This window comes from Oreochromis aureus, linkage group 20 (assembly GCF_013358895.1).
Source record: "Oreochromis aureus strain Israel breed Guangdong linkage group 20, ZZ_aureus, whole genome shotgun sequence".
In the NCBI taxonomy this organism is placed as follows: domain Eukaryota; kingdom Metazoa; phylum Chordata; class Actinopteri; order Cichliformes; family Cichlidae; genus Oreochromis; species Oreochromis aureus.
The window spans coordinates 13,933,588-14,005,392 of record NC_052961.1 but is presented as its reverse complement, the minus strand read 5'-3'; the positions used below and the strand labels follow the sequence as shown (position 1 = coordinate 14,005,392).

At 41.0% G+C, this 71,805-nt stretch overlaps 3 protein-coding genes across 6 annotated transcripts; 2 read left to right on the top strand and 1 right to left on the bottom strand.

Annotated features, from left to right (window-relative positions):
* The first annotated feature begins 849 nt into the window (after positions 1-849).
* bmp7b (bone morphogenetic protein 7b) lies at positions 850-22,161 on the top strand. The gene is made up of 7 exons (XM_031753740.2): positions 850-1,568; positions 15,206-15,398; positions 16,742-16,890; positions 19,207-19,410; positions 20,485-20,561; positions 20,899-21,009; positions 21,214-22,161. Exons 1-7 carry the CDS (start codon positions 1,169-1,171, stop codon positions 21,361-21,363), a joined length of 1,284 nt encoding a protein of 427 aa, XP_031609600.1. The 5' UTR covers positions 850-1,168; the 3' UTR covers positions 21,364-22,161.
* A 3,442-nt stretch (positions 22,162-25,603) lies between these two features.
* Positions 25,604-31,906, top strand: irf10 (interferon regulatory factor 10). 2 transcript variants are annotated; one of them, XM_039604750.1, is made up of 9 exons: positions 25,604-25,804; positions 25,884-26,072; positions 27,863-28,058; positions 28,229-28,305; positions 29,031-29,085; positions 29,833-29,934; positions 30,177-30,563; positions 30,662-30,780; positions 31,382-31,906. In XM_039604750.1, exons 2-9 carry the CDS (start codon positions 25,902-25,904, stop codon positions 31,484-31,486), a joined length of 1,212 nt encoding a protein of 403 aa, XP_039460684.1. In that variant the 5' UTR covers positions 25,604-25,804; positions 25,884-25,901; the 3' UTR covers positions 31,487-31,906. The 2 variants fall into 2 exon arrangements, with proteins under 2 accessions (XP_039460684.1, XP_031609588.1); XM_031753728.2 differs by having other exon boundaries at positions 25,605-26,072.
* On the bottom strand, positions 31,896-48,955 carry zmp:0000000926 (ataxin-1-like). Of its 3 annotated transcripts, none has more exons than XM_031753727.2 (3): positions 48,770-48,955; positions 33,994-35,717; positions 31,896-33,674 (listed from the first exon to the last, which is right to left on the bottom strand). In XM_031753727.2, the coding sequence occupies exons 2-3, from the start codon at positions 35,557-35,559 to the stop codon at positions 33,216-33,218; spliced, it is 2,025 nt and encodes a 674-aa protein (XP_031609587.1). In that variant the 5' UTR covers positions 35,560-35,717; positions 48,770-48,955; the 3' UTR covers positions 31,896-33,215. The 3 variants fall into 3 exon arrangements, with proteins under 3 accessions (XP_031609587.1, XP_039460682.1, XP_031609586.1); XM_039604748.1 differs by lacking the exon at positions 48,770-48,955 and adding an exon at positions 38,340-38,620; XM_031753726.2 differs by lacking the exon at positions 48,770-48,955 and adding an exon at positions 38,345-38,620.
* Positions 48,956-71,805: the final 22,850 nt, after the last annotated feature.

The following is a 71,805-nucleotide window of genomic DNA, read 5'->3' as shown; positions in this document are numbered from 1 at the left end:
CCTGAAGACCCTTTGAAACTCCCCTCTCTGTGCAGTGAGTACTCTCTAGATAAAGCAGTCATTCTTGGGCCATCTGAAGTCCCTCCGCCTGTGTCAGTGAGAGCAAAGCGCACATGAGGGTCAGGAGCGTTCTATTAAAGTGTGGTGTTTAAGAGGTGCTGGTGCCAGGGGGGCAGATGGAGGAATGAAGCAGCTGCCGAACATCTGCACCCCTCCTTTGCAGTCTGAGCCCTGTGCACTGCTGCTTTTGTCACAAACTTCCTGCTCTAGCTCTGGGGATGGAAAACTAGGATATCTTCAGAAATGCAGCGTGAAATGGCAGTTGTGGGGCTGCAGTACAGCCTCTTTGACATCAAAAGATAACAGGCTTTAGAGTCTCAGAGCCACATGACCCAAGGCATTCAGAGAGTGCACCTGCGGATCAGCCAATTAACTATTGTAATGGCAGGACTGCAACTACATGTTGCGACCTCTCCTACAGTACTGAAGTATTCACTTGCAAAGTCAAATAAGAACTCTCTGATATGAAATCAGCCTTCCATATGTACACTCACCATGAACGGTCTGTTGTGGCTGTCTTAACATCACTCATTAGCGAATTATCACGAGCCTACAGTTACTAGGAAATGTGGAAAGCATTGACGAAATGTGGTGTATAATAAACTGAAGCGTCATAATACAAATCCAGTCCTAATCCTTTTCTTATTTGCACATGTAGCCTCAAGGCGTTCTCCTACTGGCAACAAAGCCAGGCTAGCTCTGCTCAATAAGGCAACCACAACATTCTCTCTCTCTCTCTCTCTCTCTCTCTCTACTCCTCTTTGCAAACAGCGCCTCCTCAAAACTTGTTCTCGTCTCTCCTAGTGAAACCTGTCTGCTTGCAGCCTCCTCTCTGCAGTTGCAGGCTGCACTACAGCTGGTAGAGCTTGACCACAGGTTGCGCATGAGGACCGAGGTCCACGCGTCCAGGAAAGCAGTCAATAAAAGGACTTTGAAGTGAAGTTGATGTTTCACTCGGCAGCACTTCCCTCAACATGAGGGACCGTAACTGATTTTGGATATTAAACACAGAGTGCCTGCTGCTAAAAGTTTACTAACCATTTTTTTTTTTTTTTTTTTTTAGAGTTTCGGTGATCCGAATTGGGCGCAATTACGCACTGCGAGCATTATGGCACAGATTTTGGATAAGCGTGCTCCCGTTTTGCTCTTGGTTTGGAGCTACTGCGTCCTGGCAAACACTGCCTTTACGAACTTTACGTTGGACAACGAGTTTCACTCCAGTTTCATCCACCGTCGGCTGAAGAGCCAGGAGCGCAGAGAGATGCAGCGGGAGATCCTGTCGATCTTGGGACTGCCGCACCGGCCGCGACCCCACCTCCATGGAAAACACAATGCTGCCCCGATGTTCATGCTGGACTTGTACAACGCCATGTCTACAGACGGAGACGAGGACAGATACTCCTACCCTTACAAACCCGTCTTCACCACACAGGGTCCACCGATAGCCAGCCTGCAAGACAACAACTTCTTAAACGATGCAGACATGGTCATGAGCTTTGTGAATTTAGGTAGGCACTTTATTTTCTTAAGTCTCCCATCAAATTCAGTTTTATATAAATCCCCTCCCAGAAAAACAAGACCGTAGAGAATAATAAACACGTTGAAATATTATCAATGTAATCGTTGTTATGCGCGTCATAATAACCCAGGTCTTTTATTTGATTAATAAAATGTAGTACTATTATATGACTGTCTTTATCTATTAATTATCAAACACATAGCAAGGACTTTGAAAAAAAAAAGCTTTTTTAAGGACAGATATCTTTGGCTTGACGATTATAAGTGTTGAGAAGTTTCATATGTTAATTCGCGTCGGGGTTCTTTTTTTTTTTTAACAAGGAGATTTAGTACTTTTAATATTGCACTCTGCTTGATACATCTTACACATTGTTTTGGGGACAAATCAGGCTTTTAGTCATATGATATGTAAGTGTCAAAGGTGGAAGAGCAGAATGACTGTGGTGGTATTTTATATTCTCACAGCGCTTCACGTAAAGAAACAGCACAAGTATTTTTCTGATGGTACACCTGTGTCCACACAAAGGAGACCAGCACAATAACCACGTTTACATACTGCAGTTATCTAACTAATACCAGGAGTGGCACATTCCAGTGTCCTTCTCTGTTAAACAGCTGTGCAACCAGCTAATGTTCAGGTGCTGTTCTGTGGATGATGGACCAGACAGCAGCTAACTTGTCAGCCATGTGTTATCTAAAGAATGAGTAAGTCAACAGCAGAATGAGTTCAAAGTGCACTGGGTCCTCCCTTAACTCTAATCTGGAGACATCCCTCACATCACAAATAATGCCAGCCAGTGATGTTAGTTTAGTCACAGTGTGATTTAATTAGATTCAGTTGTTCACAAAATAAATATCAGTGGCGTAGGACATACTTCACATCAATTAAATTGCTTTGTTGAATGTTGTTTCCTGGTCCAATGTGCTTATCTAATCAAATATGTTTATTGAAATCGAACACTCCTGGACTTTTTATTGCTGCCAGCAACAGTCAGAGGTTGTTAAGTGTAAATAGTCAAAACATTAGCATGTGGTATCAGATTTATGGATTGATAAAAGCATCATTATAATTCAATTTACTTAACAAATTATGTAGTCACAGCAACAGCTCCATTTATGTTCCAGATGAGTAGCTTTTACATATCAATCTGGGACCAGACAGACATAGAAATAAATCAAATCTGTAGGAGGCATACGGGTGGTTACAGTTTTTGTAAGCCAATACATTTTTTTTTCTTGACTTTCTGCAAGCAGTGAGACATTTACATTCAATCCTGGAAAGATCATTGTTGGAGTGTCTTGGCAAGAGAGAGGGAGGTGACACTGGCTCCTCCACTGCACTGTGTAATTACTGTGGGAGCTGCTGCATTGTGACTATTTTTGACAGGCTGTGACACAGATGGATCTGACCACAGAGACTCAAGACACAAGTCAAGGGCCTCGCAAAGTCAAGGGCCAAGACGGCACTAAGATGGCAAGAAAGAAGGGAGCCTTTGGCAGAGTGATAAAGTTCCTCTGTCTACTTTGCAAAGGTCTTTTTAGCAAAAAAATTTTGCAAGATGGCTTACATCAGCCAGGGAGAACTTTTTTATTTCCTATGTTAACAAAAACAAATCTTGTGGCTAATGTAATCACTAATGGCATCTGCTCAGGTTGAGTCTTCCTCACAGCACGTATTTAGTCTTCCCTCAAATGACACTCATTTGGATATAAACAGCGCATTCATGATTTAATCTGCCACGTGTTAGATCTATCAGTAGGGTCCATTGTTAGGCTGGTTCCGTACTCTCATGTGATACCATCAAATAGACATCCTGGTGGCTTTATTCAAAACAGCAGATAATATGCAATTTCGTTACCCTTTACACGAAAGGGAGGGAGGGAGAGGGAATTCACTGAGAAGAAAGTGATGGCTTTCAAATGGATTGACTATTTCCTCTCCAAATTCCTTCCTTTCCACATTTGCTCGTTGTGGTTTTTGTTTTCTTATTTAGGTTGTCTGAGAGCAAAATGAGTGTAGCTTTTATTTAAAAATTGTCCCTCAAAACTGCATGTCTCCATAGCTACTGAGCCAAGGTACATTAGTCAGACTTTGTACCCTGGGTGCTGCTTCCTGAGAGGCCTGTTTTCATGCACTGTTTGCATTTAAATTTATGGTCAAATATGGGAAAATGGATCTGATTTTAGAATTGCCATCAAAATCAAAGATCCCTGAGCTACTAGAATAGTCCATAGAATGTAAAAGAATTGTTCTAGCTCTCACTCTTCCTTACTGATTGCCACTCAACGGAGCTGATACACTTTGTTGTCAGCTTGTTTGAGTATATGCAGAGACCAATGCAGCCAGCGAGGGTGGGTGTGGGCTTTGGGACAGACCTCAGGCCAGGGAAGTCCTCTCTCTGAGTCACTTCAGTTTAAAAGGCCAGCTGTGTAAATGACTTACAGCATGCATTCAGAATGCATACTGCTGCATGGAGCGCAGCTCACCCAGGTCCTGGGTGTGTGCCGCACATGCCGTTGTAGCACACCAGAAAATTAGCACACTCACCCTGCTGTCATAGCTAAGTAACAGTAATGAATTTTACCTGAAATGCCCATTTACACATCTCCAACCACAGGAAAGGGCCATGACTTGGCTGTCTGCTATTTGCATCCTGGATGACTTAAAGAGAAGCAACATCGTCACCTGTGCTGTGTGTGTGTGTGTGTGTGTGTGTGTGTGTGTGTGTGTGTGTGTGTGTGTGTGTGTGTGTGTGTGCATGTGAAGAGGGAGGTGAGGGCATAGTCTTTTACTGCATGATGTTTTCATGAGGTGTGTTAGTCACAGCGCCCTTATTTTTCCTGTTCTCATGCAATCACGGATTAATGTATTCTTATGGGGCTGTGAGTCAATCACGGTGCTACACTAAGGCAATCATTTAGTGGAAGCTACATTTAGCAGATTCATATGGTGATGATATGGTAGTGTCATGTTATTACTCCAAGTTAAGACCAATTTTATCCTTTGTTTTTCTAATTGGCAGCAATTCTTAAAGTTCTGGCATGTCTGAGTTTAGTTCCTGAATGTCCTACCCTGCCTGTGGCACCCAGCTTCATGCCTATTAAGTCCAACTGAAGAGGGTAATCAAAGTTACACATTCACATTTTGTTGTTCTCAAGTTATATCCCTTTAAAGTTTTTACAAAAACCATAAAGACTTGAACGCCCTATCAAACTGTGGCTTTACAGATAATTCTTCTTAATTGTGGCAGTGTTTGCAAAGTTGTCAACTTGTTCGTCTGTGGGATGTTTTCAGCTGGCAGTGTAAGGTCCAACACTGTAGAATTGGCATTTTGTTTAAAAAATTGAATTGTTGTTGTTGAAGTAAGCTTGGTTTACTTCAACAATCCTTTAATTTCTACTTGAAGCCACAGATGGCGCTGTTACCGTTTTACAGTTGAAGTTTCGGTAAAAGTTGCTATAACTCCTTTTTGTGTCTGCCTGTAAGGCCTCCCTTTCTCTGATTGCATTTTCTTTTCCTCTACCTTCTCTTGCTCTCTCATGCTGGTCCTGTGGATCTGAGACACTTCTGCGACACCTCAGGCTTCGGAGCGGCAGCGGACAGATCTGACGGCTCGCATTAGCCCAAGTGTCTGTTCGGCACCCTCACACCCCTCAGTCCTGCTTTGAGCGCTTCCGCTACTCTGCAGGGGGTATCTCACCCCGGCACCACTCTCCCTAGAGTTAACCACCACTATTTGCACCTCCTTTAGATCCCTATAGAGCTCATTAACTCTAATAACACACCTGGTACCTAAAACCAGATATGCGTAGTCAGTCAAAAGGGGCTGAACGAACAAGACTGGAACACTGCACTAAATTATACAAATTGACTGATGCCCCGTAATGATCTGTCTTTTTCTTTATTTTTCAGTTGCTCTCACTCTAACAGTGTTTTAAACACAGAACCGGGAACAAGTAAGTCATAGTTTCCGTGTGCTAAAAGGAGACTGGTGATGAAAAGCGGAGTGCAAGGGAAGTGTAGCTTGCTCAAGATGTTTATCCTACAAAGAGCAAAGAGAGTTTGATCTCTTGGGTACAGAGTGACTATCCACAGTAGGGCGATTACCACGTTAGGAAACATCCTGCCCACTGGCAGCTACTGATGACATCATGCCTGCGTGATGTATTTATACTGCTGTAGGGTCTGACAGCACTGGCTCTCTGGGAAAGGGTCAGCAAAGTTTCATGCTATAACTTACTCACACTTAACGATCATTAACTTGCCACAGCAGGAGTGTGCGCACGGTCACGAACACATGCCTTTGAGCCAGTACACAAGAAGAAACAGTAACCACAGGAAGAAGAGTCTTTACATTTAAGACTTGTGGTCAAACCAGACGTCTTTTGCTTGAAGGCCATGGAGAGGTTTGAGATTATACTAACAGCAGCTTTGCTGACCTCTTACTCTCACTGCAGCCATAAAACATGTTTGCCCTCTGCACCCATAAACCGTACTTCTGGGTTCTACCTCGTGCTTCGCTGGACATCACGAATCAGAGATTTATACAGAATACGTGAGAACCTGGAACAAACACTGACTGCAGAGACTTTCTTGGTATCTTGATGCATGCTCAATCATCCAGGTAAGGCAATCCCAAAAAGCTGAAGCACTACAAAGTGATAAAGTCAGTCTCCAAAGAGGCCAAAGAAATCACTTGGATGAGTGTTCTCCCACTGAAAACGTTGTGACCCAATTCGACCAGAATCAAATTTTTGGGACTTTCTTGGTACAGTCATTCTCACTTGCTTCTGCTGGTATAGAGCCATGCAGATGGTTTTGTTTTAAAGCAATAATTTGGCTGTTCAGTGAACACACTTTATCACTTTGTAGTGGAGTGTTGGGTGAAAAGATCAATAGCTCGCTGTGAAACATGAAGCAGCAGGGCAGCTGAGACTTGCACTAATTACACCCTGTTTGTTTAATTAATGAAAACAGTGAAGCGTAAAAGCAACATTTTGCCGAGGTTTATTTGCCAAGCTATTTCTTCATTACTCCAGTAGCTTACTGTATACTGTCATCCTCTATCTGACACAACTCCTCCTTAAAACCCTAAAGCTGTCATTTTTACATTTCTGTTTATGTATGAATAAAACAGCTGGTGAACATCAGAGATGCTTGTAGTTAGATTTTGATGTAGCCAGGCTAGATGCTGCCCTGTGCTTCAAATCTTTGTACAAAACTAATTTAGCTCTGCCATGGATGTAATATTGATCTTTTTTTTTTTAATCAAAATACAGATGAGACAGCAAACAAATCCAGTTTTAAAAAAAGATTCCTTCAATTTGGCTTTGAAATACCCTATATTGAGATTTTTTTCTGTATGATGTATGATAGAGGTTAACTGAAATCTTTTTATGTTGCTCACTACATCAAATTACAGTTCATTTTTCAACTACTCATTAACTAAGGAGTGAATCTGAAGAACCTGCTCGACAGTGACGGTTCTGAATATTGGAACGTGCAACTTGCATCAGCTTGCTCCCTTGTCAAAGGCAATTAAATATTATTGAAAGGTGACTGTGACTATAAAGCAGCCACATCCTAAATCTACGGCAGTCTTTGTTTTGATATAATGTGCTGGAAGACAGGGATAAACTGTAGGGATTAACTATAGGATAAAACAACTCAGAGATGTGGAATTGCAGCCATTCAGTTTCCCCCACTCTTCCCCTCATCCCCCTGTTTTTATGTTCTCTAATTTTGTGACCGCAGGAGCCACACCCTCCTCATCCAGCCAAGCCACCCCTTATTATAGACCTCAGGAAAATTCACATACAATACTCACGTTGGCAGAAGGAGAAACTTCTTAAAATTGTCTCCTGCATCACAGTGCAGTGTCTTACGCACGCGTGATGGGCACATTGACACCCTGATTTTATCAGCTTGTTGTTTATTTGGTGTAATCACAGCCCATTCCTTCTTAAAATAAATAAAATAGCTGTGAGGAAACTCAAGGGAAACTCAGCTGCTTGCCTGAAGAAATAGAAACCTGTGACAGCCAGTTCATGTTCCATGCTTCACAGGCACAATATTTCATCACTTATCATAAAACCACTCGCGTACAGTTGTTGCTTGGCTTTTACAAGCTTTGATTTGGCTGTAGGAGCCTGGTGAGGAATCTGGTCAGTATTATGGGCTTCCGCTAACGCAATCTTCCGCTAGGAGAACTAACACACATTATACAATGCAGCTGGTGACTGGGCAGGGTAGGTGGCTCTAAAATAGTGTTTGAGTACGCACTCCCGTCACGGCTCCAACATGAAAGTTCTCAAGCACAAGATGTTCCCACAAGGAAAGAGAATAAGGAATGAAATGTGTGGCATCTATTTGCGATCCACCTTTATCCTCTTTTCTACTCAGTTCATGTTTCTTCTTTCATTTCATTCCTTCTCTCGCTTTCTCTCCCCTCTGCCCTGTCAGTGCCTCAGTACCATGCAAAGAGCGGTGCATTTGTTTTTGCATCAACAGAGCTATTGGTCCCAGGATCTTTGACTTTGCTCTCGCCCCATCTGCCCTCTCAGCTTCACTGTTTGGTACCTGCTGTCATGGAAGTGCAGGGGAGTGCAGATGCAGCTGCGCACTGATAAGGCAAGGCCAAAGTAACCCAGATGATAGAAAAGTAGGAAAATGTGTGGAAATATTTTTTTATTCAGTGGATCAGGTTTTTGCATTTCAATATGCATATTGGGGTTTTAGCCAAAAAGCAAATTATTTCAGTTACTGCAGAATTAGAGCCACAGAAAGACAAAAGAAATATGCAAGGAAGGCGAGTAAAATTATTAGAAACACTAAAATGAGTGCAGCATTCCTGGCAATGAAGGAGGTCCGTCTATCATTGAGGCAGAGCTAGAACGCCCGCTGCTTAGTACATCTGGGCTTTTTGACCACTCGCCACATCGTCCCACCCGCAGATTGTTTCATCATCTCTCTCAGCGAGTGCCTTAGCCTGGCCAAGTGCACAGAGGTTCTGTTATGTACATCCAGATATCATTTCGGACTCCTGGGTTCAACAGGTAAATTTCTTAGATAAGACATTGGGGAAAAAAACATAATCTTCCTTGATCTTGTCAGCTGTGTACTCTGTAAAGCTGTTTGAAGCTTATGAGAAAAGAGATTAATTGTCTCCATTTGTGGTATTTATTTACACACTAGACCTTGGTGCAATACATCAAATTGTGGATTACATTAAGAGAAATTACCTGAGAGGAAGGCAGGGCTATCTGTACTAGCTATTACATTCCTTTGCTTCTGCTCACTCCCTGTCCAGCAGAAGGCAATAAAACGTGCACTCAATAACACTAATTAGCTCCAGAAACATTCCTTCTGAGCAGGAAAGTGAGCATACGTTGCTCTCCACACTTGTACACATGAAAGTAGATAAATATGCATGTGCTTTTTCATTCACTGGGAGTGTACACAGAAGCGATTACATAAATCTAGAGGAGGAAGAAAGATGTGTTACAGTCACAGTGTCAAGGACAGGCTGCATGCAAAGAGGAAAGACTGGCCTTCAACGCATACTTTATAGGCCAGACTTTATTCTGGCCCTCATGTGAGAAGGCTCCTCAAACACAGCTGGGGAAGAAGCTGTAATAAAGAAAGACAGCGACAAACAAATTCAGCAACTCAAGAATAGATGAAAGGTGGAAATCTCTCTGCTTCTCTCTGGTGTGTTTAATAGAAAAGCATGGAGAAATTAAGGGAAGAGGAAGGGAATGCTATGTTTTGCATTCAGAGAAAGTGTGTGGATGTGTGTGAAAGAGAGATGGGGAGTGGAAAAACATACAAAAGAACTTGAGAAAGTGTTGAAATGTTTTATGTCTGGGAACACAGGAGGCCTAAACCTCTGGAGATGAGGGGCAGAGTAGGAGTTTGGAGACTAAATACCACGCAGCACCTCTGGGACCATAAAACAACAAGTTAATTAATACTAGGAGGCCAGTGGTGATAATCAATACTGTTGATTCAGGAGAATAGGCAGGGAAATTTGGTATCATATGGCCCTGTGTGTAGGACATACTAAAAACTGGGCCAGACGTGATGGTGGAGGTTTAGTTAAGGGGACTTGTTGGACGCTGAAAAGATAAAGTTTCTCTGCACAGCTGCTTTGGCCTGCAGACAGCGGGAAACATCTGTATTAACCTCAGCACCACGGGCAGCCCACTGTGAAGAGGAATGCAAGGAGCAATAGAGAGAAGGGTGGGGAGGGAATGAATGTGAGATATGAGTGTGTATTTAAAAAAGAGATATTGGAGTTCTTCGCTTGCTATTACCTGACTTGGCTACTAGCTATAAAACTAGAGCTGCGTGCCTCTGGTGTGACTATAGCGTGACACAACTGCTTCTGAGCGCACAAGTGTGTGACACAGTGTTGTCTGCAAGCCAGAGCCTCTTATATGTCTAAACTAATTCACCAGTTAGTCATTCCTTCCCTTCTCTGGTCTCCATTATCTTGCTCTTAACACACAATATGTGGAGAAGGAACTGTGGCAGCTCCTATGGGAACAGACAGAGGGGCATGAATGGTGCAGGGCCCGGTGGTACATGCAAGTGCAGGTCTGTGTGGTACTTCTCCGTCTCCACGATGAGAGAAAGATTTGTTCTTTTAGTTCTTTTCACATCTGTTTAGTGAGATGTATCACATCTGGTGCTGATTAGCAGCACTAGAACACTTAAAAATTAATATAATTTTTCATTGGCTTGGTATTTATTCACTTTGTAGATGTTTTTGCTACAGCCTCCCTTGGGAGCTGACTACCATTACTGCTGCTGCTTACATGTCCCGAAATCTATTGGGTTTAGTTCCCACAAAAGAAAGAGAAGAACCCAGCTATTCATATATAAGCATAAAGAATAGGACACAAGTACACAGAAGGGAGGACAAACACTCTAGACCTGTGTAATACTGTTTGTCTCCCTAATATGATAATAACAAGAGAGGTCTGAGAGTACATATTTGCACCCAGGCTGAAAATTCCCTCCACATCATGCATGAGATCAGTCCCCGGATCCAGAGATGTATCTGGATCCAGATTAGTTTATAATACTTTCTTGAGAACAAAAACAAGACGGTATTTCCCACATTTTCTTCAGTTTCATATGTACTATTTGTTGAAATATGATGCAACATGTCCTGTTTTGCAAAGAACAAAACAAACAAACAAAAAAGGATCTGAATGAAATTCAATCACTGCTAAATCTTTGGCAAAACAAATTCCATGCAAATTTATTTATTATATTTGAGTAATTCTACTAACAATCAGACAAGGCTAAACTCTTTATTTGTGTTGAAAAGCAACTTTTGTATATTAATCTTTGACTTATTAATGGACATATGTGGGTTACCCATTTTTAATGGTCAATAAATACTCCTAGTAAGCCAGTTAATATTACTTCCTAATTCAGTTGCATGAGTGCCAGGTTCATGCATCCAGCCTCATATTGTGCTAAGCTCTCACTATTCAGACTTAAAGCAAGCCAAAGATTTACTCTTGTCCTGCGTCTTGCACAAGACTCCCCCCCCCCTGCTTAGAGTTCTTGGTCAGCGTCCTCTTTGGTCTTCTTCAAGCTGTCACAAAGCTCATATTTGGTGGTGTGTGACATAGTGCCTTTGAGCATTAAGCAGCATGCTTCTTGTGGAAAAATTGTGTCCAATCAGGCAAAGTTACGTAATGCATTTGGGGCCAGAGTGGAAATGAAAAGGGGAGTCACTCTCTTTGACATGTGTTAATGTGCCAGTTACTCATTTTGAAATTGTTATTTTATGGTTAAAAAAGTTATTGAAGTGTAAATCAACAGTAGTCGTGTCTGTTTTTGCTGTTATTAAATATGTAGGTTTTAAATGTGAGTGGGCTTTTTTAAATCCTTTTTTTTCTAATGGATAAAAGTCCTTGAGCCCTATGATTTCACAGAGCAGTAATTTACTCAAATGTTAGTCTAACACAAGTAAATTAGTGAGTAAGTGCACTTTCTGGGGACTATTTCAGTTTGATTTATTTATGCAACCAGAAAGGTGTATGTGACATTAAAGCCGTGGCTTTATACAAAGTGCTGAAATAACATATTGTCCTTTTCTTGGGGCGGGGCGCATGTAAATCTATCTCAAAAAAATGTTATAGGAGTCTGTCTATGCACACAATATCTGTTTTAACACAAAGACATGTTGGATTTTTTTTGTTTTTTTGATAATTTGAAAAATGTGTTCACAATGATCCTTTTTACATTTGATTCTTCTCTTGAGAAAGAATTGCGGTTTTGGCTTAGCACAGGCTAAGATGCTAATACAGTGTTCATGAAAAACCTTCTGGCTGCCAGGTGCATGGTAAACCGAGAGGATGGAGGACTCACTGTCCCTCTGATATCTGTGATGTGTGCTGCTGTGCACGTGTGTGGCCTGCTCTAGTTAAATGATATGGGATAACCATGCATCATCAGCGTTTTTAGAAAAAGCAATCAGACGTCTTAAGACCAAATGATAAAAGCAGCTCGCTGTGTAAGAGTAAGTGTTTGTGCGCTTTTGTGTATGTGTGTGTGTTTGCCTCTTTGCATTTGTGTGTTGTTGCGTCTCTAATTATGGATTACAAAAACCCATAATGATTGTGTTACCGTGCTGTGACGCACAAGACTGTTCACTTCACAGGCAATACTTTGTGATAGTTGTGCGTGTGCAATGGACTATTTTTCTGTTTGTGTGTGTGTGTGTGTGTGTCCGTGTTAAGGACTCCGATTTGGACCTTAAAAACTCTGAATGAAGGGTTCACATGGCATCAGAGGGTGTGTTTGCCATGTTTGTGGTGTGTGTGTTTTTGCGACACAGGTGGGGTGAAGGCTACTCACTTCCTCCCAGAGGAAGTCATAAATGCACTCACTTGGCTTTAACTGTGCCTTGTCCCCTCATCTGACAACTGCTTCCTTCGGAGAGAATTAAAAGAGAGAAAACGGAAGAATTATGGCAGAGGCCTTAGCTGCACTCTGTACACTGCATTATTTTTTTTTTTTTTACACAAATTACACAAATACCAGCACTGAAGAGTGGACATTTGATGTGAGAGGAAAATATTTAGTGTGGGAGTTTTACAGCAGCAGCATCCAACTGCTCTCATAAGCAAAGATAAAGAGCTTTTACAGTAAAGGGGCGGGGTGGCTGCTCAGGGGGGGCTCAAGAACAGGTCTGGCTTTCTCCCCAGAGGGACTGCACCTGCACTGGGCTACAGAAGGAGGGAGAGTTCCCTGGGACAGTAGAAGAATAAGCAGGCTCTAAAATTGTGTGAGAAGGTACCAGGGTAAATGAGTAACAAGAAGTAATTGTTTCCTGGAAAAATAACATTAAAGTGGTAGTCCTTACTTGTTGCATTCCTCGTAATATTACGGGCATGTCCTGTTGTGTGGGGATGTGTCCTAGAAGGTCCTGGAAGATGATACATGATAGTGATGTAGGAATATGAAAGAGAATATATATTTCTTTTCCACACTTATTTAGAGTTACCTAGGAGTCTTTGAATCTCAAATGATCAGAATTTTTAATTTTTTTTTTAAGCATATGCATGCAACAAAGGCCCCAAACAGACAGACTTTGCTTTAAGTGGTCAGAGGCCAAAAATGAGCCACCACTGTGCTATTATCCAGTGTGCAGTAGAGTCTGAGCTTGAGGTGACCTGCAGGTGGAGAGGTATAAGCCAGCTTGTATGCATGCATGTATTGTCAAAACACAGTATAATGTTGTAATATTTGACTTCAGGGTGGGAGCTCAATGAAGGCTCTGATTGATGGCCTGAATGAGAAGAGATAATAAACAAGTGGCACTGCTTAGATCCACTGGTATTGAATTGATAAAAGCATGTGGTGAAATCCACAAAACCTTGAATTTAAAAAGCTTTTGAAACCAGTTCAGTGTGTGCCCATAGATGGAGAACAATGGGAGTCTAAAGCTGCCCCTCACTGAAGAGTAATTAGATCCTTTCTTATACCGAATCATCTCACAGTGCTGCCATTGTACGTTGTCCTTCAGCAACAGGGTTTAATAAAGATAGAAATGAAAGGGGATGTAGGAAAGAGATCCTTGTACTTGTACTATCTATCTATCTATCTATCTATCTATCTATCTATCTATCTATCTATCTATCTATCTATCTATCTATCTATCTATCTATCTGTCTGTCTGTCTGTCTGTCTGTCTGTCTGTCTGTCTGTCTGTCTGTCTGTCTGTCTGTCTGTCTGTCTGTCTGTCTGTCTGTCTATCTGTCTGTCTGTCTGTCTATCTACTCGTGTATGTTTCCAACATACTTGTGACTTGTATAAGATTTTGGGCACCTTTCTGCTTTGTTGGCTGGAATAGCTGCCTAAAGTTCTTGTGAGAAACTTAATCCTAACCCTATATTTGAACTTTTGTTAACTATAGGTGACTGACCAAGGTGGTACCTGTGTTCTACAAATCAATTTCTCCAAAATGTAATGAAGTAATGTACTTAAAGGGGATCTGTTTAAGCCTATAACAACACATATGACCCCAAATGAGCTGTTGGAAATGTATCTAACACAGAAGTCATCAGAAGAAAGTGTCATTTCACCCACAATCCCATTTTATATCTCAACAGATGAGGACGAATCCTATAACTATGGCATCCACTGACATTTCCTGTGACCCTCCTCTTTCTTTTAAATTAAACACAAGCAAAAAAAAAAAAAAAAAAAAAAAAAAAACGTTTCAGTATCACTTGAGCCTGACTCAATAATGTATATTTATTTCCTTTTATTTATTTGAGTGCATCTTTTATATTTGTGTGTATATGCATACATACTTATGGGTGGGGGACCTGTCTATCAGCTAATAAAGACAAAAGTGGCGGGTGCCTCAGGAGATGATGAGATAAGAAAGGCACTGACCCCTGGGATGTCCTGCTGGGACATGAGATGAGCAAGGTCAGGGAGGTACAGGAGGGGTTGGAAAGCTGGGATGTGAGGATGAGAGAGAACAAGGGGTGGGGAAGGGGTACACCGAACATCAAGCTCCAACTCATGAGAACCAGATGAAGGGCAGACTGGATGACTCTCTGGGGCTATGAAGGGAAGAGAGGGGGAAGAAAGAGGCTCATAAAGCTGTCAGAGTCCGCCCGCATCTCTCTATCACGGCTCAGTGTGTGCCAGATGCATTGCTTTTAGTGCTAGTTCTCATGAATGTTTCAATCATAAGCCAACATGTGTATTGAATAGCTATAGATGTGTTTAATTTGGGGCTGACCCAGAGTCTGACAAGCTATGTCATCTCCTCGCTAATAACTGAGGATGATGGACGGTTTAGGAAAAATGAATTGTAGAAGGTCTGAGAGTAAAAGACATTTGTTGTCTTCCTACTTTGCAAGCATATGTTTTGTTTCCCTGGAAGATGCAACTCAATACCACACAAAAAGCTTTTAAGTTTCATAAAAAAGTCACATTAGCCCTTTGTGTCTGCCTGTAAAAATTTAGTATCACTGCTAAAGGGGGGAATGCAACATAACTCATGTGAATGGGAAACATTCTTTGAATACATACAGCCTCTTTAAAGATACATTTTTCATGTTTTTTTTTAATGTTTATGTTTTGCAGTGGAGCACGATAAAGAATTCCTACCGGTGCGGCGGCATCATCGAGAGTTCAAATTCGATCTATCACGAATCCCTGAGGGCGAGGCAGTCACTGCTGCCGAATTCCGTATATATAAAGACTTCATCCATGAACGGTATGATAATGAGACCTTCCGTATCAGCATCTACCAGGTGTTGGAGGAACACTCAGACAGGTGAGCATCGGTTCGTGGTTATGTGTTTAAAAGATTAGTTGGATGCTGAAAAAACAGTTTCAGGGGCTGGACCACATCTCACTTACTAACCTGCCGGTTGTACATTTATAAGAGCCTTCTCCCTACATGCTAGTATATTCTTGTTTCCTTGCCTCACCTTTTCTTTTATTTGTATTAGTTCTCACCTCCTAGTTTATACAAGGGTTACCTACCCAGCCTTTACTGCTATTCTCTGTCATTGTCTCATCATAACTGGGGTGGGGTCCTTGCCAGTGGAAAAAAGGCAAAGTCAGTTGACATGCCATCATGATATGTTAATATTTAGTTCAAATCGCTCATCTTCCTAAGAACAGACTTTGAGTCTGAAGTTATTTATCAGTAAGAAAAAAAATTAACTGCTTCCTTTTGTTGTAATGTGTATTTCCTGTAGCAAACACTTTGACTGATCTGGAAAAAAAAATACAAATGTCCCAGTAAGTAACAGGTTAACAAAGGGGTAGGCCCAGAACCAGAAAACAAATTCAATAAATTCAAATCTAGTCATCAATAATTTTATGTCATAGATCTATGCTTTTTTGATTGAGACATGTAAAAACGACCTAAAAGTTATAAATGAATTAAAGTTTTAACAACTTATCTTGAAGGCTTTGATACACCTACCAGTAGTTATACATGTAACCCTGGAACGGCCCATATCCAGCTATCTTCAGCCCCTCCTAAAGGTTTCTATTATCCAAAGGGAACAACACCGTCATTTATCCCTTTGCCAAAGACAGGCCCAGGTACATGAATGAACCAGAGCTCTGTGACACACTATCTTCCCAGTCAGAAAATAGGTCGGGATACATGAATGGCCACATGAAGAACAAGGGATTTTAGTCTCCAATGGTGAAAGGGCAGAAAGGGTCAGAGTTTACTGCTGAACAATAGGACCGACTTGGATATGCACTGTTTCTCTTTTCACACATTCTTGTCCTCTCTCACAGCTGTACTTTTTGCTCCCTTTCTCTCTTTGGCTTTTTGGCTCTCCCACAAAATTCCAGCCAGTGATGGACCGTGTGTAGTGTATGAAAGGACCCGTCGTTTATAAAGCCATTATTGTCAATTAAGAAAATGAAGTGTTCCCCTGGGCCTCACCAGCTGGAGCCCTCCCCGCCTCCCTTGCCTTACTCTCTGTCTTGCTTCATCTCTCTCTTTGGTTGACTCTGTCACACTCCCTCTCTCCACTCAACAGCTCTGCTTTGGTCACTTAGCTTTACACGCTGTCACCTTGTCTCTACCTTTAAAAAAAAAATAGTGCATGTCAACATCTAATTTTAAATGAGTTTTCTTGTCCCTTTCAGGGAGTCAGACCTATTTCTGCTGGACTCGAGAGTGATCTGGGCAGCGGAGGAGGGCTGGTTGGTGTTTGATGTAACAGCCACCAGTAACCACTGGGTCCTGAACCCTGGCAGAAATCTGGGTCTACAGCTGGCTCTGGAGAGCACAAATGGTCAGGGCAATGAATGTCACAGAAATACACAGAGTGTGATCAAAATGTTTAGTGACTTGACTCATAAAGAGCAAAAACCTGTCCAGCTTTAAATTTGGCAGCTTTTTCCTTGTGCACTTGTGGACTGCTTCCAGTGCTCCTGCTACATTTGGATCATTCCCCGGAAGTCCTGTTCTGTTCACTATGAAACTCAAAATTGCGCAAAGAGCTAATATTGAACTTTTGTGTCATACTGACCCAGTCATTACTGGTAAGGAGACTTCCGTCCCTGGCTATGACTGAGACACTACACAGCGGTCTAAGGGTTTTTTTGAGACATTCACAGGATGTCATGAATTAGTTTTCCTGAGTCAGAATCTCAACTCAGAGTTTTACTGTAAAGTCCTGAGGTGACTGAGGAAGAACAAAAAACTGCAAATAGTATGAACTGTGGCATGAATCATTATCAGTCACCATAAAATGGAGTGAAAAAGCTGAGTTCAGAAAGAAGAGTTTATCTGTTTTAATTTTCTAGGAAGAAAAATGAGTTCAAGGGTCACTGATTTAACACAAAGAAAGAGATTCAGCTCAGTGGAAGCCATCAGTCCTGATACGTGCCTGTTCTGACATGTATCAGGACCACTTTAAGTGGTCCACGGGTGCTCAAGGAAAGGGTGTTCAAATCACAACAGTGTGTTTTTTTTTATGGGCAGGAAAAAATATTTTCATTGTAACTATATTAACTGTCTCGTGGCTATGTGCCAGGTAACTGAGCTAGTGTACTTGTAGCTGCTACTCACAAATTGCTACAGAAAAGGACATGAACAAAGGTACAGAGGCTAGCCAATAAAAAAATATAAAAGATACTTATAGACTCTGTATATACAAACTGTAAGATTTGCAAGGGTTAGATGTACGTTCACTTTTTTCATTTATCTGGTCATTAATGCAAATGTCTACTTAGCCAATCACATGGCAGCAGCTCAGTGCATTTAGGCATGTATCAGAATTTCCATGGGTCAATGGAAATTCAAATCAAGTATCAGAAGGGAGAAGAAAGGTGATTTAAGTGACTTTGAACATGGCACGTCATTTGTGCCAGACAGGCTGGTGTGAGTGTTTCAGAAACCTTTGAGCTACTGGAATTTTCCCCACACAACCACCTCTACAGTTTACAGAGAATGAGAAAATACCTTTTTTATGTCAGATGTCAGAGGTAACAGTAAATAACAGCTCAATACAACCAAAGTATGCAGAAGAACAGCTCTGAACACATAAACACATCAAACCTTGAAGCAGATGAACTACTACAGCAGAAGAGGGTGCACCTTAAAATGTCTTCAGAATCCAGGTTTCTAATGCAAAAGAGTTTCTGTTATATTTAAGGGTAAGCGTTACAAAATAACAATGAATAAACAGCATGAATCATAGTACTGTGCAGATGATTAAGGTTAGATGTTAAACACAAATGAAGGTCGGTATTGTATTGCAACAGATAAAAGCCTCCATCATCGCTGTAAAGGTTACAGTCAGATGATTTCTTCCTTGTGCTAAAAAGATAAATCAAATCCTGCTTCTCATCATTCATCACCACTATCATCCGCCATACCCTCAGCATCATTAGCAGACATGCGGAAAATACAGTGTGCTAACCAAAGGATAACATCTCAGCAGGAGTTTGTCATCGAGAGCCTTAAATGTTTGTCAGCGAAAAACTTTATCAACAAACAGTCAGCAGGGAGTGTTTGAGAATATCATCCATCAAAGGATGGCAGGATGTTACATGTTAGGCGAGGAAAACAGACACTATGTAGCCTTCGAGGCGTGCAGTGGGTGTGCTGGTGAGGCCATATCTATGAGTGTGTGTTTGTGTGTTGGATCAGGTATGAAGGGTTATGGATGAGCGTGTACAGACAGGCTCCTGCGACTTCTCGTCGCCAGCAGCGACCAGAAGCCTTGATTTACCACTGAACAGTGATCAGACACACATTCTTCCGTGCGGGAACCAGATAGACACTACTGGAGTGCCTGTACACCCGCAAGCACAAACACACCCACGCAAACACAAGAAGGGAGGCTTTGATGTTCAGCGCTGCATTTGTTCTTGCTATTTCAGAGGTGGAGAAGGGAGAGGAATTCAGAGAAGAAAGTCAGATGTGTAAAACCAAATGCAGCGAAAGTGGTTTCAGTAAGAGCAGTTTACATGCAAATAAAAACTTAAAAACAACCACACTAAGCAGGGACATATTTATTTAAATTCAGGAGCTCAGCTTTTCTCATTTGCACACTGATCTGTCTGAACACCTGTTGCACTGTCCTCTCTATCACCCCCTACAGGAGAGAGTATCAGTCCTCGTACGGCAGGCCTGGTTGGTCGCAGTGGGCCTCAGAATAAACAGCCCTTCATGGTGGCCTTCTTCAAAGCCACTGAGGTGCACCTGCGAAGCATCCGCTCAGCTACAGGAGGGGGCAAACAGCGTAACCCCAGCCGCTCGAAAGGGGCAAAAAGCCAAGAGGCGCTTAGAGTGGCCAATGTTGCAGGTAAACACAAAATGTGTTTGTGTTTTATAAACATTCAGCTATGATTTACTCTGGCATGTTGGGATAACCCCCAGATCCATTTGCCTTTTGTATCCTTAGTGAAGAATTCATGGAATGGGAAATAAATAACTGGTACTCTACAGTTTCATAATAAAAGGGCCAACTCATGCAGCATGCTCATTGAGGCGCTAACACACACACACACGAGCACGTGCATGTACCGAAATGCAAAAGTACATCCCTTTAATGGATGTGATTCCTGCGATGAATATTCAGGGCCTTTGTTTTGAAGGTGTGAGAGGGTTGTGTTTATGTGAAGCACTGAAACATTAGACTGTAATGCCTGAGCTTCAAATATGCCTCTGCTGTCTTTGTTTATTTACACAAGCATTACAGAGTACTTGGGGCCAAGTTCCCTGCATGGAGGTAAGGCAGCACGGGCTTTTATGGAAGAACACATCTGCAGCTTGCTGTGGGGCAACCCGGGCCATGACACATGGGCTAAATGGGCCTGTTTAGAACTCTGAATAGCATTGGTCTTTAACTAGATGATGAGAACCAGTCGCTCATCATCATTTCCAATGTGAACCGCTTTCAGGAACTAATGCACCGCAGAGCCCCAGAGGTCACCAGAAGAAGCGAGAGATACCATTTGATCGAAAACAGACTATTCTTTTCAACACATGGACCGCGTAAAAAGGGAAAAAAAAGACATGTTGAAATAAGCGGGAGAAAGGGGAGAGAGAATAAATAAAGTCAAGAGTTGTGAAAATGTGGCTCGGCTACTCTGCGTGCACATCTGCTTCATCCAGTGGAAACTCAAAGCCCGGCAAAGTGACCTCTGCGCAGCATAGCCCATTCATTTGAAACAATTAACCAAACTGCTGCTCTAGATGGAGGTGGTTTCTTTTAGTCGTTGTACAAGTTTTGCATGAGAACATGGTGGCGTGTTTAGGTCTGCTCTTTATCATTGCTGCCTAATTGGGGTCTGACGACAGAAAATAGTTACTCATCTAGCTGAAAAGCACTCGTGCTGAAGTATAAACTCTCTCTATTTTTCTTCCTGTTCTATAGAAAACAGCAGTACTGATCAGAAGCAGGCATGCAAGAAGCATGAGCTCTACGTCAGTTTCCGAGACTTGGGGTGGCAGGTACGGAAACCATTCCTCTTTCTTCGGTCGCCAGAATTGCTTGGCCCAACAGAAGCCTAAATCAGACACTGCTGTTTGCTGCTCCTATCCCAGAATCTTGATCAGTGACACAATAAAAGCCCAGAAATACCTTTGTTAGATGAAGTTACTGCTTTATTTGTGTTCTCTCAACACATAGTATAAGATATGGCATAATTAGGCCATATGAAGACAATACCGAAGGGTAACAGAAAACACATTAAACTCCTGTATGCCTTTTATAGAAACAAAGGATGAAAATATCTAACATATCAAAACAGTATAGCCAAACAAACCTGAATTTCTCCTCCACTCACAGGACTGGATCATTGCTCCAGAAGGATATGCAGCATATTATTGCGAGGGAGAGTGTGCCTTCCCGTTGAACTCCTACATGAACGCCACAAACCATGCCATTGTGCAAACACTTGTGAGTAACCATAGAACAAGGGGAAAAAATGCAGCAGTCATGTTAAGAGTCTAATCATCTCATCAAATGTCAAGACAATGTAGCCACTGTTGGAACAACTGTGTTTAATTATCCAAAAAGGGCATCATTTTCAGCCGTATCCACGCAAATACCTTTTTTTTTTTTCTTCTTCTTCACAACTTATTTTCCTCCTCCTCTTCCCAGGTTCATTTCATTAACCCAGAGACAGTTCCTAAACCCTGCTGTGCCCCCACGCAGCTCAACGCCATCTCTGTGCTCTACTTTGATGACAGCTCGAACGTCATTCTCAAGAAATACCGCAACATGGTGGTCAGAGCTTGTGGCTGCCACTAGACCATCACCATCCTCGCATGGACACATGCGTACGCACACACTCTTGGGAAAAAAGGGCTTCCCCCTTGCTGTAATTTAAACATGTTGAGAGTTGGTTACAAAATATACTATGTGCTTTTTTTTTTAAAAGACTCTCTGTCATTCTCAAATGAACAGATAAACACACACACTCATGTTTGTGCTTTCTACTGTGTATACGATACATTTAAAACAGTGATTGTAATGTATATTCATTCACACCCAACAATCTTTTGTTTATTTCAGTAATTATTCTAATTATTGTAGTTTATACTTTTACTGAGCGAGGGAGGATGAATCTGTATTTTTCTTCTATGTACAATACCATGTAAATATTTTGTTTTTTCAAAAACAAAGCAAGTGTATTTATTTTCTGTCACTTGGATTTGTGTTTTTTTTTTCCTTTATGTAAAGCTGCCTACTTCCTTTGTCAGTATGAGTGCACACAAACTCTGAAGAAATGAAAAGAAAACTACTTTTGGCATTAGCATTGAGTTCAAATACGGCACACCGCGCTCTGCCTCAGAAGCATGACACATTTATTTTGTAACAACAATCAGCTGAGCTGTCAGAGAGATGGGGGGGAAGAGAGTGGGATCTTTGTACGAAGCATCTTGTTCTGTGTGCTCGACATTTTCAGGTTTATATTTTTCTGCTGTAATACAATCTGTCATATTTAAAAGGTCTATTTATTGAGAGCCGGCTAAGTAACCATGTGCTCCAATGTCTCGACTATGTTTTACTGCTGAACTGGTACAACAATAAACAGGAGAAAAGCAACAAAGCCACTTTGAGATTTATTGTTTAATCTGGACGGAGAGCAGAACTGTGTCCAAGTCTGAGGAGGACACACGCTGGTATTGAACTGTCTTACACGTTCCTGCACAAATATTTGCTCGGATTGGAGCCTCACCCTTCACCTGCTGACCTGAGATCTGTAACAAGTTTTTTCCACATTCAAAAGCAAACGAAGAACTTCTCAGGCTTAGTTACTACGTGTGTGTGGGTTTGCATGCCTGTGTCTGTGGTTTACGTATATGAGGTGGATGTGGGTTGTTTTCTGTCGGCGAGTGTGTGTTGATGCTCCCACATGCAGTCAAATACAAAGCACGCTGGGTTTCCGTGTAAATATTTTGCAGTGGTTGCTGACAGCAGATTTGGGGAAAATGCAGGACGCTTGTGCGCATCCGTGTCGAGCACGCTGCACCGACTTTTACATTTAAACGATGCGATCCGTGACATGAGCTTTTGTTTTCAGATTTCAGATTCGGATTCATTAGGACAGCTGTTCAGTTAACTACACAGCAGTTTCTGTTTCCAAAGCATTGGAGCTCTTACAGTATATTGAGAACTTTTACTGAAAGGGCTGATGAAAACAAATAAAAAGTTACGTTATGTGCAGTTCCCTGCACACCTGAATGAGTGGAGGAAAACTGAAAACAACTGAGTGGAACTTCTGCACACTTGGTTAAGTGCTGGGTACTTTAAAGAAGTGTAAGGTGATCGTTATAACCCCAGTAGTAATCTGGCTGGATAACTCTATTATGGGATGGTTGAGGTAGCTTCTGTGTGTTCATATAACTACCTGCTGAAGGCTGGACAGTCTGAATATTTCAGCTTATAATTCCGATATTTCATCTGTGAGAAATATTCTGTAAAATTGTGAATTTGTGTTGACAAGTAAAAATTCTAAAATTCATACAGTATGTATAACTACAAATACTAACTTGCTGTGCTGGATTGGCTTCCTCTCGGTGCAGTTAACATCAAAGGTCAGTTCCTGCAGAGATGGTCAGAATGAGACAGACTTCTGGCTGTTCTCCTGTCAGACACATACCAGTAAGGAGAGTGTTAGGAGCTATATTATAAGCACAAGTTTGATTAAGATTTACTACATGTTTTTTAAAGCTGCATGCCCTCATATATTGCCAATTGATATCATTTTAATGTCTCCATTTGTCTTGGTGTTACCCCTTTGATGTGGAAATCTGAACAAACACTTAGGTACATCTTGGTAGTTCTGGGTTGGACCCGATTTGACTTTCAGAGTAAGGTGCTGGAAACATTCCTCAGAGATTTTAGTCCATACTGGCATGAAAGCATCTCACATTTGATGCAGATTTAATGTGAATCTCCTGTTCCAGCCTGTGCCCAAGGTACTCTATTGACTGGGATTCAGTGGCTGTGGAGGGTTTTTTTCCCCAGAGTATCTGTGATCTCATTTTCATGTTCACTAAACCAGCTTGATATAACTGAAGCTTTGTAACTGGAGGCATAATGTGTTCAGCTGGAAGCAGCCATAGGGGTTCATTCTAAAGGTATGGACATGGTCAACAAAATACTCCGGTAGGCTATGTTGTTTAAATGATGCTCACTTGGAAATACGGGTCCAACGTGTGCTAAGAAAATATCCCCTAGGCAATGTTTTTTCCCCGTCTTCTCTGACAACTAAGATCAGTTTCCCGTTCTTAGCTGCCCAGTGTGATCTTTCGCTGCTGCAGCCCATCTGCTTCACAGTTTGGCCATCCTCTTCTGATCTATTTTCACAGAAAGAACTGTTGGTGACTGGGTATTTTCTCATATTTTAAACCATTTTCTGTAACCCCAGGGGATGACTGTATGGGGAAAATCCCAGCAGATCAGCAGTTTCTGAAATACTCAAACCAACCTGTCCATCACCAACAACAATGCCATACTTTAAAGACAGGTAACTTACCTTTTTTCCTCATTCTGCTGCTTATTTTGAACTTCAGCAGACCATCTTAATGCCGAACTTAGATATTTGTGTTAATGACCAACTGAACATGTATACCTAATGAAGTGGCAGGCAAGTGTCTCCCCCCCTCCCCAAGTTATGCTTAAAAAGGTTAGCTTAAAAACTGTCAACCAATTTTCATATCATATCTCATATCATTCCTCTGACGACATTCTGTGTCACAGGTCACATCATCACATGGTTTCAGAGCCACTTCTACAGTACTGCACTTCATATCTGCTCTTACAAAGGGGAAATATTGTGCTAAACTTTTTTTTAACATAAGAATGTGACACTTTTAATCCTGCTTCGCTCCCATCCCATGAACAAATTCCTGTGAATTAAATCTCACCAAGATCACAAGTCCACAAATGATCCACAACAGATTAGATCATCTTACTGATAGCACTTTAGTGTCTTAGCCCTACACTTAAGCATTATAACTGCTTTTCATATATCCACCTTTATAGACCATAGTCATATTAATTTACTATGGCACAATCGTTTGGTTGATCAGGTTCACTCGAAGTTCACGTTGTGGGAACATGCATTAACCAAGGTTTACACTGCCCCCTGCTGGGCAAACTAAACAGTGTGTTTGCAACACGGTGCCAAAAGTCTTCTTTAAAACACCTACACCTCACCTTTTATCCAAGTGAACTTTGAATTTTTAGTCTCCGCCCACTCAGTATCGTTACCCGATGTGAAATAATATCTGTGTCTTAAGTAAGCAGCATTAAACCCCACATAATAGAGGAGGAGCTTCTGGTGAAAAGAAAAAAAACATTCCTTACGCCCACATGCTTTCATTTTCACAAGAACGTTTCGATATGACGGGTACAAGTGTTTGTTAGTATCTGTGTGTGCGTCTGTGCGTGCGTGCGCGCGCACGAGAGTGGGCGGTTATTACTCATGTTGTGAGAACCTAAATCTGTTTATACAGTCACATTGTGGCGGGTTTTTTTTATAGGGATAAAAGGATAGGGTTAGAGGTCCGGCTGGGCTTCAGGGGCGGTTATGAGTAAGGTTGGAGTGTATTTCCAATGTAATGTCTTTAAAACCATGAAAGACACAGCTGTGTCTGTGTTCACTCCCCATTTAGACTCGGTTCTACACAAGTGCTCATTCAGATTCTCCCAGCTAATTAATGAATACCTGTAAACTTTAAAAAAAAAGTTGGTTTTTTTTAGCAGTTTTCTGGTTCCAGTTAGCTGTTTTTACACCATAATGTCTCCTTGGTTGGAGTTGTGATCAATGGCATATATAAATAGTGAAATACTTTAAACGGTGACTTCAAATTGACTTAAAAAAAGCAGTTTTACATGTTTAAAGTTTTATATTTAAGTCTTTGCCTGAATGCTATCTCCGTGGCACAGTGAATTCACACTCTGTCATTCACCTTCCTTTGAAACGAATCTACCTTCGTGGCAGCTCTGCAAGCGACGGGGGAAACCGAAAGTATCAAATGAGTTAAAGCTTTCGCTTTCGCTTCCAAGAGCCCACTTAATTTTAGTTGCGACTTCTTCATTTAAGTTTGCGGTGAGATCCGTTTGTGTTAAATTGATAAACTTTTAGTCTGTTTTTGTTCCATTGTGCCGTACTTAACATCACATAAGAAGCTCGGACGGCAGCGGGATAAACAATATTGGTATTTTTCCAGTTTGCAAGGTGGGAACGTGATTAAACTGTGCTGGGTCTGCTGTGCACATGTCTCTGACATTTGAAAGTGGAATTTTGTTCTTCTAAGACACAGTATGTTCTGAAGATGGATGACGGGGCTAAGTTGCACCTGAAAGAATGGCTCATAGTCCAGATAGAGAGTGGGGAATATGAAGGACTTTGCTGGGAGGATGAAAACAAAACTATGTTCAGGATACCGTGGAAGCACGCAGCCAAGAAGGACTACAAACAGACGGAAGATGCAGCGTTGTTCAAGGTCAACATTTTCTAAACTTTCATTTTCCAAAACTGTAAACGTAAAATTTGAAAAATAGTGTTCGGGGGTGTTTTAAACTGCATAAATAATCGGATTCCAATTTGCGATTGGGTTGAAGTAATCTGGACAATACCCTTATTTCCTGCACTGGATTATTGTCATAAGAACTTAAACCATAGCAGATGCAAAAGAAATGAGAAAACACTAATTTCACTGTTCATTAGAAGTCGGGGGTGTTTATTTTTCGCCAGATTGTTGGATGGTTGCAGATGGTCGCGTTAATGAACTGCAAGTCTTTGTTAGGAAGTGTGTTTTTTTTAATTGTTTTTATTGTTTTTATTTATTTAACTTTAACTATGTGAGAAAAAAATGAGTCTACTGATCAAATCCGTTACTTTCATGTGTTGACCAGGCCACTATTAGGCCTGGTCAACACAGCAAAGTGCTTTTTAATGGTCACTAGGAGGCAGCCAAGTTTGACTGAACAGAGGCGATATGGACTAAGGTTATTATTAAGTGACCATAAACTAGAACTAGGTATAAAATAAATAAATGGAAATAACAATTTTAAAAAAAATCACTGAATAAAATTAAAACATCATTTTCAAGAAAGAAAGAAAACCAAGAAACAAAACCTAGTTTCTCACTCAAATACAAATATTCAGTAAAAGTTTGTGTTGAACCATTTTGTAATACAAAATATCCATGTTAAAATCTCAATAATAGTGTTTGTAACACAAAGTAAACAAAAAATCACAATTTTCAAAAATTAAAAACTGAAACTCAGCTTTGGAAGCAAAATTGAAACTGAACAGATTTAAAAGCAAAAGCTGAAAACATAATGAAAAAGAAAAACCAATATTAATACAAAGCTATAATAACTAGACCATATAAGATAACTATGACTTCACTGGATTTACTCATCTGAAAGTATGTGGTAAACAATATATTTTTATTTATTTATTTATAGCAGATAAATAAGTATTTTATATCTGTTTCAATAGATGTTTGGTTTATCACTTTATTAATGCAAGACAACTCAAATTTATCTATATAGCACCAAATCACAACAGCAGTTGCCTCAAGGTGCTTTATATTGTAAGTTAAAGAGAGAGAAAATCGCAACAATCCAAGCCCTCCTATGAGCACGAGCTCTGGCAACAGTGGAAAGGAAAAACCTCCTTTCAACAGGAAGAAACCTCCAGCTTAGCCAGGTTCAGGGAGGGATGGCCATCTGCTGCGATGGGTTGGGGATCAGGGGAAGAAGATCGGAAAGACACGCTGTGGAAGAATGCCAGAGGTTACTAATAACTCATGATTAATTGCAGAGTGGTGTATTACACATAGAGAGTAAAAAAGGTGAGTAAAAAAGAAAAATAGTGCATCATGGGAAGCCCCAAGTAGCCTAGACTTATTGCAATGTAATTAAGGGAGGATTCAGAGTCCCCTGATCCAGTCCTAACTATATTCTTTGTCAAAAAGGAAGGTTTTAAGTATTTTAAGCATATTTATGAAAGAATAAACCCAAAAGTCTAAAACTGCTATTTTAAAATATCCCTACTTGTTATCTTTTTCTAAAGCAATTCATTTCAATTTTTCCTCAATGATGGTCTGATGAATTTACACTTTAATAATTTAATGATAGAAAAGAAGATTAATCAGACACTTGCAGATGATGAAGTGCAGCAAAACATGCTTTAAATATGTTGAAGTTTAGAGTTGCATCCAGTTTTCTTTCATGCGACCACTTCTAAACATATATTGTCTCATATTTTAATCATTGTGTTCAGGCTTGGGCTGTGTACAAGGGCAAATATAGGGAGGGCAGGGACAAAGCTGATCCCACCATGTGGAAGACTCGTCTACGCTGTGCACTTAACAAAAGCACAGACTTCCAGGAGGTCCCTGAACGCAACCAGCTGGATATCACGGAGCCATACAAGGTCTATCGCATCCAACATGATAACAGCCAATCCAGGCCAGCAGGTAAAAACCGAGTGTAAGAGTTTCTTATATATATCTTTGATCTGTCTACAGTTTTTGAGCTTTTATTTATTTTTTTATTTATACTTTACAGGGTATTGCTTTAACTATATAGCACAGTATATGTGAATATTTTATTTGTGCTAATTTTATCTACTTGTTGTTCTTCTCAGAGTCTATTCAAATAAAGGATCAAGTGATGCACCACGCCAAGAGGTCTCCAAGGACCCCCTCTTATCTGGACAAATTGGTAAACTAACCCATACAGCCAGTAATCCCTGGATTAACAAAATATCTGAGAGTGGATTATGCAGTGGACACACCGTAATAATCCTAAAGAAATGAAGAAAACATCACTTTGCTTTTAAATGGGAATATTACTTCTATTATTTCTTGTTGGCACTTCATTGCAATCGAGTTTTGAATGGAGTTTAAAGAGTTATCGATTATACTATTATGGATCTTCCCATTTATATTCTTTGCATGATTACAAGTTAAATAATCCTCATTTAATTAATCCGGGGTGTTGGTACAGGTACTCAATTGATCTCTACAAGCTGTTTTGTCTTATCTCCTTTTATGTGAACTTTCTTCTGATTGGTTGTCCCTCATAAACAGAAGGTGTGAAGAACACATGTAGTTGTTCTTTGCTCAAAGCCAGAGCTGTGTGCTTGAGATAAGTCAGTGAAATATCTGCTTTCACTGACATAATACAGAGCAGTCAAACTGTCTGAAACCAAGAATTTAGAGCAATCTGAAACCTGATGACTACTGCATATGCTGGTCAACTTAATATAAGAATCATCCATGAATATAAATAGATGAAAATGTAAAAAAGTCCCCTTTAAATGTGTATCTGTTCACCACAGTACACAACAGTGTGCACCTCCAATAAGAAGCTTTTGCTGTTATGTTAAAAATGTTACTTATAAGCCTCATGCAATGTTTATCTAACCTCAGTTTCTTTTTTTGTAGCCCCAAAATAAAAAAGAATCCTTTCAAGGAGACAAAGAAGAAAAAATATTAACTGGTAAGACTTACATACGCAAACTGGTACATCACTATAGAACCATTAAGGATAATCATGACCACAAAGATCAAACATTTTTTGTAAAAGTGTGCATTTATCCCTGCTAGGTTTCCCACGTGGGCATGAGATTGTTATGGCATTTGGTCACCTTTGAGCTATTTGAGTGCTTGTTCATTTTCCTATATATGAGTTGACTGCAGTGATACTTTGTCCAGGGCCCCATATTGGCCCTTTTCTGTGTTCCCAAACGGTTTGTGAGATGCTGATTGGGTAAACACATGATTTAGGTGAGAAGCGGGCTTATATTGGGATACTGATGCTGTTAACACAGTTATATTTTTGCTGAAGGGGTTCCTGCCAGCTGTAAAAAACAACTAAGCCATATGCTCCATAAATCAGTCATTCTCTAAACTTGACTCTTTTACAGAATTAAACTTTTACAGGTTTTTTTCTTTGTAGTGCCAGAAGGAATATCATATTTCTTTTTGTCAGTGAAATTTATCAACAACTGTTAGTTGGATTGCTGTCAAATTGTTTTTTCTTTATTTTTGGTCAAACTGGATTGGTAGGATAGTCACCCTTATGTCAAACCGTTTGCTGACATGGGAAAAATGTCTGTTGCAATCAGATGGTTTGATATGCCAACCCTTACTTCTCAGAATTTTACTTAGCTTAAAAGTAAAAGCAGCAACAACACACACTGCATACTGTGCTGAGAAAGTTTTATGTGTCTCTTTTCTGCTTTAGAAAACCTGATGAGGGAGCACATGTACTGTGAGGTAGTGGAAAAACATCAAAACCAGCCCCCTGCACCTTTAGCCTTCTTTAATCCTACACTTGCTATATCAGGTAAGAGCATTTTTATGCACAGACAGGCGAACATGTTGTTGGCTTTTTCAGAATATGGTCTTGAACACATGCTATCTTTTGTGTGTATTTTTTAAAATAGAGCTATTTTGTTATATTTTGTAACACTGTAATTTGTTGTATTATTTAGTTTAGTTATTGTTCTGGCTTTCTTGGAGCAACTGTGACCACAGAATTTCCTCTAGGATTAATAAAGTATTCTGATTCTTATTCTTATCTTAAAGACTTCCGTATGCAGGTGATGTTGGTGTATCAGGGCCAGATGGTGATGAAAGTGACCACCAGGAGTCCAGATGGGTGTTTCATCCTGCAGGGACATGTTCCTTTGGGAAATGAGAAGATTTACGGACCCTGCACTGCCCAACAGCTTTCTTTCCCTTCCCCGGGCTCTGTATGTCAGCCACCCACTATGGCTGAAGCAATGAATCGCCTTCTTTGTCACCTGGAAAGAGGTGTTCTATTATGGGTGGCCCCAGATGGAGTGTTTATCAAGAGATTCTGCCAGGGCAGAGTGTACTGGAGCGGCCCCATGGCCCAACACACCGACAAACCCAACAAACTGGAGCGAGAAAAAACCTTCAAACTGCTTGATATACCCACATTTCTCAATGGTAAGGCAGCTCATGCATACATCACAAATCTTTCCTCCATGCAAACAGGTGTTGTGTTTTTATGATCGATCTGAATATACCAACTATCATCTGCGCAGGTCTCCAGAACTGTCTACAGGGGAGGGGGCCTACACCCTCTTATGAGATTGAGCTCTGCTTTGGAGAGGAATATCCAGACCCCAATGTACCTAAAACCAAGAAGCTGATCATGGCTCAGGTGGGTGGAAAAACTTTACAGATTCATTTACACATTGTAACTGTTTAGCATCTGGTTGTAAATAATATATCAAATATCTTTTTTTACATTTTTATTTGATTTGCTCATCAAATCAGGGGATTTAATTAAAAATGGTTTTCAGTTTCAAATTAAGATTCATATTCTATAAATCTTCTGTGCTATCAGTTAAAATGGTGGTCAAATGGCTCTTCCTGTCCATGTGTTGAATCATCCTTGGTCAAGATATCAAACACCAAGTTGCCCCAAGCACTGGATGAATGAGACTCATAGTGGAAAAGCGCTACTCTATATAAATACCAGTCCAATCCAATCTATGTTCCTTTTACAGTTACTTCCCTTAGAATGTCATCCAGTGATATGTGACAGTGCATCTGATTGGCTGTCATCACTTTGTACATTTTTAAAATACCCCACCTAGTAAACACTAACTAAATTTTATGTCAAGCTGAAAAGTCTTTTGCCTTCCAAAGTCAAATCGGGACTTCGGAACATGAAAGCTCGCCGTGCAGCAATAGTAATGTCAACCAGCAGAGGTCCCCATAAGCATATTAATTGTGTATCACAATGTCCTGTTGGTCAGGTGGTTCCCTTGTTTGCAGTGGAGCTATTGCAGAGGTTCAATTTGGCAGAAACTGAAGAGAAGCCTCTGACCATCACCTCCAACACAGCGGGAGAGAAGATGTAGGAGGATGAGGAAAGCTACCGTGCTTCAGGGTAGGCTTGGACAGTGTAAAAGTGGATTGCTGAAGGTGTGTTTCTTCCCTGTAAAGACACCCGCAGAGCATTACAGTATTGTCAGCGGAGATGGAGATGTGTTTAAGAAACATATCATCGCAACATTGGCCTGTTTGTAATGCATCAAAGTAATTTGCTTTTTCTTTCTACCTGCTGTTGACTGTCAAGTGTTACCAAGTGCTCTGCAAACATATTGTTTAACCCAATAAAATGTGCTTCCAAAATACTGTAACATTAAATCTTTATCATGTATTCAATATTAATCTCATATATATATTTAGAGTAGTACTGCTAAGTAATTTAAATTCATAATGCTTTACAACAAATGGCATGAATAAAGTGACACTTGTAAATAAATCTATAAAGCTTTTTTTTCCTTTATTTCTAGCCAACATCATATAACATTCACAATTTTTAAAAATATACATTTTTTTGTAGCTATAACATTTAAAAAGAAAAATCAACAGATTTCTTTTTGAAAAAAAAAAAAAAAACACAAACTAAAGTGAGAGAGTGTGCTGAATCAGAGAATACCCGTATCTGAGTTTAAAATACTTTCATCATTTTCCCTGCCTTCAAACATATACAGTACATAAAAAATGATATGGGAACAAAAGCGTACAGTACACAGGGGTCAAGAGTATTCACAAAGCATCATGTTCCAACGTGTTATTAGCACCATTACTCTTCAGCCATACTGCACTTTTTTACTCTTTCCATCATTCAGTTTTTAATGGAAAAACACCATGAGTGTCGAGGCGATGTGGCACAGACCTGTCTGTGTGGGTGGGATTGTCTGTTACGCAGTTTTCATTAGTGTTCTCCCTTTCTCAGAGATAATGTTAAGAACATATTGGAGAGTAATGCCTTGACGAACGACCGTTTGAAATGACTCCCAGTGATGAGAATAAAAAAGGCTAAGAGTTGCTCGTACATTCACCTTGCCTGCCCAGGCCGACCCGTAGGCATCGGCTCAGAAGCAAGAAAAGAAGAAGAAAAAGAAAAGAAAAATGCATTGCAAAATTGACGGAGAGATTGCATTAAATCTGTTTAGCATATTTACTGTATATAACACCTGTAATGCAATATATATATATAGTCAATTTTTGTTCATGTATATCTGCAATTCTTCAGTAGCATTAACTTTCATAACACTGATTGAAAATACCCTGCAGCAAACACTTTCAGTAAGTAGGTGTGTGGGACAACAACCATTACAAAAACAGAGTGAACACACAAGTGCTTGATTGTCTCACTAAATGTCATCAGTGTTTGTAAGGAGCCATCCAGAGAATCTTCAGCTGCTGCTCCTTTCAGGGCTGTGCTAAGTTAAATATGAGGGATGGAAAGGAAAGGAAAGGAAAGGAAAGGAAAGGAAAGGAAAGGAAAGGAAAGGAAAGGAAAGGAAAGGAAAGGAAAGGAAAGGAAAGGAAAAAAGGGTAATGAAAGGAAAGAATGGTGGAGGAAGGGCCTTAATAGAGTTGACTATCATTTGGGCAGCAGTATGGACACCTGCAAATTGTGTTTTCTGTTGTTTTTATATATATATGTATTTTTTAAATTTCCTTCCCTGCAACCCTGCCTTGAGGTCTCTCCATTGTTTGTCTTGGTTGATGCAACAGAGACAAGGAGGGTGTGTATGTGCGCCTGTGTATGTGTAAGTATGCATGTGCAGATTTCTACTGCCACTTCATTAGCTTGGAGCCATGAGGTAAATCCAGGAGGCTTTCATCAGTTCTGGTTGAGGGAAGGGTGTCCGGGGCAGACCAGCGCCGTTTGCGTGGGCGCTGCTGGTCCTTAGCCAAGGGCTCTCGGGCCAGAGCACTTGGAGGGGCCGGCACGGTTGGATGTGGGTGTTGAGGCAAAGGGGGAGGAGGAGGTGGTGGTGGCATCTCCTCCCTGTGCGAACTGCTGGACTCTGCTGCAGCCCTCGAGGGTAGTTGCGTGCGATGGGCCCTGGAGCTGGTACGAGTGTGTGTCCGATGGGTTGGGGTGGGGGTGAGGGCTAAGCAGACATCACCCTCCGTGAGCTGGCGGCAGGGCAGGCTGTACAGCTGTGTGGTTCTCTGGGGACAGCAAGAAGACCAGCCTCTGTCTTGCACAAAGAACGGATACTCCACCAAGACCTTCAGTAACTCCTACACAAAACCACAACATTGTTATAAACTCAAAGAAGAGACAGTGCATGTCTGGCACTTATTATCAATACAGTGACACGTTGGTGTTTAGTGAAATGTATAAAGAATTAAACCAACCTATAAAATGCAGCTTTTGACCTGGAAATATCAGAGAAATAGCAACCTACACTATGAATAATCACTAAGTTTGTCTATAATATTTTTGCTATTTACTTGAGGATTTATATCTATCTGTATGTGTGTGTGTGTGTGTGTGTGTGTGTGTGTGTGTGTGAAATTCAAGTGTAAGCTTAAGAAGATATGTCAAAGCAAAGCTGACCTGAGTGTTGCGGTCTGTGAGATGGACATGCAGGTGACTGAAGCCTTGTGTACTACTGGGGGAAATCTGCAGGACGGTGCAGGTGCTGAGGTGGAATTCTGGGGAGGTATCTGCACTCCTCAGGAAGTCCTCAGTCCTCAGCTCCTCCACCCGCTTCAATCTCCCGCTGGCCAGCTCAATCAAAGAACCCTTGGTGAAGTGAGGTAGGAGTGCAGGGGGAGATGGGTGATGATGGGAAGGAGACAACTCTCTCCCTCTGTCTCTTTCTCTGTCCCGTCGTCTCTCGCGCTCACTGTCTCTTTCTTGGTCTTTGTCATACTGTGATTGTTTCTGTTTTTCTTTATCTGTACTGCGCTCCCTCTCCCTTTGTGTGACCTTGTCTCTTTCTTGGTCTCTGTCCTGGTCTCTCTGTGGCCTGTCATGGCTGTTAGGTAGACCCAGTGGTGAGTGTGGTGAGTTCCTTAAGTTGTGCTGTCTGGGGCCTGGCTCCCTGTGCAGGCTGTAAAGATGTGTTCCTGAGGAGCTGTAGAGTGGATAGGTTTGAGCCTGAGGGCTGGAGGGACATGCCGACCCCAAGGAGTAGATGATTTGGGTTTCAGCTGGTGTGGCCCCTAGGTGATCCAATAGTCCCCCTCTACTTGCCCTGGAGTCTGGTCCAAGAGGATGGGGACTGAGAGAGAGCAAATTGGAGCTGGTCTTAACTATTCCAGGCAGATGTCTATCCTGCAGTGAGGAATGTGGCTCAGCGGCCCCCTGAGCTTGAGAGTCTGACAAAAATGGCCCTCCAGAATGGATACGTGTTGTTAGATCCTCCTGCTGTCTCCGTCCACCATTGGCATGGGAGCTGTGTTGACTAATATCAAGCCTGGCTCTGCTGCTATCATTCCCATAGTCTCCTGTGAGCAGAGGCCTGGAGGCTGAGGCAGTCCTGCTGCCCGACCCATCCAGGCCATTGGGCCGCTTTCCCAAGTACCTGGGTCTCACTTCAACTAAGCTTGGTTCTTGGGAGTAGAGATGGTGGCTAAACAGGTATGATGGGGAAAAGAGAGAGGAGCTATAGTCCCGCCGACCGCTGTTAATATAGGACCACATCTCTCTGTGACTGGCTGGGAAGGGAGTCTTAAAGGATGAAGTAGAGGAGGATGATGGAGAAGGTGGAAGAGAAAGGGGAACCTCCCCTCTGAGCCACCTGGAGTGATGGGGCAGGGATGAGGAAAGAGGATCATCTCTCCAAGCGGGTGATCCTGAGCCCCTCCTTTCGCTGACCTGCCCTGTGAAGAGTGGAAGAGAAACAGTGGGCGAATAGCTCAGGGTCCATGGTATGGGCACAGGGAGGCCTGGTATTGGAGCAGGAAGAGGTGGAGGAGTATGTAGGAGATGCGGGTTTGGATTTGCCTGGACACGGTCCCTTTCACTGGCTTCTCCTCTCCCTATACTGGACCGACTCCGCAGAGGTACAGGGGGTTTAAACTCATCCAGGGGGATGTGGTGTTCTGCTGATCCTTGGCGAGACTCCCTCTTCTTCGGAGGGAGGCACTCTTTGCCGCGGTCAGGGCTGGGATTCATGGGTGGGCTCCAGCGGCAGTGGGGGCCCCCTGTTTATGGGTGTAGGCTAGGTCACATGGGCCTCACGGGAGAAAGAGGGGTGCAGACAGAGGGGAAAGCTGACACACAGCATCACTGTCAGATCACTGTGGATTCTCTTACGCTGAAGCACCACTCACCTACAGAGAGGATAAAAGAAGACAGAAAACAGAGATAGGTGGGTAAACGGGAGGGAGGGGACAGAGACAGAAGTAAGAGAGATTAAGTGTGAACACTGAAAAGGAACAGTCTGTTAGGTCCTGGCATCAGTTGTAGTTAAGACTTAGCTGTCAGTCTGGTCAGACATACAAACAAACATTCTGCTCTATCAGGCAGATGGAGAGAAATCAGTTGGTGACTCCCTCTTCCAAACTACTTTAAAGAGGTTAGAAACTCCAAGCTTTTCTGATTGCTGTAGCTAATTAGTCATTACCTATGCAGTGCGGTGGGACTGAAACCACCCAACTTACTCGATTCATTCAAACACATTACTCCCACATGTGGGCTAAAAATATATTTTGCAGCCAGTGAAGTTCAGAGGCAGCGCAGTATGTATGTGTATGAGTGCGCAAAAACACACACGTAGAGCACTCACAGCAGGAGAGTTTTCATCTCTGACTCTCAGGGGATGATTGGAATATGCAGATACGTTTTTGTACCACTTTCATGAACCACCCCCTCGACACCCTCGGGTGCTCTCTTTATTCTATATAAGCCTTACTACTAGCACCCCTCCAACCCTTCTCTCTGAGACACACATATGGACAGCAACAGACACACAAATACTCCCCTCAGGCAGCTGTACTTACTCCCCCAGTGAAAGGCAAAGCTGGTCACCACCCACCCAAAGCTGACAGAAACACTGTTGATATTACCACCAGTTGTTGTGGATACAGGGTATATGTCTTTGCATATTAATTATGTGTCACAGCAGGGAATGCAGGGGGAAAAAAAATGTGCGTCTGTTTGCGTCCCTGCACGCACGTATGCGATGTTCGTTCGTGTGCATGTGTTATTTTTCTTTTTTCCCTGGAAAAATATGTGAATGTGTTTATTTGTTTAGGTTTTGTGTGTGTGTGTGTTTTGTGTTTGAGTCCTCAAATGTGTCAGAGATTTTGCAGCCTTGTTTCATTCAGTGAGAAGTGCGGGGGAGCTCCTTCAATTCTTCTCCAAATGCTTTAAATGAGCTCTTTTGAAATGATGGCTGCCACGCTCCAAGTCCAGCTGTTCCCTCCGCCGCCACCGCCATCGCTGTTCCCGCCGCACCAGCCCCGCACTCACCCGCAAGTCTGTCTCAACTGCCTACCGACTCCCTGCCGTCTCACCATCCGCCACACTGTCACCATGGCAACTGTATCCACACACACTCACACATCCAGCTGGTTAGAGAGGTTAGATAGGGATACTCCATAGAGAGGCGGGAACGCTGTTGCTCATCAAGTGACTTGGTCCAAAAACAGAACAAGTGTTAGAGTGGAGCAAGCTGTTTGTGCATCTGAGTTGAAAACTGAAAACTGGGCAGCGAGAGGAGGGGCTTCCTTTCGTCCCGGATGCCGGCAAGAAAGGTGAAGAAAATTCGTAAATGTTTATAATGCACAATAATTAGGTTAGTAGATGAAGCAGATGACGAGGGTCAATGTTAAGTGACTTCTTTTAAGTTATGTTGAAAGCTGGGGGCTAAAAAAAAGGCCTTGTGTTTCAAAATATATATATTCTGGATATGGGGCCTTAATCGGACGTTACGTAATCTACAGACATTTTCAATTTGAGTTCATCTGAGCTGTTAATATTTATATTCACAATAATCTGTTAAATTTATTGATTTAAAATTTTATTGATTTCTTCAAAATGCCAAAAAAGCCTTTTTAGAACGCAATAAAGTAAACCTAAAAACAGACGTCAAAATCAACAAAGTATTCAAAGGTTCTCTTGTGTTTTTTTTCTATAGCAGAATTTCATTAAACAAGCACTTGTCTAGAACCCAGATGTCTTAAATGAAAAAATAAAAAACTGGCTTCAGCTTTTGTCCTCAAATGACTCTTATACTCTCGCCATCTTGACAGTCATTATGAAAAAGGTTGTCAAAATAGACCGAATATAAACTTGCCAAAAAAAAGTACAAGAAAACAAAGAACACAATTGTACATGTGGAGGAGTTTGCAGAGAAATGTCAGGTTCTAACAGAATACTCCTACACTGTGCAGACATGCACACAGAGAGTTGGGATTTAGCTGGAGCTACTGTTGTTGTAACATTTAAATATATCAAAAGCGTCCGATCAAAGCCATAATGATGTTACATGTTCCTTCCAATTAGGGATTCCTCAGTTTTTTGCATGGCTTTGTAACAATATATACAATTAATAAATGCAAGTGTGTTTCTTTTTCACTACAACTTATAAAATAATCCATAAATGTTCTTTTTATTACACTGAAATACAAAATGCTTACATTTTCAACTTCTGAACAACTTCAAAATTTGACATGTACATTTGCAGTGCTCTTCCTCGTCCCGCCTTTTCTCTTCACACATTACTCAGGAGTAATGTCCAACATCAGAAAAACAGAACTGCTAAATTTTGGTTGCTACTTTTGCCTACTTTGATATTTCGCCTATTTTTTTTTTTTTTTATAAAGAAACACCAAACAATAGTTCTATAATTCTAACTGCAACAAAAACACATGTAATAGGTGCTCTTATCTAAGGAGAAGACAGACAAGTTGATGGAGTTGCAAGTTGTTGTGACTTGATGTCACACTGACCTTACAGCAGGCTAAGCAGACATCCCGGAGTTGGCAGTCATTCATATTGTAGTCCTCCCAGAGGGTCAACCCACTCCTCAGCTCCTTACTGTGCTACACTGCTTCTCCAAAGCACTACAGCCAGTTACAACACCCGCAGATCTCAGCAGCTTCCAGCTACACACTGCCTCTGATCTCTGTACGCATGAAATAGCACCAGCGAGCCCACCAAACTGAGGGAAAAAACTGAGAGCCTGCTATCCGTCTCTGTGTCTGTTGTGTATGTGAGTACGTGTGTGTCAAGTGAGTGTGTATATGCTTGTGTGTGCAAAGGGCTGAGGAAATGAGTAATATCTAGCAGTGAGAAACATGTCTGCTATGCAGAGCCACACAGGCAGACCAGTTGCTGCTGCCGCCCACTTGCTTTAATCACTGTGAGGGATACAAACATGCATACATTCATATACACACATGCATGCACATATATGTATACATTGTATACATATTTATATTTATATATGCGTGTGTACACTTATATCTATCTATCTATCTATCTATCTATATATATATATATATGCGCACACAATCGAGGATGCAGCCCATATAGATTATATACTGCCCACCCAATCTTAAATGCATAAAATAAAATAAAAAAATCAGTAATGAAAATCATTCATCTATATGTGTGAACATATTTCAGAAGACATGCTGCCACATTAAAGTAAGGGAGGGATAAAGGGGAGGCAGAGACTGTTGAGAGACAGGGAGGGACGTGGTAGGAGGCTCATCCTACACACACTCTCAGACTTAGGCTTTTGCTGCTGCCTCTGACTCAAAACTAAACCTCACATCCATCAAGCGCATGCACACACACACACACACACACACACACACACACACACACACACACACACACACACACACACACACGATACTTGTTCTTTTTTGTTTATCTGTAGTTTCATCTGAATTTGTGTCCTTTGTTCTCATCAAAGCACTTTATGGCGAACCTGCTTGTTCAAAGAGCTTTTATGAATACATTTGATTTGACTTCATATGCATGCACACACACATACACACACACACACACACTCACAGACACACACTCATACTCAAGCTCGTACGCTAACAGGAGCACTGCAGGAGAGCTCTGAATGATTTGCTTCAGTGATTCAGTCGATACAAGTGAAGTGTGTTGGTATAGCCGGTATGGCTTATTAGGACTGTATCAGTGCGAGCAGTGTATTTCATTCACAGCGAGAAATCAAAAACCTGTCAGTGATAAAGCCTTCTGAAAAATAATAAACAGGCCCTGCGTTGAAAACGCAATACTATGCAAATAACCCTGTCTGATTCTCGTCAAAGAAACAGGGCCAAACCTCAGCTCAAACAAGCTTATGTTAATTATCAGCACAAAATTGCGATTCAGAAACAAGAACATAAAGTGGAGCACAAGAGAAAATAGGATTTAATGAAGCAATCAAATCATTATTCATGGTTAAGTGAAAAAAGAAATCTTTATGTTCCTTTACAGTTCTATAAGCAAACCATTTGTACCCACCAACAGCACATCACAAGTTCACCTTGTCTAACTTCTCATCTTCAAAGAAATGGAAAGCTAATCAGACAAGTAGGTGTGTGTTCAAAAATCAGCCTAAAGGCCACATTAAAACAATCTCAGAGTCAGGCGACAACTGCCAAGTGCATCTCCTCTGACATTTAGAAAACATTACTTGTATGTTTTTTTTCATAGTGAAAATGATGTGCATTGAGGTTGTGTGGGCATGAGTGCTGTCTGCTAAAGCAATTGTTAAATTTATGTGGGTTATTTGAGTATCACAATCGTATCACAAGAGACTGCAGGTAAATTCATGAAGCCGTGCAGATTGAGAACAACACGGCATATATTAGGACTTTAAATGAAACTAAATTTTACATTAAAAAATAAAATTAAGATGAAAAAAATATTTTGAAGGTAATTAGATTTTTTTTATTAAGTAGACTGCTCCACTAGGCAATAATGAATAAAGATAAAATATGCCAAGTATAGCAGGAAAAAAGGTAGTTCACAAACAGAACATAAATTGCAGTTGTTAAAAAAGCTGTATTATGCTATGTTTGTTTTATATTTGTTTCTCACTTGTCTTGCATTTCTTTCCAACCCATTTTTAAGACAGTGGGAGCACTTATCAAAGTAATTATAACAAGAGCTATGAAGAAATACTCAAAATCCATAGTTTATCTTGCAAAACTATATTTATGGTGATGGACATGGACATAAAATCTGAATCACAAGTCCCTGTGTCGCTGTTTACAAAAAAGAAACTTAAATGTAGCTGTGCATTTGCACTTTTTTCTGATCTAGAGCAATAATTAAATATGCACTTTTTTCTATGGTGTATCACTTTCAACAGTGCAAAGTTACACATTACTGTATGTGGGAGATTGACTGGAATGGATTCGCACTTACGCCTTTACCGCTTGCACTGTAACTTGTTGGCCAATCATTGCAATAGAAAAGAAAGAAAAGAAAAAAGATGAAACGGTTTTATGGCGCTGCATATCACAAAAAAGAAGAAAAAAAACCATCGTGGCAGATGCCTGCAGAGGCAGGATAACACATTCCAAAAGATTCGTTTTTTTTCTGCACTGCATTGCAAGGGGACGTATCTGTTGTGATTTGGATGAGAGGCTGTAGCCCGACAGACAGAAATGACAGAAGGTGTATAAAAACTGCTCTGTAATTTACCATAAAGCACTGCATAAACATTTCCACTTATTTTTACATTTTTTAAATACATCTTTTCCTTTGTGCTAGTCAGCACCGTAGAAGAGTGTGGTATTTCTTGTATGTGTAGCAAAGACATAATAAAAAAAAAGAAAAGAAAAAAGAAATATATGGAAAATAAGTCTCACAGATTTTGAAAATTGGTTCAATTATTTTGCATATTAAGTCTTATTCAATATACTATACTAGTACTACTATATGTTGCTAATAATTACACATACCATATTACATATAAGTGGCATATGTAATCGACTGACAAGATAGCAAGCAGCAGGCAGTTGTAAATAATGATTTGCAAGGGTGTGCCAAGGCCCTTGTAATCAGTTCAAAAGAATGACAAATTGCCTTTCTGATGTGACGAGACGAGATGTGTAGGCTGAACGAATAGTTTTGAAAATTTCAACTTTGAAAAATACACAAAAGCAACCAATTTCTAAAACAATGGCAGATTTACTGTACCTTTATTTCATGTATTTTTTATTTTTTATTTTAATAAATTCGATGATTATGCAAGATAACTTGCCGCTTAAATAAAAGATTTTAAACTAAAATCAACAAAGCCAGGTCACTAAGCAGAGGCAATACTTTCATATTGAAAAAAAAAATCAGGAAATACTTTATATGAGGTGTAAATAAAATCATATGAACACAGTCAGCTTTTGTATGAAACACTATTCAGTATTTGATAGACATTTACACGTAATAACCCAGTCATAGTGAAAGAGAAGGAAATAGGACTGGGTTCATCACTGGGTATTTACTATGACAGAGGTATAGAAATGACTGTTGTCTTCTACTTATGTAGCACTCTTTGAAATTCAAGCAAATTCAAACGTATATATACAAATATTAACACAACAAACACACACTGCGTGTTAATCATTTATGGTACTATGATACCACTAAGGCGTTTGGTGTACTCTTCCTCAGTCTCTTCTGTTTCTGCTTGTCTCACTCTCTAGCTTTGCACTATTTAATCTGTCCATCTCACACACACACACACACCTACACACACACACACACACACGCGGGGTCAGGCCAAGACGAGAAAGGTCAGATGAGTCAGACTACATCCAACAAACCGTAGCAGGAGTGTAAAGTACCATGAGGGGTTAAAGACCTCTACAGTTGAGGATTTAGAGAGCATGGGACATTTGACTTTTTAAAAAAAAATGTAAGAAAATGTCATTTAGTGTGGGTTTTTTTCCCCTCATCCTCATGTGTAGCCTTGTATTGAGTATCCGATCACGTTTCAGACTGGGTGGAAGATCTATGATGGACGTCTGATGCAGCAGAAATTTGTTGCTGAATGTAACAGATCGGAACAAAGGGAAGAGTAGAGGAGACAAGAGAAGAAGGTGTGGGGAACAGATAGATAGATAGATAGATAGATAGATAGATAGATAGATAGATAGATAGATAGATAGATAGATAGATAGATAGAAACAACAAAAATAAAAAAATATAATAAACTTGATATTATATTGAGAAAACAAAATAGAAGACAGAAAAGTGATCTCTCAGAACAACTTTGTTTTGATTTGCACCCACCATTCCCTTTAAGTCAAGCACTGGACAGACAATGGCATGGTTTTTGCTGTAGGGGTCAAGCATCTTGATTAACTTGTAGATAAGTTAACAAACATTCTCATTCATTAGAATTTTCTCATTTATTAGGATGAGCTGTGGTGATAGAGTAAGGTTGAGGTGTGGGGTGGGAGGGGTGGGTTGGGGGGAGGGGGGGAGTACTACTAGCTTTGTGCAGCGGATTACTCTACAAAAAGCCAGGCTAAGCTGATAAAAGGACAGGGTGATACGGGCGATAGCTTGTTGGGCAAAAAGCCAGGTCAGCCTTCAGGGCACTGACCCATTCTTCAGCAGGATGAGCCAGCAGCCCTGCCCACAGCAGGTTCATCATAATGAAGATCAGATTATGGCTCAGGAGTTACTATTAACACCCCTACACACACATACACAAATACACACACACACACGGCAGGCTCCATGTACACAAAAACGTGCATGCAAAGAGTCATAAGACTGATTCTTTGTTCACTTATGACAGCTGTGTACTACTCATAGCTGCATAAAGTAATAAATATATTGCAATTTTTTTTTATTATGAATAAGATCAACAGTCCAGCAAAAATAAACATCACATATAAACTCCTAAACATGAGAACTGAAAATATAACTGCTGAAGATTGCAAGAGCAGAGTTAATAGGAGGAGAGTATGGCAGACTACAGTGTGAAGTCTGTAATGTATTGCTGGGTTAATCCCTGTGAATCCTAACTGGTACGGCCTAAGGCAGGCTTAGTATAGTTCTGGGAGGAAATCCCCCTGTGTAGTGGTACAGGCCATTAGCCCCTAGGGTATAAATAGGGCAGCTATTGCTCCTTAAGCTGGCTTTTACGCAATATCAGTTAAAAATATGACTTGACTAATTACATGCAGGTCAGCCAGTCAGCAGAAGCAAAAAATTCTCCACCTCATTCGCCTCTTTCTTTGACCGTGGCAGCCTGCTGCAGTCTGTCTCTCTTTACTTCTGTAAATACTTCAGTGTGCACTTCGCATACAAGTGTGCACACATGGGTCAGCATGAAACAACTTGACAGGTATTCTGCAAATCTTGTGGCTGACATTCTCTGGGGCGGGTGTCATGCAATTGTCATTCATTGACATTTAAGCGTCTGCTGATGGAAGTTTCATTTTTGCATTTTTCCATTGTCTCAGTGTGATCATTTGCCTATAATGTAGCATCTACACCACATGTGCTTTCAACCACGAAGTAACTTTGGTTTCAATTTCTAGGCATCAAATAGTTCACAAAGATATAAAAACACAAAACAAACACCAACTGACTAGTGTTTGTCGGATGAAAGCAATTCTTATGCAACAGCAGTGATGTCACGCATTGCAGATGCACAGTCATGCTTTGGTATTTTCCATCATGGGCCTCACAGACTCCTTTTTCTTTTAATTTAGTTCTCCAACTTTTTATGTACATTCTCTCACAGGTAGAACAGGCAGAGTTTTGGAATTTGTGAATTAGTGACATGATTAGCCAGACTCAGAGCCCTTCATGCAAGCCGTACTCTCATGCTATGAAATCATCAGCTTACGAGTGGGGTGGAGGCGGGAGAATAGGGGAAAGCCAAAGGGAGGGTGATGAAGTCTGATGGGGTGAAAAGAGCTTGAAAGGGAGAGGACAAGTGCCTGTGTGTGTGCGTGTGTGTGGCTGAAGAGGAGGGGGATTACTTTTCATTCCAAAGTTTTGTTGTTTTTGGCATTGTCCCCTGGCGACTGCCACTCAAACTGGGTTTCTGTTGGTTGTCTGGTTTAGCAGCAAAATGTCAGCAAGCTGTAAGCAAACATAGTGATGACATCTCCATGGAGAGAGCATGGCCAGGTCTCCTGTTGGTAGCTTAAGTGCCATTCATTTTCAGAGAGACTGTCTAGACTGGCTTCACATATACTGTCTAGAGTACCTTTATCACTGCTGGTATTCAAGGCAACATTGCTATACACTGCCATTATTGCTATTGCTGTACAACCCCTCCCACACCAAATCTGCCAACCAGCCACACACGGTCACAGTCATTTACTCAACACATGCTTATTCAGTTTGTTATAGAGGGTGCTGCAAATTATATCGAAATATGATTGAGTGGGCTTAATGCTTCATTTCAAAATGAATACAGGGAAAGTCCCAAATCCACTTGAGAGAGAACCTTTATCACCCATCTATTTGATGATGTGTGCTAATAAAAAGAAGATAAATTAAATTAGTGAAAGATGCTTTGATGAGTTATTTTAATATTCTGCAAGACCAAAGGGGGGAAAAAAGGGATGAAATGAGTAGGAAAACAGTGCTCGGATAGAAAAGGTAATATGCATCCCACTTTCGGATAGGGTTTAAGGTCACTATTGATACAGGATGTATCAGATGTTACACCTTCAGTACAGTAACACCAAAGCCAATACTGTGCATTCTATTGTTTGTGCACACTGGGTTTGTCTGAGGGAGCAGTTTTACTTGCATGGGCTTCAGCAGGCAGAATGGCAGGCTTGGCTGAAAAACTGTGGGTGTTAGTGGTGGGTGGCCCGGTTGAAAGGTCACTGACCCCTATTGTAGATGAAGTGTGGAGGAGTAAGAGAACATACTGCTTGATCATACTCAAGGGTTAGCATGTCAAGGCCAAGGAAAACGATCTGTATGTATACAAAGAGCAAGAACAGACTTGGATAACCGGCAGATTAAATATGTAAGTTTGCTTTTGACCACACACACACACTGGTTCATAAGCGTATACATATCTTCACTTAACATAAAAAATAAGCAGATTCAAATGGAAATGAATCGATGAAATACCACTCCCTGCACCTCCATCTCTTAGGACACACTGATCAACAGGTGTGCCTGTCACCTTAAAGCAGTCTGGCACAGTGTCAACTGTATTCAAACACTTGCCTGTGTTTGGGATTATTCATCACACACTCCTGGCTCCTCTGCTGAGCTCCCAAGCCAATTCTCATACCATTCCAATTGTGGGAGTGCTGATCTTGGAACAGCAGACATGCAAGTCCCTTTGACTGACTAAAAATGGCACAAATGAAGAACTACTTCATAATGAAATAAAGTTCACAGAATAATTACCCAATGTCTCAGCTTCTCTTTTCATGATGCCTCCTAAATTAGACGCTGTATGAGTTTATAGTAGGACAGCACTAAGATGACTCCCTTTCCATTCCTTGAGAGGTCATGCAAGACAGGCAAAGACACGAAAGCCTTTGTATGCCAATAGGTGTGACTTGGAGTGACAATGAGAGTGATTATTCCTCACACATCGTGCCTGAATGTTTTCTTGCCTTCTAAGTTCCTGAAAATAAACTTGTTAAACAAAATGAAAAGAAAATGAACACATAAATGAGTTTACGTGGAGTTAGGTAGACTCAGACACTTGCTAAAATACTGCGTCCACGATGCGCTTCACTGAGTTCAAGGTGGAATTTTCCCCTTTTAAATTCAGCCTTAAAAGTGACACATATATATGAACAACATATGATTCCTTTAATCACGTCTCTGCATGAATTTACACTTCATTCTGTAAGTTTTCCCTTTTTGTGCCTTTCACTTTCAGTCTCCTTACCCCACCCACTCTATGTCTTCCTCTCCGTCTTTCCCTCTCACTCATCTGGGTAGCTGTTTGAGAGCATACACTCAACGTGGGTGGGAGTGCTAGAGTAGAGTATATGACTGTTAACACAAGGTGCAGGGTGTGTGTGTGTGTGTCTGCCTGTCTGCGTGGTGCTGTAGGTGGAGAGGCACAGCAGGGCGTGAAGGAGCGCTGTGATAATGACAGGCCATGCATTATATAACATGCAGATTGCATAAGGAGAAGATTATTTTGGGTCCAGATATTGAGGATGTATAAGTAATTTTTTTCTTTTTTTTCTTTTTTACGTGGGTGTATAGCACTATGCGCACCTCTAAGTGCACGGATGTGTGTTTGTGTTGAAATGTTCTGAAATGTACTCATTTTTGTGGTTTCTTTCGAGGAGTGTGTGGGTGTTAAGTAAACTAAAGTGTATTATGTGTTTGTAAGAAGGGGGCATGAATGTTTTCAGATTTCTTTCATAGCTATCTGCATATCAAAACAAGTATGTGGGAATGTTGGCACATTTGTGTACAGTGTGCATAAGGGTGTCTTTATTGCAAGCTCCCACTCATTATCACTTTTAGACTTCAGAGAGATCCACTTGGAGAAAAAAAAGGGTTGAGTCTCCCTGTTGGGTGAAAACCTTGTAACTTCCAGTTTTGATGATTTTCGTGTTTGAGCTTGTGTTAAAAGAACACGCGCTCCTCTGTGGACTGCACAAGTTTTATGACTCTCTCTCAGTCACTCAGTCACAAGGTTATGGTCCTGCAGGATGTGCTGTTTGGAGTCACAGAAGTGAGGCAGCACAGATACAGTCTCCGTGTGCCACTGCCTCGTCTGTGCGCCTCGCTCCATGCATGAGTGTGCCCCTGTAAAAATAGACCTCTTAAAGGGCCAGCAGCCACTCAACCTTCTCCCACAAGAGGCCTGTTCTCCTCTACATGGTGACAGTACTCTAAGAAACATGGCATGGGAGAACATGCTGTATTTCTAATTCAGCCCACAGAGAAAAGTTGTATTTCTCTTTCCAAAAATATATATAGAAGTATCGCTACATTCACTTTGCCTCTACATCATTCATAAGGGCACATCTCTGTACACTGGAGTATATCATAGAGCCGTAGGCTTTGACTTGTTAAGTTGTTATAACACAAAATAAACACGGGAGATTTGGGTTTTGAAAACACCCATTTACAACTAGAGCCCTGCTCTGGCATGAACCTTCTGATACACCAGAGGATCCCTGCTTCAAATTGCAAATGACAAATTCAACATTCAAAGCACCGATTGCACCTTGTAGATGAAACTCACGTTCCTTTCAGAAACAAGCATTTCTCAAAGCAATCACACAGAGACATAAGACTTCCTGTACACTCCAGCAATTCACCCTCATAATTGAAGTAAGTAAATTAAGTCGATGGGGACAAATGTTATATGCTTCCCTTCAATCACATCTGTAGCTGAGAATTGTTTGAACCTGTGAAATGTTCCTTTATGCAGCATATGGGATGTCACCACAACAGAAGGACAGTGCTTGATGTAGCAGAAATAGATACACAGAAATGATAACTGTGCACACTGGTGGAGTATGAGTCTCCCTCTATGTCTATCTCAAATGGGAAAGAAATGAGGAGGGAGCAGTCAATAATGGAACTACAAACTGGCTTACATGTTCTGCGCTTTCAAGAGGAAAACACAGAAACAGAAAAAATTGAAGTCTTTGACTAAGTAGACTTTCAAAGTTAATTAAAAAAATAAAAGGGACTTTATAAGTTCTTCCAGTGAATAATTATAAGGCATTTCTTACACTGCTTGAATAGGAACTTAGATCACAGATGCCTAATGCACCTGCCTTTGAGTGCATGAGCTCTTTCCTAGACTTGTCCCCAACATCTGTAAATCTTCCCCCTCTTCTCCTCCTCCATCATTCCCTTTCTAAATTTTCCCCCACATGGGCTAACCCCACCCTCACCAATATTATACCCATCCCTCCCAATTTAAGTGGGCTCCTCGAGGGCCCCTTGCTATCTCTGGACCAAGGCTATTTAAGCCCACTGCTCTAATTCTGAAAGCCCTGATCTGCCGTCTGAGGCTGAGTGATGAACCTCCACCTCTCTCCCTCTGTCTGACTCCATCTTTCTCACACACTCCTCTCTGGATCAGTCACACTCTCCCTCTTGTTCACACGCTCTCTGTTATTCTCTTCCACGCACACAAACACCCACACACATAGGTGCTGACTTACATGAGTCTGTACAACATGCTCATTCACACGCACGTGCACACACACAAACAACTGAAACACATTTTCTAGCTTTAATCAGATTAGCTTACTCTCAGAATACATGTACCTACAATAACTCATGAACCTGTTTTGTCGGGACAATCGAATCACACAGCCCAGTCTGTTTATCCTGTCACTTGAAGTTGCCAACACACCTGTGCTCTCTCTCTCTTACACACACGCGCGCACTCAGAGGAGGAAGCAGTGTGGTCACATACCTTGCCGGGTGCCTTTGCGTAGCAGGTATCAGAGAGTTTACTCATTGGATCAGGCGGCAGCAGGCACGTAGGAATATCCAGTTTTGACACTGCGAGTCTCTTCCTCCTCTCTACTGCTCAGCCTTCCCTCCCTTCATCCTATTCCTGCCTCTCCTCCTTCTCACTTTCTAAACGCCTCTTTGCTCTCTCTCTCTCTCTCTCCCTCTGAGTGAGTGTGCTCTCTGTCTCTCTCCCCGGCTTGCTTGATCTCTCCAACCCCCTCCTTCCCTCTCTCTCTCCTTCTCTCTTTCTATCTCCTTGCTAGCAGACACCTTGTATCTATCTCACTGTTATAACTTCAGTCTACAGTCATTCCCTTAGTAAGCCTCTCTGACACACAGCAACATTTAATAACTTTTTCTTTCCCCTGCCTAACATGCTCTCTGTCACTCTCTCCCTCGCTGGGAGTGTATAATTAGACAGAGCTCAGTGGTAATACAGTCAGGCTCATTGTGGGAGCCTTAGCGTTGCTGCTCATGTTTGGCTGATAGCCCAGTGGCTTCACTCATTAACCTCCCTCAAGCTGCAGAATGGACCAGCCCACAAGCTGTGCTATTTGCTGCAACACCTCAGCCTCTTAGCCCATCAGCCAATCACAGTCGGCGTGGACGATAGAAAAGGTGTGCTTGCTGGGCACACAGTACTTGTAGGTGAGAGAGCTAAACATAATCACTAAGTATTGACATGCTGCGACAGGTGAAGCGTAATATCAGCTGTCCAGATCTGACACACTAAGAGTTTCATCATAGTCATAACAAGTCAGTTCTCTTTTTAGCGTAATCACTTGTTCATGATCTGCGTGCAGTGCCATCATGTGCTTTTCTTTCAAGCGTGAAACCACAAAAGACCACTCACACGTCTTATTGCAAAATCACTGAAGTATTGGAATGTCCTGTGTAATGTAGCAATAAGTCATATGCTTTTCTTTACTGTACTGTGTGCTCCACTTCCCATAACATATGACTTGGCATAAGTCCTTGAAGGGTGGTTTCTTTAACACAATGTGACAGCTGTGTAGGATCAACATCAGCAGTTTCCCATCAATTGAATGCCAGTAAATCATGAGATATTTGGTTCAAACAGAACTAATACCTAAACATTTCCCTGTAGAAACTTTTAGGCAGTTCAAACCATTGCAACTCTTTTCTTTAATCATTAAATTACATTTTGCACTCTAAGGACAAGTTTGGAAGCATACGTTTGTGTTGACTGACATTCTAATTTATGTTAACTGTTGACTACGCTGAATGATTAAATACAACTTAAGAGTTCTAATGTATGATCTGTATGCTTTTACTTAACAGTGAAAGTGAACTGAGAGCTCAAGACTCACTTATTTGTGATCACTTCCCTGATGGATTGATCAATAATGCATAGTTTCTATTTAGATTAGAGACTGTGTTCTGTTTGTGTTATTGTCTTTTCTTCTGTCACGTCTATAATAACCCTGGCCATCGAAAATGATGAATAAATAAATAATTGATCTTATGATTGCTTCCCAGAGGCGCTATAACAGCCGCAGAGAAGCTCATACACCTAAAAGTTAGATACCTAAAAGTTTTTCTTTAAAATAATAACTTAGTTTGTGGATATACTGGATACATTGCATTTTTGTCAACCACACCACCAATCACTCTTTCCTGCTGATCATATGATGACCTCTTAAAAGAAAAAAAAAAGCAGAACAAACAGAACAGAGAGGTTGGGTATCCGACAGGCAAAATGATCTCCCTTGTAAATGGTGAATGACTAACATTCAGCTCGGTAAAGGGCCTTTAGAAAAGTGCAGCCATCTTTAAAACTATCAACATGTTTCAAGAAGATTATTAGGCAAAGATAAGATAAACCATCTCACCCCCACAAAATTACAGCTACATCACAGCGTTATAACCCCCGTAGATAAAATTCTAGGCTATTTCCTTCACCTTTAGATTTTGAATACCATCAAACACAACCTTTGAATATCAACTGACATAAAAATGTCTACATATGCTTGAAGCGATTTGTTTTTGTTCTGTCAGCTGAACATCTCCACTGAACATAAAAATTGAATATCTAAGTTATTTCAGCAAAGGTCATCAATGATTTCATGTCGAGCAAGCATTATCTCTTGAAAGTTTCTGTTTGACTGGAGCCCAGGAGTAGGAGGGAGATTGTGATCAAACAACCAGAGAGAGTGGGAGGGTGTGACTACAGCACTAATCGAGAGATCACATGGCTTGTGTGTGTCTGTGTGCTCATAATCGTGCATGTATCTTTCGCTCTTGTGATCATTAGGCACTGTGTCAGTAAAACGTCTTAGTATCGTTTCCTCTCTCCTTCTCTCTCTCCCAGTCTCACTTCTGCATTTACAATACAACATCCTTTAAGCACTGGTGTAAATAGAACTGGGAAAAAACATTCAAAAATGAAGGTTACGGAACAAGCCAACAACCCCATTTTTGCTTGAACTTGAATTTATGTGCTGTTAAAACATCGGTTCATTGATAAAAATGCTGACTCAGAACGACAGTAATGACAAATCACTTTAAGAGCACAGAAAATAATGTAATGTTAAAGTGTTCAAGTGCATTAATAAACAAATGACTAATTTGTGAGGTGGTGTTACGTGTAAAGTGCAGTCAATGTGATGTAGGGCGTTTCACAATGTGTTAAAGGGATTAACTTCCTAGAGCGTAAACAGACAAGCACAAATGCCAATACACTGATCAGAGGCTGTCACAAAGTCAAATATACCTTGAGAAGCCCATAATAGCAAGCGAGTAGGTTTCTGGGTGAAATCTGACCCGTCTACCCTTAAATCAGGCAAATCGATTTAGCACTTTGCCATATAACAGTCTTTGATTGCAAGCAGGCCCACAGATCTCTGTGGAGAAACTGCAAAGGGTTACAAAAGACTAAGCCATTGAGAAAAAAATTAGGTTTTTATAAGTGAGGCAGTACCTTAAACCAATAATGGGGGAATCTTTTACAGTAATTTGGAATGAAACCAACAGTGAAGCAGCCAATCACATGGCAGTGAGACACAAACTTGCGAGTCTTGACTACACACTCAGCGGTGACAAAGCCATAGTGAGGCAATTTCACAACTCTGCGTTTTTGTGACATGCTACAGTTTTGGATACTGTATGCATGTGTGTGCTTGTAAGTCTATAGTTTGCATGAGCACACCACGTGTTTGCGTGTGTGTGTGTGTGTGTTGTGTGTGTGAAAGTGACTCACCCCGTGTCAGTTACTCCTCTACTAAAGTGTCCTTTCCTTTTTTACTTCACACCTCTCCAGTTCGCTATTTTTGGGCCATGTTAGCAGAACTAGTAGTATACAGAATCTCTCTCTCTTTCTCTCATACACACACACACACACACACACACACACACACACACACACACACACACACTACAACATGCAAAACCCATTGGGAGTGTTTTGGAAGAGTGAGAGGAGACGTGCATCTTTTATGGTGAGCTGCAATAATAGCTGATTCGGTAGAGCCGACAAAAATATCCAGGGTTACTCGCAAAGTGAAAAATATCGTATTGCATAAGATGCTGAAAGGACCTGACCACGTAAATGCAACAGTAGCTCTCTCCCACAGAGGCACGCACACCCATTTTTTTATAGACACACAAGCATGGGCTCACATAGACACTCACAAATGCACACAATGATGTCCTAATAGTGTCCTGCAGGCAGGCGGGCAGAGGAGGGCCGGGATAGAGAAACTGGAGCTGAGGCAGAGTGCTGACTCAGGGAACAAACCAGTGAGAGAGAGAGAGAGAAAGTGTGTAGGCTATGTGTGTGTGTGTGTGTGTGTGTGTCCGTGTGTGTAAGAGAGACAGAGACAAAGAGGAGGACACTGTGCTACATAACGGCCTCTCGACTTGCGTATGCAAACCAGATTGTCCCAACCACCGCTCTGCTCACTTTAAATTGTTTTACCAACCGCTTTGAGGTTAAGGCCAAGGCTCCTGACTGCCGTGACAGCAGAACCCAAAAAACCAAAGTCTTACACTTGTAAGAATTCCATTGAGAAAAAAAGGAGAAGTAAAAAAGAAGAAGTTTTAGTCTCTGTCCCTTTAGTTGTATTATATCACTCCTGGTTTTGTCTGCTGAGTAAATGCTATGAGAAGTTTCCACTATGCTTTATTCACAACTTCAAGGAAAATTTGCTTCGACTTGGATTTATTTTTCCTACATTTAGCTTTTATTTCATTAGTTAACCATCTGGGCAATCTGGCATCACAGTGGTATAAACTGCAAGTCAGATGATCAGACGATCAGGTGGTCAGACACATTTTCATCAAAGTATAAATAAATTCAAATATCAAAAGCAGTCGCTTAATTAACTAAAACTGTATATTAAACCACAGAAAAGATTACATTAACTGGTGGTTCATTTTGCTGTACGTTTATTACAACATACATGACTTGAGTTTTCATAAGTAAGAAGGATCTTTAACTTTTTTAGCAGCAATTGCACATATTTAGATCCACATGTGTGTGTGCATATGACCATGAGGTATGTGTGGTTATGCGAGTGTGCATGTGTCATGCAATGTAGATAGACTGCTCTAAACACAAGAGCAGCAAGTCAGCAACATCCAGGTGGTTTTGGTTTACCCTCAGATTTCACTCCCCCATTGCTCTCTCTCTCTCACTTCCCCACTCTTTCTTTCCTTGCTCTCTCGCTTTCTCCTTCCCTCACTCCCTTGTTGTCTACCCTTTGTCTTTCCTGCTTGATTATTTGTCCTTTCACTCCGGCTAAAAATATTTCCTGCTCTGTCACTATAACAAATCACCTTAGAGGAAATTTGCTTCCAGCAGTTTGATACAGCAGCAATGGCATCAGCTCCACCCCCACCCCCCTCTACACACACATGCCATACGCATTGGATCATAATGGTGTTAGTGGATTAGTATTTGCGACTGAGGCCTGATATAAAAAGTATGTTTGTGTGCTTGTTAGACAAACAGGTGCGGTAACCTCGAGAGGCTGACTGAGCTGTTAGAGGGTTGACAATGTAGGTGCAATAGTTACACTGGGTCACAGCAGTTGGAGAGCTGAAATAACAAATACCGTCTCACTTGCGCACACACAGACAGGGTTGCACCTGCGCTTTGCTGTTCCAGATAGCAGGAATATATATTGTGTGAGAGAACCACCGAGTGGAGTGATGCAGACAAAGAATATGTGAGAGCAAACGTCCACAAGGGTACGTGTGAAAATAGGTTTCTACATAGGAGAGAGAAAGCAAAAGAGGGAGTGTGAAAAAGAGTGGGGTTGACTGGCCACTCTTGTGACTCGTAAGAAAATTAAATAAACAACAACTTCTCACTCCTGCTTTCACACTTGATGTGCAACTCAAACGAGTCTGTCGGAGACGAAGTAAGGTGTCACTGTTTGGTGCTCAGGAGAAATTTCCTTCTTGTTTCCCGTTCCCATGGCAACTGTGTGGTGACCCACGGTGACCTCCGACAGCTGGAGAGGGACGGAGGTGAAGCCGTCATTTAGCACAAGTCAGTGAAAGAATATTACTGCATTCATCTCTCTGATGAAGTCAATAACCAGCCTTGATGATAAAGATACATTGTTTCTCTACAGATCAAGTGATCAGGGAACAAAGCACATGAACCTCTAGACTATAACTCATGAGTCACTTAGTGGGTATGTCTGCAAATGTGATCAGTACATTATTTTACTTTAAATATTTATATTTTCTCAGTGTGTTTGTTACATTCATACATTAGATTTCTTGTCTGTTTGTCCAGCAAAGGGAGGGGGTGAAAGCCTATTCACTTTCAAGGTTTGACACAGTTAGCCATTCCAGAGCCCAAATGCCACTTTTAGTACCCACCCAGTGAACAGGTTAAAACAGTAGTATGATGGTAAACATCTGCCAACAGATGTTTTTCTAACATACAACAGAGATCCAGTGAGACAAAACTAGAACTATTATTTGGAATATTGCTATATAATAACTAATTTGGGTACTAAACGGTTGTGAACATATACATACTAACTTTATCCAACCCTTTAAAAAGATGTCCATTGCCAGCTAATTCATATTGAACAAAGTCCTCGAACTTTGTGTGGTTTTTCTTGTGCTACAAGAAAAATAATTTCTGTGTTACTCAAAAACTCACGTTGTAGAGGGTATAGCAGCCAGGGCAGTTGTCTGACTTGAACATTATATATAATATTATATAATATTTCATATTTTGATTTTTTTTTTCAAAATGTATATCATTTTATATATACTATTTAATATTTCAAAATAATATTTTGAATTTTTTCTCAAAATGATCAGTAGTATTTTTTTCTAAATGTCATCGTAATACTTTGTCATACATTGATCAATATAGTCGTTATAGACAAAGCACAGTATCCAGATATCCATGAAAAGAGGATTTTCAGGGCTGAAAGGTGTTAATAGTATCAATGAACTAATTAGTTACAGTAGACATCTAAAAGTGATATTCTGTGCTCTTGTTGAGTTAGTTCTAACAAATTATCAAAAAATGTCCATGGGGTCCAAACAAAACTGAAGTTTGCTACCTGCCTAACACCTGCCTTAAAAATCTGCTTGCTAGCTTAGTTGCTAGCTAAAGAGTTATTTAAATTACAGATGTATTTGAGAAGTTTCAACATACAGGTTAAAATGTTCTGAACAACAGTACATGTTGAGGATTTATCAGTGAGATAAAGCACGAACAAGTTACAGATGGGCAGAGCCAAGTGCCATAATATGACAGAAAGAAGACAAAGAAAACAAAACTGCAGCTAACGTGTTAGCCAACCACAACAAGATTAGGAGTTATTATTTGCTGCTCTTAACCTACTGTGATGTCTAATCTGAAACAGTAGTTCTTCCAAAGAACTAACTCTATGAAGTCCTCTGAAAAACTAACTGCTGCTTCCATACCAATTAACAAAAAAAGCAGCCAGGTGCTGCCCAAGAGCCACATCTCAAACTCTACAGCACATGCAAAAAAAAAAAAAAAAAAAAAAAGACTGAACAAGTATGGCTTGTTTGGAAGGATTGCTTTGCAAAGTTGCAGCTAAACAAACCAGAGAAAATCTATAACATGTTCAATGGTCTAACAATCCAGCAGTATAACAACGTCCTTTGTATACACAAAACCAAAGTGATGATTCTGGTCATAATTCACATTTGGTGAAAACCAAACACAGCATATGAGCATAAACTTATCATAACAATTGGTAAGCACAGTGTGTGGCAGGGTGACGATTTGGGTTTGTTTTGCAGCTATAGGACACGTACACCTTGCAGTCATTGAGTCAACCATGAACTCCTCTGTATGTCAAAGTATCATAGAGTCAAATGTGAGGCCATCTATCTAACAGCTACATGGCTGAAATTGGGTCATGACCCTAAAAACATAACATCAATTCTAAAAGAGAATGGCTGAAAAAAAAGAATCAAGGTGTTGGAATTGTCCAGTCAAAGTCCAGGCCTCCACCTGACTGACATACTGAGATGGCTGTTAAGAGTGTTGTTCATATACAAAGAACCCCAAATCTGAAAATTCCTATTCTGTGATTTTAGAGACTGATAAACTGATGCAGAAAATGTTTACTTAAAGTTACTGCTGCTAACTACCAAATTATGGGTTTTTTCACAGGAATGTATAGAGCCTTGTAAAAACTTTTTTTTTCACATTCAGTAAAAAGCGGGTGCGAGCAAACTCTGTAGAGCCTTGAACCTAGAAATTATGTCACTATATTATTATTTAACCAGTGGACGCCACCAGACACTGTGCTAAACTGAGGATACTGTCTGGTTGCAGAAAATCAGACAATAATTGAAGGTCACATCAACACCTTAGGTAAATATATAATCACCAGATAACCTAATATGAGTGTTACTGAACTTTGGAGGAAACCAGCACAAACCCTTATGGGCACATGGAAACATTTAAACTCCATCCTACCAGCAGATTTAAACTCAGAACCTTCTTGGTGTTGGCAGCCCCAGTGCCTATACGAAGTCAATTTAGGAAACGTGATGTAGCAGCCGTGATTGCAAAGCTGATATAGTTTTCATCGTGTGGGTCTATAGAGTATGTCTCTGTCATTTACTGTAGCAGGCAAAAATTCATATGTCTTTGTGCCTGTGGACAGATTTTTTCAACACTGTTGCTTGAAGATTTGTTGCTTGAGAATTCACTGTTGCCGTGGCTGTTGTAATCCCATTGCAATGGTCTCTAATTTTTCACTTAATTTCTTTGAGTGTATGTGTGTGTGTGTGTGTGTATAAAAAAGGGCAAACCACAGCCCTGCTACCTGTATTTCAGCAGGCCCTGTTGTCTCATTATCAGAGTGACATTTGCGCAGTCCTATGGAGCCATCTGGATGCGTCCCACACACATGTGAGAGAAACCAGCCTGGGTTTGGATCTGACTCACATCAAACAGCCTCTCTGCCCACACACACACACAAAGAGAAACACACACTAACACACACACTAAGACACAGACACCAAATACAGACGGCACAAACAGAGCTGTTTCCAGAAGCTAATATCTGACATTTAACGAATAGTGAGGCCACTGAGTGATGCTTTGCTCTTAGACTTTTCAAACAGAACACTGAAAGCTCGCTGAAAACATCTGTATATAAAGCTATGGACAGCTACGAAGGGAAGACAGTACTTCTCCTCTTAATCACACTGAAATCGCATTGAATGTGATTTCAAATGTGTGTCTGCGTATGCATTTATATGTGTGGGACAGTCCCGTGAATTTAAACTGAATAAAAGTGCCACAGGTTGGAGTTGTGAAACTATCAAAGACTAAATGGCACAGAAAAAAAAATGAACAGAGGTAATGTGAGGCTTGATTGTCCAGGAAAGCCCCGGTACCTGAATTTGATCAAAGCTATTGCTTTACTTTTAGTTTCTACATGACAAAAAATACTGAATGTCAGAGACTATGGTATCGATGAAAGCAACACATCAAAGAGTTCTGAAAATGTACTCACAAATAATTTCTGCCAGCACCTACAATCAACCCCAGTTCTTTATAATAGAAATGTAGTTTTTGTGATAATGTTTTTAAAATCCTAAATTCCTAGAATCACTACTAAATTTATCTCAGAAAATCTGTTTGTGGTCTGCTATGTGTAACTTACACTGTAGTAACTAGGAGTAACGAGGATAGACAAAATGCAGTGTGACTCAAACACAGAGAAGACCGAAGAGCGTGTGTGAACTCTAAAATGCTGCATCTTAACCAATTTTATATCCTGGTTTCATAGCGAGCTGTAACCTACAGAGGGAACGCTATTACTGTTGCTCGACATTTGTGAAAAGGCACAATGCAGTTTCGCTATGACTGTGTCAGTGCAATGAGCCATAGAAAAACACAAGTGCACACACAAGTGAACCAAGACGCTGTAAAAGTTCGTGTTTGGAGTTGTTATCAAATCAAATGCTACTGGTTTAGTGTTTGAGGTTCATGCACATTGAAGGATTTTCTGTCCAGTGTTCTCTGTGCAGTCCTGGGCCTCCAAACTCCATTACCTGAGCAGCTCTGTGCATGCAGGTTGCAGAATACCACTGTGATATTCAATGATGTGCTAAAGCTCTGCCGCATGCTAGGTAGGCCTCTCTCTTCCCCTTCATCTTTCTCTCTCTCTTTCCATCCTACCTTCTCTCATCTATAATTGATTGCTCCCACCGTACCAACTTCATTTGCTGGCTGTGAAAAATGAATGAGACAAGGACTGGAGATGCTTTTTTTTTCTCTCTGCTGGTTTGATACCGGATTAGCCATTTACAGTGTACGTGTGTCTTCTGTGACCAGGCTCGGGGTTCCCAACCTGTACCAAATACTGATGAGATTCTGCCAAGAAAGCAGCTCTGGTGCAGGCAAAATAATCAAACACATGAAGTTAGCCTGCTAAATAGCATTATTCAGGACAAACATCATCATGAAGCAAGAGATATAGTAAATGGAAAATCATGATTTTTCAGAACATGATTAAAGCTTATGAGGTGTGAATTATTGAGCTGTTGCATGGAAATTAACCTTGTGACTTATGGTGAATGCAAAATTCTCATTATAGTAATCTCACGTTTTCAAAGCACTTTTCACGCATACAAACACACGGCATACAGTACCTTGCACACATTTAGACACTTTCAAATACACATGCAAACCCTCACGCACAAACTGTTCTCTGGCACAGCGAGATGTGCTCCTCTGAGGTGCACGCCATGTGATGCACATTCTGCTTACCTCCTCTACACAGCTCAATGGACTTTCAAGCTGTGTCCAACACACACTCGCTCACCCAACCAGGATTATTAATAGCGTGTTTCACTTCCACAATGCGCCAGAGAATTTCAAATGAAGCAGTTCAGAGCTGAGGAGCCGAAGATGACATTACTGTGATGTGAGGGGTAAAGTTACAAGAGGAGCTGGCATGAATGGCATGCCCTCCCCGCTGAACCTTCCCACCTACTATCCCAAGCACATTCCCACACACATATCCTCATTCATGAAAAAAAATTGGCCTGCGCAGACGCGCACAAAAACAGAGCCACATTTTACCAGTCTGCTGACGGTGAAAGTTGCATTGGACAGAAGGGGCTTGGTGTGGGCAGCAGAGGGCTGACAACACAGCAGCTGTTCGACTTTCTGCAACCTGATGGAGTGAGTGCATGTTTGTTTTTGGGAGTGATGATGATGGTAGTGATGACGGCACTGAGATAATGTGGATGTGCAGGCAGACGGCAGTGAAGAGAAGGTGGAGGTTGAGAAAGAGGATGATCTCTATTGTCATTCAATCTTCAGTCTGGCGCTTAAATGTCTGAAAATCAGAAAAATCCTTCTCTATCCATTTACATCTCTCACTCCGCTCACCTCTCTGTCTGTTTCTTTCTGTGGCCACAAACCTACACATTAAAAGGGACAACCCTAACACAGAGAGACCCTGAGTGTCTGTCTGAACCTTATAAAAGCAGAGACTGTCTGTGTCTGAATAAGTCTTGATCTGCAGAGGTAGATACACAGTGTAGAGGTACAGTTATAAAGAGAGATGGAGGACGGTTCGTGAGAGAAAAGCCTAAGAACACAAGAGAGTGAGAGTGCGTGAGAATGAGAGATGTACTGTAGGGAGCTGGAGGGAGCTGGAGAGAGAAAGTAGAAGAGACGGAGGGAGAATAGATGAGCATGAGAGTGTGTGAGAGAGATAAATAGAGACAGAGTGAGCAGGAGGAGGGGGAGAGTGTAAACAGCAGAAGGTTCACTGGGTTCAGTGTGCAGTAGAAGAGCTGAAAGATGGGCGTCAGAACTCGAAGCCCAGGGGGCTGGATAGTGGTGCGTGACTCACATACTCATGCATACATTCACACACTCACATACATGCACATGTATGCAGACAAGTGTTCTGTGATAAGAAATCTCCAATAGCTTGTTTTTATTTTCAAATCAATCATTCATTGTAAAGCGCTTTGGGTGCCTTGAAAAGCGCTATATAAATCCAATGCATTATTATTAATATTATTATTATTATTCGACACACCATTGACACCAACTTTCTATGGCCCAAAGGTTCTATGGCCCAAAAAATTCAAATTCATTAGTTTGCAATAAATAAGTGTGAATATTTTTCTGCTATTATTCAGAATTCACAAACGTAATCTGCTTTTTAATCTATGCATCACAAAACTGGCTGCTGTAGACTATACCATTGAATTTTTTTGTCCATATGTGTGTGTGTGTTGTATCACAAAATGCATAATATCACACAAATATGGTCTGACATTTCCACAGATGAAAAACACTAAATACAATCGGCCTTTATACTCACAGGTCATCCAAACCATTTTACTGTGCAGCATTCCCTTTTTATCTTGCAATGAGTAATGTCCTCAAGAAAATACTAAGTTCACTGTTGTATATCGGTGGCAAGGATCAGAATGACGAGTCAAACCGATACTGTCAGTCACCCAGTCCAAGTTACTGGTTTTCTCCACATGAGTCACAACATCTCATTTAGGCACTGAAAAAAACATGGCATGCCCTTGCAAAACTACACCACTACAAATTTTAAACTTAACTGAGTAAACTAGAGCTTAAATACATGCCCTGAGCTTAGAGAGTCAAAGCACAACTAACGAATGCGATATTATACTAAGCTGGTGGCTGTCAGGAAGTTTTAATGACATAACAGGTAAATATACTGCATCTGTCAGATCTCCTGCTGGCAAGGACAGAGGGTATTGAGTGCTGTGGTTGTATATATAATGCATTGCTGCTTTCAAAGAAGCTGTCACTCACTGTATTGCATTCATCGCAAAGTCTGGCGAGACAAAGCTGTTTCACACAAAAGGTTGTGCATCTCACAGCTGAAGCAAGCTCAATCCTAACGACTGTCTCGTCTCACAATGGCTAATTAACACCTTGACAGAGCTGCGTGCTCCTCTTTCTGAGAACAAAGGCACTGCTACTGTCGCCTCTCTGTCCTGTCACATGTAGCAAACAGCACCTAGATAATGTCTAACAGCGAGGCTCTGAGGCACAAGTTGGAACACTGGCAGGCAGGTGTGCACATTCGTGGATGTGGCACTTGGATGTCTGTTGCCATGGTGACCCCCAGAATATCCCCACACAGCACAATGTGATATTTTTAATAAAGTTTGAGGCCTTTGCCTTTACTGTCTGGTGTAGCTGTGAAGATTTAAAGTGAAGATGTGAACTTTTTTCTTTTTTTTCTTCTTCTTTTTTTGCTCTGTTGCTGAGGCGCCGTAGCTGCGCGCGTAGTTCACCTGAGAAAATCCAACAGCTTATGTCAGCGGGCTCATAGCTCATTGCTCCATCAAAGTAAAACATGAATGCAAAGGGAATACTAAGTAGTGACCATGAAAACTGTGTGTGTAGATGTGACTATATGTGTTTGTGACTCTGTATGTGTGTGTGCAAATGTGTATATTTACCACACTATGACTCACAAACCACATCAGAGACTATGCTGCAGAAAACTGAGACAACACAGTTTCAAAGAGGAAGCCAGCACTGATAAAGCTGAAAGAGCAACAAGCACAACACACACACACACACACACACACACTCATGAACACGCGCTCAACAACACCATGAACGCTGAGTGGAAATCCCCTTTTCTTCACCTGAATGAATTAAACCTGGGAGTATCTACAATGACAAATAAAAAATATAACGCGATTAGAATTGTTCTTTATTCCCCAAAGACACTACATCAACAGTAAATGAACGTTACTCACATTTGATCTCTTGTTGGTGGAGATAACAGCAAATCTGACAAATAATTTTCCACACAATCAGTCCAAATTTCACCTTTTTTGATTTCCTGAATGTGGCATTAGTTGCACTTGGTAATTTTTTTGAGGAATGGTGCCGCGAGCTGCACAGCGAATCTCTTGAAGTGTGAACTAATATGAGCTGTAATGCACAATCTTCTCCAGCAGATGTCAATACTGACTTAAAAATGAGGTACTGGAAGTTGTTGACAAGTATAGCAAAGTACTCTCAAGTGGATGAGGCCTTGGATAGGATGAAAGCAAAAAAGTTTCCTCACAGCTTTGAGGAGAGGCAGGCATAAGAGTTACTGTAAGTCCCCAAAGTTAAACTGTAACAGGACACTGCTGAGTTGAAGCGCTTTCTGTTAGAAATCGATTGCCTGTTGAGCTGTGCAACTTGCAATAAGGAGGATTTCAGAGTTCATGGGCAAAGACCACCATTAAATAAAAACTTACTCTTCCCCTTACATGGCCTACAATGAGTTTTACATGGCATTTGGTTTTAGACTGAAATAACCTCTTACAGCTGAAAAGTGACGTAATTGCCTATTAGAAGCCTTTTATTGAGGAAGGGGGAATCAGGACCTGCAAGAATCCATAATGCTAAGTGCCAATTAACCCTCTCCCCAGCACAAATGTGCATTTAAACAAGTCTTTCAGGTAGTGTTTCTGTTTTTAATGAACTTCTTATCCTGTGTGTGACTGTAGCTTCATAAGTTAGTATATAAATATGTATACTGTAGTGGCTCTGTGGTGTAGTGTTTAACACATTTGCCTTAGACGTAAAAGGCACGCGGTTTGATTGAGCAGACATAAACCCAGCCTCAAGAGTCACAGGCCAGTGTACACTCAGCGCTAGTCCAAAGCCCGCATACATGAGGGGGGGAAAGGCCAAATCAAAATATGTCTTGCAACCCCTTGGGAAATAAGGGAGCAGTCGAAAGTACAGAGATATAGAGATATGTACATGCCACTTGTGATAAGGGTCAAAAAAAATAATTGTACTGGATTTATTCAAAGCAAAACAATGTTTACAATTTCAAGATTGTACTAAATCAAAGAGGAAGTTTTAGGAACTATCAGGAAACAAGGTATGTTTTGTTGGTATTAATCCAATATAAAGGAACTAACTATCTAAAACATTATGCATTTCAATAGTGTTTGGGTTTGGGATATTTACATCAATTTAAATCGTATTAAAAAAAATAATAATAAAGCTAAATTAAATTAAATTAAATCAAATTAAATTAAATTAAATTAAATTAAATTAAATTAAATTAAATTAAATTAAATTAAATTAAATTAAATTAAATTCTGACAACAGGTCCTAAGCAACAGATCCATCCATTGTAGGAATCTACAACATTGGACAGGACCCAGGTTGCCCCAGAAACAATCCACCACATAGTAGCAGGATGTAAGATGCAAGCTGGACCACTGTATAGTCAGAGGCACAACCAAATGGCTGGGATAGTGTACATATGCAGCACAGGAACATCCGTGCTGCATGTGACCTATAATTTTCCTGATGGTAGACATCACCAACTGTGGTTGAGAGCAATAGGACCAAGGTCCTGAAGGAGTTCAAGTTCAAGACAGACAAGCAGTTTCTGGCTTAGCCAACCAGACATAGTTGTGGTTGTTTTCTTTGAAAATTCCAGGAACATCAGACACCCCCATTCAGAAGAGGAAGAGCCAACATACTGCGCAGAACCCCCAGACAAGTAATGTAAAAGAAAATACTAATCCACTCCACACCTGACCAAACACTGATTACTGAGCTTGAGATAAATAGTGTCCTAAGCAACAATGTAAAAGAATAATTCCCAGTGGAACATGCAAGTCACACCTTTGCTTTGTCATGCATGACTGCATTTTCTTAATGCCTGAAGTGGGTACTGTGGTTCATAAAACACCATTTGCATGCTCTCTACTGAAATCAAAAATCTATTGAATAATGTTGTCTTAATATTTTGAGTTTTCTCTGGTGTTTGTAACATTACAAAGTCAAAAAGTCAGTAATTTTTTTTAATTACAGTTAATTACTTTTGTCAATAATAAAACACAAAAGTATGCTAAACAAGGATCACTGAAACTGGAGGTTTTTGAACTTGGTGTACCCCTTAATATTGTGTAAAAACATTATATTCCTTCTGATCCTGACGGCTCCCCATAGTAAGCAGTTGGTACAAACCACAATGCTGTAACCCACTATCACACCCTTCAAGCCACACACACACACCACCCTACAACACAAGAGTTTGTCTGACAGACTGAGCAAGAGAGCGCGTGTGTCTCTGCGTGTGTGTGAAACACCGAGAGGCAGCCAAGATGAGAGTGTGAAGCAGTGAGAGGGAAAACCTAGAAAATACAGCTTGGGTGATCAAAAAGAGGGGAGAGGAAGAGTCAGCGAACACAGCAGGAGCGCGCAAAAAAAGGAGCAAAGACAGATAAAGAACAATGTGAATGTTAGATCTTCAATAACGCCAGTACCAAAGCCAGGAGATGTAATGGTTAGATGACCACCCACTACAAACACACCAGCACACACCACCTGTCCTGGAGCCTTTACAGGAGGAGACAAGACAAATTCAAACACCTTTAAAGCTAAAGGCTCTTCAACCAGTCTCACACCACTGAACCATGTCGTCTGCTGGGTCAACTAACCTCAACAAGTGCCAGGCATGTAAGTTAATGAGTTAACAGAAATGTAGTTAGAAAAACAAAGCAGTAAACAGACCTGCAGTGCATAACTTTATGACCCACACTGGAAATTACTCTGCAGAGTAATTTAGTATTGTAGCTCTTTTTCAATTTACGAGGGTAATTTAACAAATTGCTTTCAAGAGCACATTTCAGAATATTCCAGGCAATGAAAGTCTTAATATACAACTGCACTGGGGTTTCTAATTTCCTCCTAGTGGAACAGCCTTACATGACTCACAACCCAACATCCAGAGCCTCAAAATATATTTTACATCTCCTTCATATGACATCTTTCATTTAGCATCATCAAGCTCTTTTAAAAGATAGAAAACAACATGCACTCTACTTTGTTAATGTTTCTTCCACTACAGATAGTAGATATGACATGTTACGTTAACTTTATTTAAAGACTGTTACTGAAATCTGGTAATAAATTATCACCCATGATTCATTCATCAGTTTATATGATCCTGCTTTTCCTTTCTGCTAAATGAGCTGGACAAAAGTACAACATGAGTAACGCTGATGTTGTTTAATCACAGTGAAAGGATAAGAACTAGTTCTTAGAGTCTGACAAAGAATTTCTTCTTATACAAACAGGAAATATCTCCTGACAATGATTTACTTTCTGGGGAAACACAGTTTACTTTCTAATTGAACCAGTGTAATGTTAAAGTGTCCACATAATAATGAGCTTCATTAATGTGTGCTTTAATGAATTCTTTAATTGGGTGGGATTGTGTATGGCTAGTACTGTACACAGACCGATTAATACATACGTATGTGTCTACTAAAAGCACAGTTCAAGTAGCGAGCATCTGGCATGGCTGGAGGTCATCTTTGTTTTCAGCTGGGATGAAGTGCTGTAATGGTTCTGGGAATAGAAAATCTGATCAGACATATAGAGAGTTGGTGGTCAGAGGAAGTTTATAATACTTTACACAAAAAGTATGGAAATTTGTCTTTGTTGTAACAATTTACCTTGGCAATAAATCTTATATTCATGGAAAGACTTTTTATTTCTTTTATAATAATCCAACATAATAATAATCACTGGAGTAAATCTCAATAAAGAGAGATATAAAGATGAAATTCTTCAACCAGTAGCAATCCCATGTCTCTATCCTCCAAAATGACTACTCTCACCCCCACATCGCAGGTTTATCAGAGACTACCTCCAGAATTTGGGAGTGGACAGGAAGGAACGACCTGCGTGCAGTCCTAACCTTAATCCCATTGAATAATTGTGGGATCAGCTTAGGTGTGCTGTTCATGCCAGAGTGACCAACACAACCACATTGGCAGACTTGAGAAAATCCTGGTTGAAGAATTGAATGGTATCTCACTACAGTATGTGACCAAGCTTGTTATCTGCAAAAAGAGGTGCTGGTTCTTCCACATGTTACAGTTGGACTAACTGCCAATATTTCTTGTTTCTTCATATTCAATCATCCAATCAACAACAACACCAAAAAAGGGTCAACAGGCTGTTTGGCATTAGCAGAAAAGATTTGACAAGTTTGTCAAGGTCACAGTCGACATACTCAAGTCTGCTGCTCAACCCACAAAAATGTTTTCCTTACAAATATGAAACAATTTAAGGGGAAATAATCGACCAAACACAAATTTCCTTAGGTTTTGTGCTAAGTTCCATACAATCAGAAGACAGGACCCTTAAGATGAGAGAGAACTAATGAAGACTTGCATACACTTAGTATAACTTTGTGTAATAACGTACTGTAAAGTATTCTGTAACTAGGCTTCAGGCTGTGCTTCCTAGATGGCCATGGAGTGTGACTATCGTACCAGCTCTCTCACAGACATAAAAACCCAATCCTGATTAATTGAAAATGGTAAGATGATCATGGGATTTCTTTCCACTTGCCACAAGGGGATTACATGTTACATCATGTGACTCATTAGTTCAACAGGAACATTTGCCTCCTGCTTTCAGTGCAGTGTCAAGGACTCTTGATACAGCTGAATCATTACATTAACACAGATCCGTATATTTACAGATGAATGGTTTTTATTACAGAAAAGATGCTTATAAAGTATCTAATAAGAAAAACCAAGCAGTGCAGATAATCAGAAGCAGAACAGCAGAAGAGGCCACTGCATCAGACCCCAGTGATCAGAGGATCTAAAGGATGAAAAAAAAAAATCATGTACTTCAGCTTAATTGTCACCTCTGGCCCTGGAACTCCCACAGCCAGAAGCTCAGAAACTCACACGCCACCAATATGTCTTGTGTTCATTAAAGACGAGATCAACATCAAAGCAAGAATTAAAATGTGTGACAGAAAAAGAATCTTAGATGGAAAATCTTTCAATATTATTGCAAATGCCATTATTTCTCTGCAATGTCAGGAAACAAAAGCTCTGCATATTTGTATTTGTCAGAATGACGTCAGCTGACTTTAGCAAACCCAAAAGAAACCCCTTATCCTTCAGTCACGAAGGTTATAGTTACTTTATACTAAGGATAATACACAGCAGACCCAGGCTGGAGAACCACAGTTGGCTTTCTTTTTTTTAAAAACTTACTTTGTTTCTCTTTTTTTCCGTCTGTCATGAAAATCCTGCATGCATTTATACATATTGCAAACAAACCAGTGAACTAATTCATCAGGCTGTAGGATTCCAGTGTAGGGTGTGCAGACGGAGGATGGTACAAGCATTATGTAACAGTAAGATCTAAGTAAATTTACTTTACCTAAGTCAGATTGTCAGGTAAATTATTAGCGTCTCTGTCTCTAGTTAGATTGAACTCATTACTCATGTTGCAATACCTTGAGCACTATGCAAATTAGTCAAAGATTTTAAATACCTCATCAAAATTGTCCTTTTGAGGCTCTTCTATTGATAGTTGAGAAGTGAGCCTGGGCAGTCCTGCAAATTTTTCCTTTACATTATCTAATGTTTTGGAGAAAACAGGCTAACAGCGCACGCATACAGTGCTATGGAAAAGTTTCAAGCGTCCACTTCTTTCTTTATATTTTGCTTCTAAAGAGCCAAACTTGTCATTTTTATAGCTGTCTTGACCAGTAGTTCTCCAGGCTTTCTACGTGTCACAAATGGCTGTGTGGTAGGCAGGAGATTGGACCCAAAAGCAGACTCACGGAAGCAGGATGTGAACTCTGAACACTGACCAATGAATCAATCAAACATAAAAAAGCCACCAACTGTAACCCAAAGATGTCAAACTCACTGAAAATCAGTGGCAACATGTGGTGTTGGGGAACTTGCCAAAACTGACATAATTGTGGCCATAGAAAAGTGCAGTGAAGTTTTATCCAGCATGCAATGTTATCCTGAAAGTGTTTGAATGGCAACGAATAACAATCGTCCCAAATACGCTCCTGATGTAGTAAAAGCATACATAGAAAAACACAGTGAAGCACTATCAGTGATAGATTGGCCTCCCATGAAGCCAGTCCTCAACATTATTGAAGCAGTGTGGAAATCTCTTATCAGCATCCAAAACTTACTTTGAAATGTCCTTCAAGAGGCCTGGAAATCTATTTCTGCTGCTTAAAAAATAAGAAAGCTTGCCTAAGAGAGTTTAGGCTGTGTTGAAGAATAAAAGTGGTCATATCAATTATTGATTTTCAGGCTCATTAAAATTCAGTTTTGACTTATATACTGCATTTCCATTTACAGTCCACATATTTTAAGAAACTGGTGTACCTAATTCCATTTCCTATCCAAATATAAAGAAGTGATGGGATGGCAAAGAAAAAAAATGTTGAAATGTGTTTTTCTGCTTACTCAGCTAACTCTAACTGAGAGTCCATTTCTAATGAATGGCTCCTATTATACAGCACTATGGATAGCAGCACATTTAAAGTCCCAGGATAATCATCTGCAGAATGAGTAAGTCAGTTCTTGCACACAGCAGTTATAAATATTCCTCCTGGATATCCTTTAAATAATAATAATATAATAATAATAACTTTACCATTAAATCTGTAACTGTAATTACCATACCATAACATGTTCATAACAAAGTAACACTTACAATAAATATGGCAAATTAATCTTGAACCCACATACTGGAAGCCTTGTATTTCTCCTTTTAATCAGTTCTCTGAATTTTATTCTCTTTGTTGCTGAGGGTTAGGGTTTATTAAGCCTTTTCTATGTGATGTGTCTTTTATAACATATATCAGTGTAGAGCAGTGTCTGCAGGAATAAATAGGTTCCCTCAATAAACTCTTTTTTTTTTACCAGTCTGTACATAGTTACCTTTGTACAAAGACTGGTCACCCACTGATATTCAAATCTTCTTGAACATCAGTGGGTGGTGAAAGCAGGTAAGGGGAAAAACATACCTGGTTAGCTAAACAGCTATTTGAAGTTCAGCAGAAGTTAATGTCTTGTGTGAAAAAAGTGGGATGGATCTACTTAGCTAAAAGAAGACAACAACATTGTTTGGTGTTTATGTATAAGGCTGTATTTCCTGGTTACCTCTTTAATTCAATTTAAGCACACCAGTTACAATGTCAGGTGAAAGGACTTTTTATCATAAGTTGTACCTCTTTTTCAGACTGAACTTGGAAAAAACTGTATTTAAATACTGTATTTGGTAACTACAAATAGAAAGAGCTAAAAGAAAAAATATGAGGTACCTTTTGTGACTTCACTGGAACATTTTAAGGGTCAGATTCGTGTTTTTCTTAATTTCTAAGTCTGTGTAAAATGTGAATACAACCAAACTGAAATGCTGCTCAGCAGTCCAAGTTCTTTAGTTTTGATAGATGCAGTATGTGGTTTAGCACTGTCTTGCTGAAATATGCAAGAGCACCCCCCACCCGCGCGCCAAAAAACCCTGTTGTCAGCAGCACACGTTGCTCTAAAATATGTACATAACCTTTTATATTATCCTTTCTAGATGTGCAAGGTACCAATTTCATGGGCACTTCTGTACCCTCATAACTTCACAAAGGTAAAGGCCTTTAGTAAAAATAATAATCCATGTCAAAGGCAAGGGATTCCCCTCTAGAAGCTATGAACTCCATCAAGGTCTCACACATAAGATGGTAGTAATGCGACCTTAGCCAATTTGCATGGAGCCCTCCTACACGTCTTCCACAGCAGTGGGGTAGGAAACTCGGGATTATCCGGATGAGTCAACTTTTTACATACATGTTTCTCTCCCACATTAGGGCAGACAGACGGGGACTTGCTGCTGAGCCTGTGTGTGGGTCGGGGATGTCCACTGGTCAACTGTGTAACTTGAGTAATATGGTTTTTAAATAAATAGGCAAAGAGGAAGAAGGCAAGAGGGAGTAACTGAGATACAGAGAAAGAGAAAAAGACTTCCATATGGCCAAGGGGCAAAACTAAACTTTCCATAAGCTGTTCAGTTTCATCATTGTCAAGTTTCATCATTGCTATAGCCCTAACCACAGGTGGCAAGGTGGTGGCAGGGTGATTTTAGTAGTTTAAATATCGCCTGTTATTTTGCCAAATATCATACCAAGAGTCACGTTATTCCTCCTGCAATATGCTGTTGGTTTGTACAACAAGATGTCTACAACTTTCATTTGGAGTGTGGTCTAGTGTACATAGCATCCTGAAAGTATTTACAGTGTTTCCACATTGTGTCATGTTACAGCCTTATTCCAAAATGGATTAAAAATTCATTTTTCACCTCAAAGTTCTAGAATCAATAACCGGTGATGACAAAGATTCTTGCAAGTTTATTAAAAATAAGAAATAAAAATATAGCATCTACATAAGCATTCACAGCCTTTACCATGACACTCAGAATTGTGCTCAGGTACATCCTGTTTCCACTGATCATCTGTCAGTGTCATGACTGGGGCAGCAGTCGTATGAAGGTGAGAAAGGAGGATCCAATAGCAGACAGTGGCGGAGGTGCAAGTGGGTTTTATTTACAGTGCACAAAACCAAGGTGTGGAGCAGAACTGAACATAAACCTAAACTGGGAAAACTAATACAAAAAGGAGGACACGGAGCGAGGAGCAGAGAGACATGGAGAAACACGGGATAATGCGGAGTACACCACCGAGGCCGGACCAGACGGAGCCGAAGCGGATGATGAGGTCGGACCAGGCGTAGCTGAGGTCGGACCAGGCGAGGCAGGACCGGGCGGCAGCGTGGCAGCTGCGGAAGCCAATGAAGCTGATGCTGACGCTGGACCAGGCGTGGGCGAAGCTGCTGCTGATGAGGAGGAGGCTGGACCAGGCGTGGGCGAAGCTGCTGCTGCTGCTGCTGATGGACCAGGCGTGGGCGAAGCTGCTGCTGCTGCTGCTGCTGCTGATGATGGACCAGGCGTGGGCGGCGGCTGCTGCTGCTGCTGCTGCTGCTGCTGATGGACCAGGCGTGGGCGAAGCTGCTGCTGCTGCTGCTGCTGCTGCTGATGGACCAGGCGTGGGCGAAGCTGCTGCTGCTGCTGCTGCTGCTGCTGCTGCTGCACCAGGCGTGGGCGAAGCTGCTGCTGCTGCTGCTGCTGCACCAGGCGTGGGCGGCTGCTGCTGCTGCTGCTGCTGATGGACCAGGCGTGGGGTTGCTGCTGCTGCTGCTGCTGCTGCTGATGGACCAGGCGTGGGCGGCTGCTGCTGCTGCTGCTGCTGCTGCTGCTGATGGACCAGGCGTGGGGTTGCTGCTGCTGCTGCTGCTGCTGCTGATGGACCAGGCGTGGGCGAAGCTGCTGCTGATGGACCAGGCGTGGGCTGCTGCTGCTGCTGCTGATGGACCAGGCGTGGGCGAAGCTGCTGCTGCTGCTGCTGCTGCTGATGGACCAGGCGTGGGCGAAGCTGCTGCTGCTGGACCAGGCGTGGGCGAAGCTGCTGCTGCTGCTGCTGCTGGACCAGGCGTGGGCGAAGCTGCTGCTGCTGCTGCTGCTGATGATAATGATGATGATGATGAGGAGGAGGCTGGACCAGGCGTGGGCGAAGACGAAGCTGAAGCTGGACCAGGCGACGATGACGATGAAGGTGAGACTGCTGTTGCAGGCGT

What these genes read in the sequence shown, in the direction of transcription:
- bmp7b (XM_031753740.2), top strand. Translation starts at nt 1,169, where the DNA reads ATGGCACAGATTTTGGATAAGCGTGCTCCCGTTTTGCTCTTGGTTTGG. An exon ending in TAGAGTGGCCAATGTTGCAG is followed by an intron (nt 19,411 to 20,484) that starts GTAAACACAAAA and finishes CCTGTTCTATAG; the next exon opens with AAAACAGCAGTACTGATCAG. An exon ending in ATGCCATTGTGCAAACACTT is followed by an intron (nt 21,010 to 21,213) that starts GTGAGTAACCAT and finishes TCCTCTTCCCAG; the next exon opens with GTTCATTTCATTAACCCAGA.
- zmp:0000000926 (XM_031753727.2), bottom strand. Translation starts at nt 35,559, where the DNA reads ATGAATCCCAGCCCTGACCGCGGCAAAGAGTGCCTCCCTCCGAAGAAG. An exon ending in TCACAGACCGCAACACTCAG is followed by an intron (nt 33,675 to 33,993) that starts GTCAGCTTTGCT and finishes GGTTTTGTGTAG; the next exon opens with GAGTTACTGAAGGTCTTGGT.
- irf10 (XM_039604750.1), top strand. Translation starts at nt 25,902, where the DNA reads ATGGATGACGGGGCTAAGTTGCACCTGAAAGAATGGCTCATAGTCCAG. An exon ending in CCTCTTATCTGGACAAATTG is followed by an intron (nt 28,306 to 29,030) that starts GTAAACTAACCC and finishes CTTTTTTTGTAG; the next exon opens with CCCCAAAATAAAAAAGAATC. An exon ending in AGAAGCTGATCATGGCTCAG is followed by an intron (nt 30,781 to 31,381) that starts GTGGGTGGAAAA and finishes CCTGTTGGTCAG; the next exon opens with GTGGTTCCCTTGTTTGCAGT.